This window comes from Poromitra crassiceps (genome assembly GCF_964638095.1).
Source record: "Poromitra crassiceps genome assembly, chromosome: 8".
In the NCBI taxonomy this organism is placed as follows: Eukaryota; Metazoa; Chordata; class Actinopteri; order Beryciformes; family Melamphaidae; genus Poromitra; species Poromitra crassiceps.
The window spans coordinates 33,997,486-34,059,025 of record NC_139629.1 but is presented as its reverse complement, the minus strand read 5'-3'; the positions used below and the strand labels follow the sequence as shown (position 1 = coordinate 34,059,025).

Here is a 61,540-nt window from a genome sequence, read left to right as displayed (position 1 = left end):
AATAATTCGTACAGGCTTAATTTATACTGTATATAATTGGGACATTTTATTTTGCGATTTTCAGAACTTGGAAAACAAAAACAGGCTCAGACAAAACAAAACAAAACAAAAATATACATATACATATATACATATACATATACATATACATATACATACATATACATATACATACATATACATATATCATCAACATTCCAATGTTACAGCGTTGTGTTACCAGCCACATCAAGTGTTTAATATGTGCTTGTAAGAGATGTGTGTGGGATCCCACGCGAGGGGTCCATGAAAAGTCAGCTGGGCAAGTTACTTGTCGCTTTCAACCTCGTAAGTAGGCCAGAAACAGGTCCCAAGAGATTTTCCCAAGTGAATTGGTCCTCAGGAACCGGAGTCTCTCCATGCGTATAACCGAGACCATGTCCATCAGCCACAGCTTAAAAGAAGGTGGAGAGGACTTCCACTCCTGCAGAATGAGTCTCTTGGCGACAGACAGTCGTCCCCTGCGTCAGAGACTGTTGCACAGCCGTAGGGAGGAGCGGAGAGGATTCTGAACAGCCGAAGATGGCCAGTTCCGCCTCCGGCTGAAGGGTTGTTTTATAGGCCTTAGAGTACCAATCAAATATTTTGGCCCAAAATCCAGACAGTGAAGGGCATAACCAAAAAGCATGGGATAGTGTACCCTCTGACACCTGACACCTCTCACATAGTGGTGAGACAGAAACGTAGATCTTGTGCAACCTGGACTTGAAGACGACGAGTGACCTTAAATTGGTTCAGCTGGTGTCTGCTGTTCATTGAGCAGAGTTGAACTACAGACAGACTCCTCCTGTCCCATAACCTCAGACAAGTCAACACCAAGTTCCTCCTGCCTAAGAACTTTATTTCTAATTCTTACGTCAAGCTTCTTTAGAGCCACAAGGCCCACAAACACGAACAAATACTTGACTGGAATGACTGCATTGATTTCCGAGGGCGAAACTATAACAAAGTTATGACGTTATGTAGAATCGGTGTCTGGTTTAAAGACATGAGTTGACATTAGGCACCAATATATTTGCAACACATGCAATAAGCTACACATCCTGATGTCTTTAAAGACCACATGAATAAACCAAAGCACTTCCTTGTAATGTGGAAGAAGACTAAAGCAGCAACAGAGCATCACTAATTGTTGTAGACAACCAAACTGTGGGTGCAACTGAGCAGCCACTGGAGGCGGAGAGTTCCATTTGTGATATTGCCGGTACAGTGGAATCCGCTTATAGTGATGATCATCACGGTTATTAGTGAACTTATAATGATCAAAAAGCTGTCTAATCATTTGCCCATATAATGATCAATACTCTGCTGACAACAATGGGATTTTTTTTTAACTACACTAATTACAGTACCTCCAGACAGGAGGTTATGTTTTTGGTGCAGTTTGTCTGTCTTTTTGTTTGTTTGTTTGTTTGTTTGTTAGCAGGTTAACGGAAAAACTATACTGGGTTTTCATGAAACTTACATTTTGGCGTGGTTCTGATCCGGGGCGGGGCAAGGAAGGGGGCAGGGCTAGGGAAAAGGGGCTGTAACAGATGCAGTAGATGTGTGTGGTGGCCTGCAAAAAATAAAATAAAAATGGAGGCGATCGGAGCAACTCCAACTCCAGCCGGACAAACAAACAGACAGACAGACAGACAGACAGGTAGGCAGGCAGGCAGGCAGGCAGGCAGGCAGGCAGGCAGGCAGGCAGGCAGGCAGGCAGGCAGACAGGCAGGCAGACAGACAGACAGACAGGCAGGCAGACAGACAGACAGACAGGCAGGCAGGCAGGCAGGCAGGCAGACAGACCGACAGACCGACAGGCAGGCAGACAGGCAGACAGACAGGCAGGTCAGACAGACAGGCAGGCAGGCAGGCAGGCAGGCAGGCAGGCAGGCAGGCAGGCAGGCAGGCAGGCAGGCAGGCAGACAGACACACACACACACAGACAGACAGACAGACAGACAGACAGACAGACAGACAGACAGACAGACAGACAGATGGACAGACAGCTCTCCAATTATATGAGATGCAATACATGCCGGGCTAAACATTTGTGTGGTGGCCTGAAAAAACCGTTCACATGGTGAAAATTTGACATTTTAATTTTTTTTAATTCTCTATAGCCTAATAAAGTTGAGTCTGTCTATGTGCCTGTGTGTGTGTGTGTGTGTGTGTGTGTGTGTGTGTGTGTGTGTGTGTGTGTGTGTGTGCGTGTGCGTGCGTGCGTGCGTGCGTGCGTGTGTGTGTGCACGCGTGTGCCTGCGTGCGTGTGTGCATGTGTGCTTTTATGCACGCTCACACACTGCAGGTCGGATTGGGCTGAAAATTTGCATGGAGGTGGGTTATGATCCGGGAAGGTCATGGGAAGGTCAGTTGCATTGCTTTGTGCCTATTTAACCGGGGCAATTAATGCCGGGTACATTTGCTAGCATTTCCATAAATTAGAAACCCTCCCTTATATAACTGTTTGAATGACTGAAATAGCTCTGTTGGATCAAAAGTTACAGTATGAGTTTCAAAGTCAAACTTGAGAAAAATGGCTTTAATGGTGACTTTATGTGACGCTGTCCCGGACGGAGCCACCGGCGTTGCGGACGAGGAACATATGGGGCGAGCTTTCGACCTACTTTGGCTCATTGCCAACAAATGTGTAGCAGCGACGTGTGAAGTGCCATATACAGAGTGATGGACAGGAGATCAATAAAACATAAAAGTGAGAAAAGTGAGGTCACTGCCTGCGAGTCCAGTGAATACAGTTACTTGGAGACCAACGGCTTCTGTTGGGAAAGGACAATGTTTCAATCAATGTACACATAGGAGGTATAGGTTTGAAGTATGTGCTGCTTCTTTTTGAAAAAAGTCTGCGAAAAAACGTGGTGGTCATGACGTTGAAGGACACCACAGATGGTGAATCTGGAAACCCTATAAGATCAATTCCGATTGTTAAATTCTGGGCCCAGTTGCACAAAGCACCTTAGGTTAAGATTTCCCTTAGAGTCAGAGTTAAAGGTGTCCATAAAATAGAATCGGCTGCACAAAACACCCTTAAATCTTGTGCTGATGTTTTCCTTAAAATGTTTAACCTTATGGAGAAGATTTAAGGGTGTTTTGTGCAGCCAACTGTATTTTATAGACACCTTAACTCTGTCAACTTGGTCTGTCACTTATTTTGTCACTTAGTTTGAACTAAACTGGAGATTCACCTCAGGTTCACCTTGCAATGCATAGCTTACCAGTGTTTGTGAATCTCTTCCATTTCTCAAAGACCTCATATTATGGCGTTTGTTTTGGGAGACCTTGAAATAAGCATTTCTAAACTACAAAAATAATCCTTCTATTGCCTCAAGCCTTGGGATTTTCGAAGCACATACAGTAGACTGTTAAACAAAGAAACACTGTATACCTCCTGAGAGCATCCAGTTTATATCCCTGAGTCTTTGTGTGAGAAAGCCTACATGTATAGTGTCCACACATGCATGACATTTTATTGACTCAAGCATATGGTTTATGTGTTTCTAAATAGCTCCGCCTCTCTTTAGGAAAAGAATGGCAACTTAATCACACACTAATAATAATCATAATAATAACATAATAGGGCTTAGAGAGGCAGCTGTCACAGTCGACAAACTCATACTGTCTGCGCGACGCGAGACTCGGGAGAGACTGTCCTTGAAACACAAAGAAACTGTAAGGACATTGATTCACTTCAGCTACTGTAGCACTCGTTCACCATAGTAATTGTCAGTGTGCTCCAAACTTTTTTTCCCCTGTGCAGTAAGGGGACACCAAAAAAGAAATGCCAGAGTCAGTGTTGGGGGTAACTCATTACAAAAGTAACATATTACATGTAATATATTACTTTTAGCAGTAACTCAGTAATATAACTTATTACTTATAGGATTTCAGTAATATTATACAAAGTAACTCAAGTTACAAATTGAGTTACATTTTTTTTTTAAATCAAAGCACATAATCATTTCCTAATCAAACTCTGTGTTTTTATGCAAATAACCACTATAGATATTAACAATAACAAAGGAAAAGAATAACATTTAGAATTTTGGATTGTTTACACTGCGGTTGAAATAATTTTGGGGGATGGTTCCGGGGCAGCGATGTCATTCTGCTGCTGCTGCTGTTTTTGTAAAGGTAATGCAAAATTAGTGTAATAAGTAGGCTAACGAGTTACTCTCAGTGTTGTTGGGCAAGTTACTTTCAAAATGTAATATACTACATATTACTAGTTACTCTCATTTGAAAGTAATAAGTGACTTTACAATATTACTGTCTGTGTAGAGTAACTCATTACTTACTACACTACTTTTGCATTACTTTCACCAAAATAACAGCAGTAGCAGAATGACATCGCTGCTCTGGAATCATCCCGGAAAATAATTTCAACTGTCTTGAAGTCAGTGTAAACAATCCAAAATTCTAAATGTTATTCTTTCCCTTTGTTATTGTCATCTGTAGTGGTTATTTGCATAAAAACAGACAATTTTATCAGGAAATGATTGTATCTTTATTTAAATATGTGCTTTGATTAAAAAAAAGTAACTCAATTTGTAACTTGTGTTACTTGACAAAGTAACTGGTATAATATTACTGAAATCCTATTGGTAATACATTATATTACTGAGTTACTGCTAAAAGTAATATATTACATGTAATATGTTACTTTTGTAATGAGTTACCCCCAACACTGGTTACTCTACACAGACAGTAATAAGTAACTTATTACTTTCAAATGAAAGTAACTAGTAATATGTAGTATATTACATTTTGAAAGTAACTTGCCCAACACTGGCCAGAGTGCACTTTGCTGTATCAAAAAATATGAATCAAATGTCTCCCACATTCCAAGTGATGGTACAACAGCTACACCATCATCATCACTGACAACCATTGTTGGAATTGCCTGTTCACCTGCCGCCACGTTGGCACTGGATAATGACACGATCAGATTTCTGTGTCCGAGCCAGAAACGTGCATTATGACACAATATGGCGCCGGTAATCCCAGTATTACATGGTTGCTGATTATGTCATTACACTAGGTGTTATGACTGAAACGGGGGCTATAAGGGGGGCTGGCAGTTGATTTGTGCCATCATGTTTCATCCTGCTTTTCATTTTGAGGCCGGGACAAGCCGACACGCCTCAGTGGCTCCTATAATTATTCCTGCTCTTCTCCTTCCTTCCTCCATGCCCAGTCTCTCTGTCATGCTTCAGCCGGGGCCTGGGTGTCGATCTCCCCGGGGACACACCGGCGCCGGGAATGGCTATCTCGGGCATCTGCAAATGGGGATGGGGAACTATCTTAGATTCAATACGCTTTTCCAAATTAAGACTGAGGAATTAAATGGAATCTTACAGTGTTATCTCTCTGGTCAAATTGGCCTCTCAATTGTGCTGCCCTGATAGATTGATAGCACAGCCCACTTACTTTTTTTTTTTTTTACCATCCCTTATGCCACAGCTCACATCTAGCGTTAGCTATCTGAGGGCATGGCTGCTATGTGTGCTATGCTATGTGCACATGCATGCTATATAATAGCACTTGTGAGTGGTTTTATTGTCATTCCAGCTCTTCAATCATGTGTTTTATATACAATATAATTGAGTGTAGTGTGCATAGGCTAGATTGTAATCCACGGGACAATCCATTGATTCCCCCCCCCTATAATATGCCCACAACAGCACCGCGCTATTCTCAGACACGGCGCGCTTTAGTGGTTGTCTGTGTTCACCAGATAAAGAGGAACAATGGTTCTAATAGGCTGCGGAGAGACGCCGCGACCAATGTTTCAGAGACGCGCATTTTGTTCCTCTCACAAAAGACTGAATGTATTTTGAGTGGCAGATTAAAGGATGCGGTCAGGGGGCTGCGCATTGTCAACGCTGGAGAGTGCGCCAAATGTGTGCGTGGTTGATAATTCACACATTCTTAGACTTAACGGCAGCACAAATAAAGCCAACACGGTCCTCGGTTCGGGGGGAAATGTGTTTCACTGTTTGTTAATTATGGGTAACGTAATCTCATTAAGTCCCTTTTGCTTTGCTTCTCCGTCTCTTTTACAAGTGTAATTGAGTAGTTTGGGGGGGGGGGGTTAAGTTCCGCTTTTGTCTGAGCTGTGCAAAGCCATGATGTCCTGGACTAGCAGCACAGTTGGCTTATAGCCCCTAGAGCCTCTAATATCAAACTGTCTCACTCTGGTAAGGACATTTATATTAAAAAACAAGGACTTCAATGGAAATCAGACTGTGTTGATGGAAATAGTCACCCAAAATTAAGGTAGTGGCAGCTGGAGGTTTATTCTTACAATATGATTTGTTTCTAGTCTTTGATAATAACTAGTTCATACACGTCGCTCATGCCTCTTGACATCTTGCCACTTGAAAATGAACACAGTATTGACAGTATTTTAACCAGCCATCTGTGTATTTTGTTGAACAGTTCTATTCCATCTGGATAATTGATGCAGTCTGCCCTCTAGGGATTGTGGAAGGTAAAGCAAAATCTACACATCCTCTGCTCTTCCTTCTAGACACACACACACACACACACACACACACACACACACGCACGCACGCACGCACGCACGCACACACACACACACACACGCACACACACACGCACACACACTACATTACAATATCCTCAGATGATTTACAGGGAAAATTCAAAGTTTGACCACTGGCGCTATAGTCAAAATCAAATGGTCAGAATTATATATGGGTTTATTGACTATCTCACTGCGTATAAATAACAGGGTGGCTGACCATGGGCCATGTTATATTCACTGTTTGCCTGGGTTTATTGATTCTGAGCGCCGAGTGGGCGAATGCTCCTGTGCTGTGTTTGCTTCTTCACCCAATGTGGTATTCACAGTAAATCTTGGCCTTTATCAGAGATGGCGATCAACCAAGACAACACATGGTGTCTCTAGTCTCTGGGAGGTGTGATTGAGTCCTTGAAAGCTCCTTGGATAGATTGACACAATTGTTCTTCTGTCTGCTGGTTACATCTCGAACATCCCCAATTCCGTGTCAGAGGCCCCCCGGCTATCCGTGTTTATCTCGAAACCGGCGACGTGTTAGAGTTAATAGCCCCCCATCCTACAGGGTTGTAGAATAAAGTCTTAACGTCTCCGCTCACATGACTGTGGCCCTCCCTCAGAGTGTACAATTCTGAAGACAGATTAGTTCTGCCGCCGTGGGTATAAAGAAGATTAGCGAAGATTATTAACAAACATGTTGTTGGATTAAACTGACACACTTACCACTTTTCAGACATGCCGACGACCATGGAGTAAAAACAGGAGTTGGGGTGCAATTGTTCAAATCGATAGCTATATTCATGTTTCTGGAGCTTTGAATTGATAGGACTAGAAAATCTCTGAAAATGATATACCCAATTAGTCTCCATGATACTCAGTCTCAAGACTCTCATTTGTATATTATGATGTGGCCCAATTTCTCTCGATGCAGTATAACGAGCATCCTTCGGAATATATGGCAAACATGTAAAACAAAATATGCTCACTCACATCTTGATGCATTTATTATCTTTAATTTCTGTAGCGTACTGCATGCTGTATGTAGCAGTTATCAGTTGGGATTGACTGCAAAAGCTGCCTGGATTCAATCTTCTGGGTCTCTCAATTAAAGTCAGATTTACTTCCATCAGTCACAGTTCATCACAGTGATTATGTTCAAGCTGTTCAGCGAGCGAGGAGATGATGATATACACAGAGCTTATGGGAACTGCCACTAATTGGAGGTCTTCGCTTTCTCGGCTTGTGTCCGCCCGTTGAACTTCCCTGTGTAAATGGCACCGAGTCAACCATTTCCCCATACATGCAAAATAATGACAGTGACACCTGCGTGACATTATGAGCGAGGACGGCCTTTAATAAATCGGCCAATCAGAACCTGCAAGAGAAGACCAGCCGCCCCTAGATTCTTTTTTGTCTTGCACTTACATAAAAGGTTGATCTGTTTCTCAGTTATCAAAGGTTAGAAATACACACATCGATTCCCTCAGATAAGAAATTTCCCGCCATCTTGAATAGGGGGTCAATATGTGCCTCGCGGCGACACGATGAGGATGGATCATGTGAGGATCTCTCTGTAATAATAGCATTGTTCTTCTCTCTAATGGCTGTCCCATGTGTCTTGCATCGGAGTTGCTCAAGGCTCGGCATCACCCGGGCCTGTAATAATCATACGATATTTTTTTAATACAAGTTCTGATCTGAGAGCAGTTTATGGTCACGTGACCTGGCATGTGATCGATGGTTCGTAGGCTACTCCTGTTGTGTTCTGTGTAATTATACCATCATAACAGTTGCCGTCAGATATTTTCTGCACCATGTGACTAAAGGGGAATCTTTGATCTCACTAAGCTAAAGTAAGCTGACCGTGGGATTATGTCGCTACTGGAAAACACTTGCTGTATGTGTCAGCTATACGATGCTGGCACAGAAAATGACTTGAGTCTGTGAAAAATAAACAAAAGATTGAATACTCCAAATATTTTTGGATTATAATAATGTGTAGGACTGGCCCGGAGGTATGGTAAATGTATTGGTACTCTAACTTTTTTTACATGAAGGACCCCTAAACTGACAAAAATTTGACCACGGACTCCCATTTGATAGGATTTTGTCCCACGGTCCCCCATATGATAATACGATTGATGCTTTAGATGTTTTATTACAGAAAGTGTATAAAACCCATGACAAAAATAGTCATTGTGTTTTCACTAATTATAGTGAAAATAAATTACCCCCATTTTGGCTGGTGTTAGGGAATGGAATTTTAACCACTCCTCATCCGCTATGTAATATACATAACAATATAAACCAAATTAACTTGAAGCCAGGAGTCCAGGAAGATGTCTTATGAAAGTATATATTTATTAACATAACATTCTCTGTCAATATGTATTGTCAGAGGGCTGAATCATCTCACACATATAGGACTGCTCCTTTTGCTGAGACCTTGGTCAGTGCATCGAGTTCCATAACAATTGATATTCAGATTGGAGCAGCGCACACACATTTATCCCCCCCTCCTCTCTCTGTTTTTCTCTGTCCTGCCTTACACTATAAAGCGTATGTCAAATTGTGACATCGCCGCTGAATATTTGACTCTGTATAACGTATCAGAATGTGTACATTGAGAGCCCTCTGACAGCTGGGGACCCCCTGGAACCCCCCCAAGGACCCCTGGGGGTCCCCGGGCCGGACCCCCATTTGAGAACCACTGCTCTAACTAAGCAAAACCGTTTTGGTGCTTTTTGTCAGTAAAGCAGTTTGGATTTGATGTGATAGCGCACCCTAAAGACCAAACTACAATGAATTTGCCCTTTGTTTTTATTGTAGGAGAGATGTGACACCTTGATGTCTCACATGATAGGGTTCAATGCCATCTAGTGGTAAAAAGACAATAATACCCTAATAACGAGTCAAGCATACACACATTTCCAACGTTGTGGATTTTGAACGAACCACATCAATTTATAGAACCATAACAATAATACTGTAGTACAGTACTAAATGGATCAGGGGCAGTTCAAGATGAACTAACACATAATGCAATAATAACTACATAGAAAATAGCCACTAAAAATACCAAATGTTGATCTACAGATATGTGCCAGAAAATATGACCCAACAGTTCAAGTTGTCCAACTGTCAAAGTCCAAAATAGAAAATAATTTGAATCAATCACAACCAGTATGCAGTATGTCCTGTAGTAACGCCCATGCAGCACCGTCTCCCATACACCCTTTAAAATACAATGATGGTCAGCAAGTCCAGCTGCTGTTTTATCATCCTGGTTCATTTTGAGCTGTTATTCCTCTCCCTCCTCCATTACAGACAGCTTTGCAGGCCTCGTCCCCAGAGCTAAACTCTGCCTCTCCCTCTCCTCCTCATCCACTATCTTGTAGTTGAAGAAATGCACGATGAAGAAAAACATGCCAGGCACCGTCATCATCACGCCACATGCATAATACATGTATTTATAGTCCCCGAAAACATCCACCAGCGCTCCTGAAAGAGAACATGACAAAGCACTCAGAATTTGACTGATTCCTCAATTTCCAGCTAATTTAAAGCTGAAATTAAAAATTTAAATTAAAATACAATCTTAATTTCCATGAAGCAGTATATAGGCTACTAACCTGAAATTGGAGGTCCAATAAGCACTGGGCCACACTCGATGATGGTGACAAGTCCAACTGGAGAAGCGTTTAGCTCCAACTAGATCCATCAGAACTTCAAAGAGCAGTGAAGAAACCATACATACCGAAAGCCAAACCAAAGAAGACGGCATAAGCAACCAGACCTGCATACCCAGGTATCACTGGGCATAAAAGGTGGCACAGGCCATTATATGTAACTGCAAAGGCGAACAGATATTGGATCCTAGGCCTAATCCATGGTGTTGCCTAGGAGACCAGTCACTGGTCTGATAAACATGTCCACCAAGGCAAAAAGAGAGAGCAAGAACGCAGCTGAATATTCATCGATCCCTTGATCCTTGGCATATGGGGCGAGGAAAACCACCGGTGCAAAAAAGCCAAAAAACAAGACCACATTACCGACGAGGTAGATCAAGAAGCCCCGGTGTCTGAAAAGAGACACGTCTATGAATCTACTGCTCTCACTTTGCTTTGGTTCGATTAGGTGGCCACCTGACTGTGCACCGGTGTCTTCAGCAGCAGCTTTCTCAGCGGCCGCTCCGTTGGGCTGATCGGGCGCTTCAGCGTCAGCTTTGGCTGCTTTGACCTTTTTGGTCGACGGGCCTCATCAGAGCGCCAGGCGGCCACACAGCAGTTCAACACGCAGCCTCCCAGGATGAGGAAGCTCCCTCTCCAGCCAAAACAATCAAACAGGAACTGATTGAGAGGAGCCAGAGTGGAGAGGATGACTGGACTGCCCCATCATAGCGAGCCCATTCGCCATCGGCCTTTGTGTAGGTGGTACTTGCAGCAAGTTCAGCAACCCATGTTAAGGGCTTGCCCAGGGGTGGATACGAACCGCCGACCTTCGGCTTGGGAGTCAAAGACACTAACCACTGCACCAAGAGAGCCAGCTCCTTTGGCGGAGCTGATTAACATGCCTTTATACTGGGGAGTGTTGAGTTGAGTTGAGAAAACTTTATTTATCCCCGGGGGGCAATTCAGTTTCTACAGTTCATCACCGTTGCAAGTAAACATATTGTATTTCATTTCGGTCACAAAATACACAAAATAGAGTGAGTTTAACCAATCCACTCGCTACCACACTGGACTCACGAGGAGTCCGCGCTGATTCACCTCGGTTACATAAGTACCTATGATGGTGAGGGCAGGCTGCAGGTTGAAGGCCAGGCCTAGACCTGTTGAAATAATATGCTTCTTTAACTCATGGATAATCTCCCTTGGATCACACAGTGAAAATTAAAAGAAAATGTGTCTTATAAGAATAGCCTACCTACATTTTTTATTTGATCAACATACAGTTTCTTTATAGAATAGATAAAGTAGACAATATCTAGAAGAATGAAAAGCGACATTTACTTTATCCACAAAGAAGAAGAAAACATTAGTATCCCTTGAGGAGAAAACAAGTGGACTCCTAGATCAGTAATAGATCAAAGTAGCAGATCAAAAACAGCTTATGTTTGTTGATCAGTCTCACACATTATTGTCTGGAAGGAATTCTGGATCAAAACACTGCATTGCAACTTTGGGTTTAATTCATCAAGTTTGCTGTTAATGAGTTTTCAGCAGAAGACCAGCTTTGCGTCACACTACTCTGGAGCGTGTGACACATAGATTGATCGATCGACTGACTTGTTGCTTAAACTGCACCATGAGCAAAAACCTGTAACTCTCATCCTACTGCAGGGGTGTCCACACTTTTTTGAATGGGGGCCAGATTAGATCATGTGAAAATGGGTTATAAAAAAAAATAATTAAAAAATCACATACAATTGTACTCTAAGTATTTTGTTTACCATCTGAAAACATTAGTTCTGCATGTGCTGTTCCTACTTGGTGCTTGTCTACAAACTGTATGATAGTGCTGTCATCGTTAGGTGAACGGAGAACATGCTAATTGAACTTGCTTGATTAACCAATACTGTGTGGAGGGCCACATATACAGTAGTATATTTTGAGAGACAGCCGAGGGCCACTTAAAATCGGTCCGCGGGCCGCAATTGGCCCCCGGGCCGGACTTTGGACATGCATGTCCTACTGCCTCTCAGTGAAAGACCCATGTCCACCATAAGGAGGCACTGGGAGGCTGACTTTTTTTTAGCTGTGTGGAGTACTTAAGACCTGGCCATTGGCTGAGCAACATTAAGCCGATTAAAAACTTATTTTTACCTATATTCTGGATTTACTCAGGAATTTTGCCAGACTTAGCCTACAGTTGCAAAATAGAGTTCTTCTGATATTAGATGTTTAGTTATTTAAATATTTAAACTTGTGTATTATTTTCTCATAATATGACATTATTATATGATTATCAAATAAAGACATGTTCAAATGATAAATCCCATTACTTCAATAGCACTGATATTTTATTATAACTTGACCATGACAAATAGTGACACACTGCACAAAATGACCCAAGATAACCCCGCACAGGGATGCAGAGAGACTCCTAGTGGGCTGGGCCTGAATGATCAAAACGCTGTCTTGTCTTGTCTCTGAGTGGGAGGATATAACCGTTACTCTACTATCAATTCATCCTCTTCTGTCCCCAGCCAGTCAAAACGATTAGACAGAACAGCAGCAACCTTACTGGAGAATGAATGCATCGAAGTCTGAATTAACTAAGGGAATTTAGGATTTACAATACAAATTTGTCATAAAAAGAAACCAAGAAAAAATATGATTTAGCTCCAATTACACCAATACACAAATGCAGGATACTAGTGCCGAAAGAAGCGGTCACCATGGCGATCGAACCATGAGCCCACCGACCATAACGACAGACCTGCTGCCATAGTGATTTACAAGCATGCTGCTCACAGGTCCTGCACAGAGGAGGGAAATACAGGGATGAGACATTTTAGATAACAGGAATTTCAGAGTCACTTCTAAAGTTTAAATAAGTTGTATGGGAATGCACCCCCCCCCCCCCCACACACACACACACACACACACACCCAAGATCAAATAATCCAAAAATATAGCCTACATAGGCTACTTACCTGCTGCATACATAGTAGCAAGCATAATTGAGGACACCCAGGCAAGCTCACCGTAGGAAACTGAAAAGTACTCCTGGATCTCCTTAATTTAGATGGTTAGGGACTTGGGAAAGGCATAGGAGAAACCTATGGAGATGAACGCACCAGAGACTACAACCCACCCCCAGCCTCCGTCTGGCGGGGTGTAGTCTAGGTTGGTGGCTGCCGCAGGGGGCATTTTTTGGTTCCTCCGGCTGGATAGGAGAAACAATGTCAAAAGAAGTGATCAGAAAGGCATCGTTTCTATAGCATATAGATAGTATACAGTATATATAGGCTTACAGCATAAGTATCTTAAGAGCTCACCTCTGCACAAACCTGGGAATGTGTTCCCCCGATGTGTCGGTGTGTCAGGCTGTGGCTATTGTATCTGTCTTGTTGCAGGGTCTTTGATCTGATCACGTGTGATTGGTTTGCTCCTCTGTTGATAACTACAAGTGACCACACACACAGAAAGAGCAGTAACCCCGGCTGGCCAATCGCAGGTCTGGCTATGAATCACAAAGTAAAAAGACAATACCACACAAGGTCAAGTAACAACACCTATCCGTCAAGTCAAAACATTACTTATTTTGTTCATCTTGTCCAAGGCTGGGGGATGTGCTCCTGGTAAGGCCCTTTGTACAGTGTGCGCGCATGAATGTGTGTGTGTGTGTGTGTGTGTGTGTGTGTGTGTGTGTGTGTTTGTTTGTGTGTGTGTGTGTGTGTGTGTGTGTGTGTGTGTGTGTGTGTATGGGAGAGAGAGAGGGAGGGGGAGAGGAGTCTTTGACTTTTTAAACATCTCATCTAAAACAAACACCAGCCACCATACGCTAAAAAGCCCATTCCCATAAAATACTCCAGAACATACACCAGTGGACCAAAACAATACTCACACCACAGCAACACACAATGCAAACCGGGACAGTCCCTGAAGAAACTGTAACAGTTCCATATAGACGCCCCTCCTCCCCCAATAGTACATACAGCCCCTCACACACGACACCACACTCTGAACTCCAGTCCCAATAACCAGAGTGTAATTGTGGCTGCCCTAAGGCACGCAGAGACCATCCCCCTGGATATATTATGTGGGCCCTCTCTCCCACCCTGTGTCTCCTGGTCAGCCAGGTGGCCTGACCAAACATGAAGCAACACACATTTAGTTTCCTTCCTAAACTTCTAATTCTTCCTAATAGACTGGTCCCACTCCCAAACTAAACAGCCCCAGAGGGGAAACTGCTAACCTCCTAAGTACATCAAACTAATCCAGAACAGGTGCCACATGCGTACATTGTGCGAATGTTGAACAGTCTCAGATGAACTTCAAAATGGACACTGGACAGCCCTTCTCCACACTTCAGTCCACCCTGGACGGGATCTTGTTTGTTGCGAGGGCCCCATTAGTGTCCTCTAGAGAGAGAGTGGCGTCAGCGGAGGACCATGCGAGACTCATTAGCCAATGAACAGCCAGGAATGGGTCTCGCGCTACTTTTGCATGCTAAAATAAAGCTGATAATGTACAATTTGATTCAAGGGGGGGAACCCTTTCAGAGTACAACACAAACTGTCTATTTTGCTGCAACTCGACAGTGCTGCTTTTTTTACTCAAGAGTTCCAGGACCTTACTTCCTGGAAAAAAAACTGGTCCATTGGAGTGAATGGAGATGTCGGAACTCTTCTATTATACGGCTCTGGGCCCCATGTCCCACTGGCAGTGGGAGTGGCAGTGGCAGTGGGCCACTGCAGGTCCCCTGACCTGACCTCTTAAGAAGGGGGAGCTTGGAAAGCACATTCCATCTAAAGCCTGGCATATTCTGTTGATCTACTCTAGAGTCTGCACCCTATAGACGGTTTTAACTTGACAACAAAAACATTCTAAATTGAACCCCCGCTCACTTCCTGTTGCAGTGTTTGCTATGGACATAAAAGAAAAAAAAACATTCAAGTGCAGGACTGACCATTCCGTGAAAACCGTCTATACAGCTGAGCGGCGAAAACAAAAGTAACGATGTCGAGTGAATATTTCCGCAGTTTGCCGAATGCTGAGAAAAAGGAAGTGCTGTGGGGTTGCGCTCTGGTGAAAACCGTGTGCGTAGTAGTATAAAATGGGTTAAAAAGACATAAAACAATTCATAGAGTATACTGTAAGTTAACAAGTTGATTATGTATTATTAGAATGTGAATTTAAAAAGATAAAAACACACACCCCTTCATTTTTTCTTGTTTTATAGGCAAAGGAAATGTCATTTCATTGTACATTCTGTAATCGACCTCAAGTGTAACTCATTGGGCCACTAGGGGGCGCATTTGTGTCTCTTGGAAAACGAGGGAAAACTCCGGGTTCGGAGATGGTTCGGAGTGTTTACAGTCAATGGTTTGAACAGAGTTCAAAAAACAAACAGAAAAACTCTAGGGAGCGGTTCCACTGCAGGAGACAGGCGGTGGTGATCCGTGGTGTTGACAGCAAGTAGCAGAAACAAGACTCAGCGCTGACAGTCGGTGGATCAACAACAGGTTCATGTGGGTCCAATGTGCTTGTTGGCAGAGGGGGTCCTGGGCATCTGGAGGCTCCAGGCCAAGCCACGAAGGAGGCCCCTACCGGTGGCGCCCCGGTAGGTACTTATTGACCTTTTTTGGACGTATTTTTGCCATATTTAGAGGCTGTTTGAAGTTACATCCCCCCTCAGATTCAATGGGCATAATCATGCTTCATAATGCATAATGATTATGCTTCATTGACCAGACTTGACCAGAATAGTCACCAGAATAACCAGTCAGTTAGAAGAAGACAATGTGGCAATAGTAATATAAGTATATAGCCTTTAATTAATAAAACATGCTCAGATCACACCAGTGACACCACACACTCAGATGATCACCACATCACAGCCACAGGCAGTCAGGTCATCATGTATGATGTTGGGATGTTGGAACAACCTGGAGAGAGACATTGGAAGAGAGAAGAAGAGAAGGGGACAAGTAAATAACTTAAGGAGGAGAGAGATGACTTCCACTGAAAAATATCTCATTGAATAACTAGAAACATTTGCAATGTAAACCCTTGTGTTGTCTATAAGATGAAAAGATTAGTGTACAACTGTATCCTTAACTTACTGTGTGTGTGTGTGTGTGTGTGCTGGAGTTTAGCTGTTAATCACAGCCAGGCAGCAGGTCAGTAGATCACAGGGAGAGCAGGTCACATCCTCACAGGCAGTAGGAGATCTGAGCAGGTTACAGCTTCACAGCCAGGCAGGAGGTCAGTAGATCACAGGGAGAGCAGGTCACAGCTTCACAGGCAGTAGGAGATCATAATGTGAGAGCAGGTCACAGCCAGGCAGCAGGTGAGTGAGCAGGGTCATGCACATGGTCATGGAGGTCTGGTCTGGATGCTGACATAATTCTATGTTGGAGAGAGATTGGAAGAGAGAGAAAAAAAGAGGCATGGGCAGGTTTAACATGTGAGTGAGAGATCACTTCCACTGAAAAATATCTCATTGAATAACTAGAAACATTTGAAATTCAAAACTATTACTTACTGTGCGTGTGCTGGTGTTTAGATGTTAAAGTTCACCTGCCGGGCTTTTGCATTTGCGAATGCCGATATCAGGTCCTCCATGTCCAGCGTTCTTCTCACTTTTTGCTCTATTGATATAATGGCAAGATCTGACAGCCTCTCCTGACACATTGTAGACCTGAGGTAAGTCTTGATGAGTTTTAGAGTTGAGAAACTCCTTTCCCCAGAGGCAACAGTAACAGGGAGGGTGAGAAGCAGACGTAGTGCGATACTCAGGTTGGAATATACATCAAGAAGGTTTTCCTTGTATATATAGTCCAGCATTTCCGTTGGGGTAGAGATACGGTCTGGGAAGGCTTTCACTGCAGCCCTTATCTCCATTTCCAAGTCCTTTCCATCAACATCTTCTGTTTTGATCTCCATTTCCCTGCAGCTACGGCCCAGTGTCGCATCCTGCACTGCTTTTTTCATGTTATTTAGTGAATACAAGAACCCATACAGAGCGAAGAAACTTTCTGTCTGTGTGAATCGATCATTGAGGCTCCTAAGTGCTGTATCAACAAGTGGTAAGAAGAACTCCCGGTTGAATCGTTGTTCTGGGGTGGACTGTGTTTCTTGTCTTCCTTCATAATCGAACTGGCGAGTTGTTTTCCGTTTTCTCTCTTCTGGCAGTTTCATCTCAACCTGCAGCTCCTCTGCGATCTCTCTTGCATCTGTGTGTGCTGCTTTGAGTCCTGTCTCCCTGTATTCTTGTAGAAAGTTTCTGACTCCATCAGTTTCACGTTTCAGTGCTTCTATTGAGACGGTGGGACTCTGGAGGAGTTTGCTGACACGGTTTACTTGATATAATATGTTATACCAAATAATAACAGACAATATGAACGCCCATGTGTTAATTTCTTTGAGAATGCCCTGAGATGTGGACACAGTCTCAGCATCCTTTTTCGCCAGGGCATGCGTGTTCAGTGCAGCCAAGGCTTCCACAAATTGAGGCATTTGGTAGCGGAGGGCCTTGACACTGTCTATTCTGCACTCCCATCTGGTTGTAGACAGATTCTTGGCGGTGAACTCTACATGCTCCTGCATAATCTCCCACCGTTGCACAGAGGAGCTGAACAAGGTGTATATTCTCTGGAGTAGTCCAAAGAAGCTCACTGACCGTACAGAGGACTTTGCTGCATCACCAATCACCAGGTTTAGGGTGTGGCTCCCACAGGGCACACACAGAGCCTTCTTGTTTGTGTCCAACATTCTCTTCTGTACACCCTGGTGTTTCCCCTGCATGTTGCTTCCATTATCATATGACTGGCCACGACAGTCAGAGATGTTTACTTTTAGTTTTTCTAGGTGTTTAATGAAAGTATCATACAGTCCCTTTCCAGTTGTGTCATGGACATCAACAAAACCCACAAAATGCTCCTCAATGGAAACGCCGGCATTTGTTTTACAGTTTACTATCCGCATGACAATGGACAACTGCTCAGTGTGGCTGTTGTCAGGTGTACAGTCCATGATGACAGCAAAGTACTTAGCTCTCTTGATGTGATCAGCAATAGCATCTGTTGTTTTCTGTGCAACCAGTGATATGAGTTCATTTTGGATTCTTTTGCTCAAATAATGCTTCTTGCACTCCTGGTTTTTAATCTTTCTCAAATGCTCGCTCATTACATGATCAAACTGGGCCATTAGTTCTACCTGACCCAGAAAGTTGCCATTTCTGGGCTCAAATAGGTTCTCTGAGTGACCTCGAAAGGCTAGGTTCCGTTCTGCCAAATGGCACACAATGGCTAACAGTCTCCTGAGGACCAATTTCCAGCGGTTGATCTCCTCATTTAATAACTCTTGGTTAATTGAGTCGATGGTGGTATTTGATTTTAATCTCTCTGTAAGCTGATGCCACTTCTCCATATTTTCTATGTGATCCTTGTTGTACTCGTGACTTTTCAGATTGGCAGTGATATTTTTCCAATCCTGAAAGCCCTTGCTGCCCAGCAGTATGTCTCTTTTTCCGAAGACACGACAGCTAAAACAAAATACAGCATCTGCACTGACTGAATACTGTAGCCACGTCCTTGTTATTTTCTCCCCGTTTTTCATTGTTATGTTGTAATTTTCTTCTGTAAACCGTCTTGGGTGTAGTTTGTCTGTATTTATGGGAAACTTAATATTTTTTATTTGAATGGGGCCTTTTTTTACTATTTCAACTCTCTCTTTATCTGTAAATTTAGCTGGCCATAATGCGGGGTCTTCACTAATAATCAACAACTCACTGTCACTTGAAGATGTACTGCTCTCACCGTGACCGTCACTCTGTGATGATGGTGCAATCAGTGCTGTTGCTGGATCAAGGCGAGCTAGATCGGGTGTCTGATTTGTGGTGGGCTCACTGGGTTGCTGCTGCTCTGTGTCACTGACACCACTGTCATCATCATCCGTGGCTGAGGCTCTGACACTTTCATCCTCCTCCTCGTCCAAGTCCGACACCGACTCCCACGTTAACGTAGTAACATGAGCCGCCTGCTGCGCGTCCTCTCTGCCTCTGTCATCATCATCATCATCATCGGTATTATCGGTGGTGGTCACCGTGGGTGACTCGGCTCTGTCACTGTCACTTTTATCCTCCGAGGCGTGGCAGGCGTTCTCCCCGCGCGTTGTGACATTAGCTGCCGCCACAGCACCAGCAGACGCAGGCAGAGGCAGCCTAGAGCTAGCATGGCTGCTAGTGCTAGCGTTGTTAGCTAACTCACGCTCACCTGGTGCTGCTTCAATTAACGTTGCAGCTGCTCGCTGCTCCTCGTCCTCCGTCAAGTCAGCGTTTTTTTTTAAGAATTTTGTCATCTTGGTCAAACTTTCATTAAACTTCCCCTGTTCCAACTTCCTCTTTTTCTTCTGTGCTCCACTCTGAAAACGCTTCATTGTGTTCTACAACTTCTACTGCGGCTAGCTAGATGCTGCTGATATAAAGCCTCTCTGCCTCTGATACTGACTGACAAGTAAACACACTGAACGTGATAATGCAAGTGGTGGTGTTACAGTGTCACAGTACCGACTGCTCATCACGCAAATGACAACGCTAACTCGATCGATCCCAAGTGGTGGAAATCAAATGAAATAGATCGTCCATATTACTTTGTGAGTGAGAGTGTGAAATGTGGGTGATACAACATGAATGATGATAGTCAGGTTTATTTTTTATATTCGTTTGGATTGACCAGTCCAGAAGAAACGGGGAAGTGTTTGTGGGGGCGGGGGAGGGAGGGGGAGGCCGGTGGTAGGGACGGACTCGGGAGATACTAAAAACGAAATGCTCTGGTCTGCGAGGCCCTCTAGTGGACGAGGCTCCAGGCGGCTGCCTGATCGGCCTGGTGGAAGGACCGCCTCTGCTTGTTGGGGTAAACAGGTGTATGAAATCACAGGTAATTTGCAGACGGGTGGCAAGTCATGCCTCTGCCACAAATCGCCGGAGGTGGACGGGGCAGGAAAGGAAAACACAATGACTGGTGAGAGAGAAAAATGCGTAAATGCTCAGTAGCCTACATTTTAATGTGTTGTTGACTTGAGGAGCCATCATTTGATGTAGGCTAGAAGTTCTTTGCCTATGACTAAAAGCAAAGAAGCAAAGTGACAAAAAAATATTAAAAGTCAAACGATGACAAATTAGCAGATTTGTGTCGGTGTCTGGTGAGACTGCAAAACAAAACAAAAAATGAATGAATCTTAAAACATTTCTAACAAAAGAAAACAAACTTTTGACGCATAATAAAATTCAACCCTAACAATGGTAAACATGAATACTGTATTCTGATTAGAAAAACCATCAGTTTCTCGTAGCTAGACATACATTGGACTGCAGATAAAAGTAGATCTCCAGAACTGTTGTTGTGAAGCTGCCACTAGATGTCATTGTAGTTCTAAAAGAAGAAATCTGCTGTGAGTTACTACTCAGGGATTGTCATGGAAATAATGATTGGTATATTCATTGAATGTTTCATTTTATTTTGAAGGCTAATAAATGTAACCTCAAATGACAATTGAATCTTATCTACAATACCAGGTATAATTTCTGTGTTAGTCGATCTTAGGATAAAAGCACCTGTAAACCAGAATTGAGCAAAGTGACAAAATATTCTCAGTTGGAATTAAATTATTCAATGATTTCTCACTCACTATCAGTGTTGGGACTAACGCGTTATTAAGTAACGCGTTACAGTAACTAAGTTACTTTTTGCGGTAACGAGTACTGTAACGAATTACTTCATCAGTAACTTAACGTACTTACAATTATTGCGGTTTAAACAGGCTCGTTACTCGTTACTTCACGATTCTGTGCGGGACCTACAGCAGCGAGGGTAGAGAGGAAAATGCGAGTCTGACGGCGGTCTGATGAGGAAGTAGGCTAATCGTGCGGCACTTCTATACTTTCTGTTACTGGACCAAATTCTGATAGTGAAACGGGTCATTTTGCGCGAGCTGTGATGTGTACGGTAGTGTTCACTTCACACCGCTCGGCGAGTCAACAGCATGGAGCCCTCTCCTCCTCGCTTCTCTCAGGCTGTCTGTCACCAGTGCCCTGCTGCACCAGGCAAGCACTCGTCTCTCACTCACAGATTCCCCTCGCGTTGGAGGGTGTTCACGGTGTGTTTCGCGTTGTCATGAAATGGGGAAAAAATGCCTGCAAGTCTGCTGCCTTTTGGAGATGAACTGCTATTAAAGGCAGCCGCGACGAGCGGCTGCTTTGAGGCTCTGCTCTGTCCCTATCTGCAGGCAGCGCTGGGCGCTGCTGAGTGTCACTCTGCTGTTACAAACGGTAACCACAGTGTTTATGTTGTTCAGCCAGGATATTATAGACTATTGATACAGTTGTTAATTATACACTGCCAAAAGTGTACTGGCTACTTTTTGAAGGCAATAATAAATATGCCTCAATGCCTAAATGTTGTGTTTTCTTGTTTCACTACTTTTCGTCGTAGTGATAATGGGTACAATGATCAAATTTGACAGTTGTCTTGTCCCACACTGTGCTACAGAAACCCCAAAATAATGTGTGTGCATTAATAAGAGAATTGAGTTAAAAAAGAAAAGTAACTCAAAAGTTACTTTCCTAGTAACTAGTTACCTGGAAAGTAACGAGTAACTTAAAGTAACTGAGTTACTTTTCAGAGCAGTAACTAGTAACTGTAACTAAGTTACTAATGTAAAGTAACTTGCCCAACACTGCTCACTATGCTCAACAGATGCATACAGACACTCAAGTCTGTCTAACCTCCCATGAGCCTCTCTTGTCTGGAACATGTTTCATCAACAATACAGCACAGAAAAGTAAATATGGGAACAGTATATGACAACAGTTGAGGAATGCATATGATTCAGAATGATGTTTACAAAACACAGCTCTGAAGGAATATGACGTCCCCATTTCAGTTTGTTTTACTTTTTGATAAACCATGCAAGACCAGTATACCCAGTGAACTGTGAACAGTTTTCTAAGAATGAAAGTTCTGGTTACCAGTTTCACACCCCTGTCTGTCCTACACGGGAGTGTGTGTGTGTGTGTGTGTGTGTGTGTGTGTGTGTGTGTGTGTGTGTGTGTGTGTGTGTGTGTGTGTGTGTGTGTGTGTGTGTGTGTGTGTGTGTGTGTGTGTGTGTGTGTGTGTGTGTGTGTGTGTGTGTGTGTGTGTGTGTGGATGTGCGTGTGCTGTGACACAAGTGCCAACTGTAACTCACTGACACCCTTGAGTTATTGCCTGGCCTAATTTTAGACCTCAGTGCTTCCAGTCCAGCAGTGACATCACATGACCTTAAGCCTGTGTGCTTTCACATTGGTCAGCCAGAGGGCAGGCAAGTCCACACCCCTCAGCTGAACTTAGCCAATAGGATTCGAGCCCATACACGGGACAAGAATGGAACGAAGTATCACAACATATGGTCCTTCTGACAGCATGTCTGGAGTGGTGTACTGGAGTGGACATCAAAGGACAGAACTGGTTAAAGAAGAATTGCAAAGATAGAAGAAAAACTAGGTCGTGTCTCAGGTAACTTTTCAGCCCGTGCCTTAAGAGATCTTCTTTCAAGGTTAGACATAAGCTCCTTTGGTACCTGACCTTCCCCCACTCAGGTGGAAAACAATGCTGGTAGATGTTGACTATTAAGTGCACCTGACGTTTGCCTTTATCTTTATGAGTACTCTGAAGAAAGCCGTCTTCATGTGTATATGATTATATATGCACTATTTATGTTTGTTTTTTAAGTTATAGTAAAAAAAAAACATACAGACATGTATGTGTTAAGATGTATAGCCAAACAAGAGCAACTAAGGACAGCGACCTGTCTTCTCACATTTCTGTGGCATTGCGGACAGATCTTGTGAATGTGGAGACTAGAGATTTATGTTTGCAGGCCATATTGATTGATGTATTGGTCAGAGGCTTCATGTTACATTTCTGAAGGGACATGGTACTAGGCAATAGTGGAAGAAGGGCATGGCTATTTTGGCACACGTGTTGTTTACTTTGTACACACTGATCAGCATGTGCAAGCATGCACACTCCTCTTGTTTACACCAGTGATAATGTGGCTCTGTTATGACCAGACATGCAGCAGAGATATTGATATAGCACACTGGTGGAGGGACATGTGTGCAGCATAGGTTGCATTTTGTCATCTTCTTCTTTGAGGGAAGGCAGGTTGTTTTCAAACTATTATGCTGCATAAACCAGTGGTTCTCACATTTTTTCACATGAAGGACCCCTAAACTGACTAAAATTAGACCACGGACCCCCATTTGATAGGATTTTGTCCCACGGTCCCCCATATGATAATAAGATTGATGCTTTTAGATGTTTTATTACAGAAAGTGTATAAAACCCATGATCGAAATAGTCATTGTGTTACTTATGAATGGAATTATAGTGAAAATAAATGACCCCCCTTTTGGCTGGGGACACCTGGGACCCCCTCAAGGACCCCTGGGCGTCCCCGGACCCCCATTTGAGAACCACTGGCATAAACCATTGACAGTATATATAAATATAATTTTGAACAAATTACATGTCGCTTTTTCCCCCAGAATTTGGTCACTGACATTGAAAGGAATATTAATACTGTGTATCTTCTTGTATTTCCTAGGTACCCGATGGTTATGCTACGAGAGCCTAAATCCTTATAGGCTCACAAGTATCAATCAGTCAAAGAACAGTCAAACATGGGTCGCTACCTTGGCATCAACCCACGTTCAAACTGCTTGGACGGTAAGACGTTACGATCGTACTGCAAAATCCAGTACCTCGTTAGCGTTCTCAGAAACTCCCCTCATCTGGCTAAGACGCGCCTCTCCCTGGACCTCCATAGATGTTCTCCGCTGTCCTCTCCTCATCCTCCGAGCTTAACGCGGAAAGCCGTCTTTAGAAATACAAAGTTAAAACACGGTAATAATGCACGCTCTACCTCTGGCCACTTCCTCAGAGAGTGTACCATACCAGTGAAACATCTCCAGGCCGTGCGTTTTTACTCCTCTGATAGGGAGGCGTTCAAACCCGGGGCACCCATTGGTGACTTCCAGGATGCGCAGAGCACGTTTCACGTGAGTTCACTGGGAGCACGACTTGGTCAATCATTCAATCAACTCTCCAGACACATAAATGTGTATTTCAAGAATTCCGGGAACGCCAGTCTCGTCACAACTCCAGAACATCTAGGCAGGTTACAGAGGCGCAGTCAGAGTCAGAGGGCGGCCAGAGAGAGAAGAGTATCCGAGCCAGGCAAAGATACAACACAGACCTTGAAACGCAAAGAGCAGCCAGAAACATCAAAACGAGCCCAGCCAGAAGAACCGAGTCCTCCGCTCCAGGCGAATCCTGGACTGCAACTATTTCACCCCAGCACCATAGCAACACGATTTGGAGAAAGCTACAATTATGTCGCTAATCACATCAACTCAGCTTTCTCCCGGAGTCCTGCAGAAGAAATGGATATGCAGGAGACTTCGGAAAAGCTGTCCCACACCAGAGGTTCCACCAGGAGGCAGAGGAGGATAAAAATGCAAACAAGTTACATTAAAAAACCCACAGAAGCTGAACAATCTGAAGTACAAATGGATTCTAACCGAGCAACAGTGAAAAGTAATGATGTCTCCAGTAACTGGGATGAGGTTTACCTTCACTTTACACGACACATCAATGGATACTTTGGTGCTAAAGTTACAGATGAACCTGATCGCCTTGCTGTGGAAAACAGTAGCGCTGCTCAAAAACACGTTTCAGCACAATCTGTCTCAAACACTCAAGATGCACCGTCACACCTGAAGCAGAATGCACCGTCACACCTGAAGCAGGAAGAACATTGGATCCCACAAACCGGAGGCCTTTTCCACCCCAGCAGCCATGCAACTCATTATGGGCAGAGCTACTTCCAAATGGCCAGTCACATCAATCACTATTTCACGGCCCGAGGTGCATCTTCGGAGGAAGACATGGATAGAGATCTCCTTGTCGGAGTCGAGCCTGGATCTGCCGGCACCCACAAACTACAGGCTGTATCGTTCATGGACTGCCTTCGGCACCCCACAAGTGCTATCCCTAACCTGCTGGGTGGCTATCTCAAACTGGGCCCCTGGGCACAGACCACTCAGTCCCAACCTGCCGCAGCTTCACTGAAGACCACATTCGATAGACGGGTGAGTTTAATAGAATTCTCTGGAGCGAGTAGAATTGGGTGAAATTGGCTTTCACCAAATTCAAGACAGTATTATTCGTTTTGTACACCTGAAAAAGTGGTTATATATTGTGGGTACTCTGTAATCCAGTGGTTCTCAAATGGGGTAACACAACGACTATTTTGGTCATGGGTTTTATACACTTTCTGTAATAAAACATCTAAAAGCATCAATCTTATTATCATATGGGGGACCGTGGGACAAAATCCTATCAAATGGGGGTCCGTGGACTAATCTTTGTCAGTTTATGTGAAACAATTTGAGAACCACTGCTGTAATCTACTAAGAAAAAGCACTGAGGAATTCAAAATGTTGCTTGTCCGATTGATTTTTTTTAAATAAAACACATAAAAGTAACCCTGTTGCTAATACCGGTTTTGTGTGTTCTCAGCTTGTCTTGAGTAAGAGGCAGTCAGAGGAAATGACACGTGGGCTGATTGGCTGTCTGCGACAGGCCTTATCTCCAGAAGCTCTGGTTGCCTGCATAGAGGCACTCAACGAACACCTTATCCACTACCCATCATGCAAAGCTTTAATGTGGCAGGTCTGTTATAAACGAAACAATCGGATGATCTAAGCATTAAGTGCAAACTGGTTTTAAAACGGTGAATCATTCAACGCTGTCTCTATTGCCAGGAGAAAGCTGCAGTGATACTGTTGAAACGACGGCGCCACTATAGAGACGACCAGGAACTTCAGAGCGCCATAAGAGAAACCTTGGCTCTGATTGGCTACGTGGATCCAGTCAAAGGCCGTGGAATAAGAGTGCTCTCGATTGACGGTGGCGGTACAAGGTATTTGCGAGAAACGTACTTCTCGCGGGCTTCATGTGGTAGGTTACATGCTGTGCTGTACGTAGAGCCCCATTTAAGATAATCTCAATGTTTTTTGTACATGCCTTTTCCAGAGGAGTGGTGCCTCTGCAGGTGTTGAAGCTGCTGGAAGCTGAGACAGGCAAGCAGATCCACCAGCTGTTTGACTACATCTGTGGAGTCAGCACAGGTGAGGAACACACCTGAGGACACATAGCTACCAGGAGTAACATAACCTATTAGCATATTGTCACAAACAGCTTCATGCTTCTCAACCTAAACCTTTCATGTCTGTTTGTCCTACTTCTCTCTCTCTCTCTCTCTCTCTCTCTGTCTCTCTCTCTCTCTCTCTCTGCTTTTTTACAAAAGGTGCAGTTCTAGCCTTCATGCTGGGTCTGGCCCGTTTCTCTCTAGAGGAGTGTGAGGACATGTACCGTCGATTCGGGTCCGACGTCTTCAGCCAGAACCCCCTGGTTGGCACCATGAATATGGGCTGGACACACTCCTACTATAGCACAGAGACCTGGGAGACACTGCTTCAGTATGCACATAATAGATTATAGGAACGCTTTGGTTATCATTATTTTCTCCAGATGTTAAAAGCACAGCATTCTGCTCTCAATGTACATTTCATTTTTGTCTTCATCTTATTCAGACAAAAGATGGGTAAACGAGTACTGATTCGAACTGCCAGAGATGAGTTAAGTCCTAAGGTAAGGATGCTGCCACCACCACCATGGCTGATTTTATGATATGATATTGTGATCAAAATCACAATGTGCTACACATTGTACATTGCACTAATGTCATGTTGATTTGATGAGGCTAGAATGGCTAAAGAGTGCCCCAGTGTGGTCAGACTATAGACAGCAGTTACAATTTATGCAAGCATAATAAAACCTGTAGTTATTGCAGTTGTAGTAGTTTTTTGTGAATGTTCCAAAGATAATAGAAGGTGTTGATCTCTGGTCAGGTGTCAGCAGTCAGCGCAGTGGTGAACTGGGGTAGTCGTCCAAAGGCCTTCGTCTTCCGTAACTACAACCACAAACCAGGCTCTCTGAGCCGCTACGCAGGAGACTCTGGCTACCAGATGTGGCAGGCCGTGCGGGCATCGTCAGCTGCCCCCGGCTACTTCCAGGAGTTCCCCCTACAAAGCGACATCCACCAGGTAGGAAAATAGTCCCTTCTGCCTTTAAAGTCGGACGGTGCAATTATGGTTGAGAATGCATGATTTGGTAAGACCCAGATGACCAGTCTGCTTGTTAGGTCAACAGAATCAAAATGAGGTTACTAAAGGATACATCTCTTTATCTTTTGGCTGAGAGTGAAATAGACAACTGACATCAAGATACGTCGTCATTACGTATTTTGATGCCAAAGTTAATGAAGCTGATCAGTTCTCGTCATGATCGATATCCAAGCGATCCTCAAAGTGCCTCATCACAACTGAAGGAGGAGGACGGAGGAAGAACAAATCAAATCAGAGTCTTCTCCACTCCAGCAGGCAAACACGTTTTGAAGACAGCGACTTCCAAATGATGGAGATGTTCACACACACACGGCTCAGACTGAGATCGAATTGAACAAAATGCTTCTGCTTGAGTTTACTGTATATATGTGTCTTCTTGTAGGATGGAGGTATTCTCCTCAACAACCCCTGTGCCTTGGCTGTCCACGAGAGCCGCCTGCTGTGGCCCGACCAGCCCTTCCAGTGCGTGCTGTCGCTCGGCACGGGTCGCTATGACAACGCCAAGAGGGGCCCCGCCACCTCCACCAGCCTGAGGGCCAAGATCAGCACCCTGATCTGCAGCGCCACCGACACCGAAGGGGTCCACACGCTGCTGGATGAGCTGCTCTCCCGCGACGTCTACTTCCGCTTCAACCCCATGCTGAGCGCCGAGGTGTCGCTGGACGAGAGCAGCCCAGGGGCCCGGGACCAGCTGCACAGAGACACCCGGATCTACCTGGAGAGGAACCGGCCCAAGCTGGCCAGGCTGTGTCTGACCTTGGGCGCGGAGCGCTCGCCGGTTAGCCTCACCAAGGACTGGATCAGCGAGAGGGCCTGGGAGATGAAGCAGAGATGGGTATGAAGGTATGAGCCGTGGATACATGAAGATGCATAGAACGCACGTTACATCCATATACATATGCACACATGTACGACGTCAGTGTTCTGTTCTGAACATGTCTCTTATTATATGGAGTTTGCTGACTGCTTGACACGCACACGCAGAGACAAATACGCACATGCAATGCACTTTAGCTTTATAGAGCGTGTTCATTGTGTAATCAGTACACGTAATCTTATCTATGTTACATTTCTCAGTGTTCACAGGTTATTGATGTATGGATACTGCTCACTGTATATTTCCATGAAGACATAGCAGCTGACGTAACATAAAATATTATTGTATTACTTTGACATTTCTGTGGGTATATGTTTTAAATAAATTGATATTATGTGAATTGTCTTTTATTATTTATTTATTATGCTTCAACTCGGACTTCACACTGAAGTAGACACTTTTCTTTGTCCCGGATGACCTCGGCTTTAATGATGTCAGAGCTTATCAATAGCGAAGAAGAAGTAATCTGTGCATCGCATTAACTAGGAATCACTTGAATGCGAGGGGTTAAATCACCCCCCCCCCCCCCCCCACCCTCTCCTCTCCTTCCCCTCGTGTCTGGAAGCTGTGCGCTCCCTGACCACAATAGACTGACTTTGTTTGAGACAGAAAGGCTTTGTGTGTGAGAGAGAGAGAGTGTGTTCGTGCCAGCCAGGGAGAAGATACAAGGTCAGTATCAAATCCCCCTCCTAACACTCCACTGAAAAACAATAGCGCCGATTAAAAACCATATGAAAAGTATTTGATCTCGTAAGATGTGTCGTTTGTTGCTCGATTAAGGTGCAGAGGGGCATGCAGGTTCAAATAATCAATTAATATATGATGTCAGTTCTGCTACTGTCCTAAGTACAATGGAGATGACGTGATATTTATGTGTGGATTTCACAAAGGATTTATTATAACAGGCCCCGTTTGGCCAGTCGCGTGACCAGCACCAGGCCGCGTGGGCCTCTGTTATGTCGTCTGTCATTCTTAACTCACCTGCTCAAACATGATGGAGTCAGAAATAACACTCTTAAAACAGATGCTGCTGTTACAGTGAAGACGCTCAGTGGAGATGCTGCCCTGAATCCACTGGGACAGAAAGGAGAGAGGAACATCTGCTTTGTAACAATGTAGCAGCCAGCTTTCGAGATCTGAGAGTGGGGAAAAAGTGACCAAGGAGCAAAGAAAATCCAGGCTCTTAACTCAAAAGGTAGGTAACCTTTAACATTCACTCCTGGTTTAAGCCTATATGGTTGTGATGCTTTGAAATATAATGTATATACAGCATTAGAGTACCAGATGGTGATGATGTGATCTTTGAATGTCGCAAGCTGTCATTCATTCAAGACGGGCATCAGTGGAACTCAAGCGTTATGATGTCATGCTTCAACCAGTGGAGCGCTGCGTCTGCAACTGACTCAGCACTTTTGTATGAGTGTGAATAGTATTATTGTTTGGTTCCCACGACTTCCATTGAGACAATTGATATGTATTTGCGTCACCCTTCCTTGTGGCGCTGGTCTTTTTCGATGCCTTTGACTTATTTAATTTCATATGATTGTTTATGATATTAGGATAGGAAATCAAGTAAAAGTCACCGGTTTAATAGTGCATGCTGGTTATTTGACCTAATTTTTTTTTACAGCATGCCTTTGAGAGGTTTGTTTGCCCGACCTATTGCATTACAAGTTGAGTCAACAAGTCAACAGTGTTGGGGGTAACTCATTACAAAACTAACATATTACATGTAATATATTACTTTTAGCAGTAACTCAGTAATATAACTAATTACCAATAGGATTTCAGTAATATTATACCGGTTACTTTGTCAAGTAACAAAAGTTACAAATTGCAAATTAAGTTACATTTTGTTTTTTATCAAAGCACATAAAGATACAATAATTTCCTAATCAAATTGTTTTTATGCAAATAACCACTATAGATGACAATAACAAAGGAAAATGAGAACATGTAGAATTTTGGATTGTTTACACTGACTTCAAGATGGTTGAAATAATTTTTCGGGATGGTTCCGGGGGCGGCGATGTCATTCTGCTACTGCTGTTATTTTGGTGAAAGTAATGCAAAAGTAGTGTAATAAGTAACAAGTTACTCTACACAGACGGTAATATCGTAAAGAAACATATTACTTTCAAATTAAAGTAACTAGTAATATGTAGTATATTACATTTTGAAAGTAACTTGCCCAATACTGCAAGTCAATCAGTCAAGTCTGAAAGATGTAGACGTTTTGATTCTACTGGTGATAACTCATAAATAGGTCTTTGTATGTAGTATAGGGTTCTGCTCAACAGGAATTTCTCCCTATAGCCCTCCTTCTACTCCCCCTGCTGCGGTGACGTCAAAGTTCTGAGTGATAGGTGCTCGGCTCGCTGGGTCTGAACAGGCAGCTTGTCTGGTTGAACACTCCCACATGCCATCTGCTCTTACCCAAGTCCTGGGCAAACGTGCCAGAGGAGACCCGTGAGCATAGAGACCTTCTTGTCTGCCTCTCTGCCTCTTCACTGTGCAGTCTGGTGCATGGCACTGATCACTGCTCACTGCCAGGCCTGCTTCAGCTCAATGTATGGGGGAGAAAAGCCCCATTCTGGGAGCCAAGTGTCCCTAACATACTCGTCTGCTTTTGTTTCCTGCATGAGGCAACTCAAGATGTGTTTCAGTCAGGGGGGGGAGGGGCACGGTGGCGCAGTGGCAGCGCTGTCGCCTCACAGCTGGAAGGTCCTGGGTTCGATTCCCGCCTGGGAAGCCGTGGGCACTGAGGGGTGTGTCCCCCATCCCCATGAGCATCAGCCACTCTGGCTGTGTCGTCACCTGCAGCGCCAACAGTCTTGGTTTATGTCACAAAAAGTGCTCTGATACCCTTTGCAAATGTGGATGAAAAGAAATCCTATCCATCCCTTATAATGAAGAATGCAAATAAGAACATTTAAGTACCTAGTAGTAGGCTATATCATCATCATAACTAAAAGGGAGCATGTGGGCTCTGTGATTTTTGTCCCTGTCCCGGAAGTGATGTCACTCAACTGGAAGTGATGTCATCAGTGGTGTCACTTGAGCGATTGTGCATTGTGACATCACTGATTATGTCATAGGCATTGTGACATCATCAGTGATGTCATGAGAGCAAGTGTGATGTTATCAGTGATGCGAAGTTGTGACATCATCAGTGATGTCATAAGCGCACGTGAGCCTCCACAGAGGTCGAGCTGCAGGGCGCGTGAGGGAGCAAGTGAGCCTGCACAGTGGTCGAGCTGCAGGGCGGGCGAGGCCGCGCAGCGTATGCGAGATGCAGGGCGGGCACAGCGAGCCCGCGCAACGGGGCGAGCCCATTATATAAATGCATGTAAAGGCAGGTTCAGGTTTGTTATCCCACCTTTTTTTATTTGATATTTTTTCCCCACAGCTATTGTTTAGCCCAGTCAATGCTGCTCTGTACAGGGACCTACAGTCTGTGGATGCCTGAGCGCCTACACAGGTCAGCACTCTGTGGACAAGCGGTCAGATGGCTTTTGTCTGGCACAAACACAGCTCCTCCTGGGTGCTCGGTGCTGGTTCCAGAAAAGAAAACTTTTTCTTCCCAGCAGTTTTTTTCCCTCTCTCTCTCTCTCCCAGCTGAATGGTAATGAGCGTTCTTCTCCCTCTTGAGGATATGCATCTGGGGGGCTGAGCTGAGTGTAATCTCTGTTCCACACAAAAGACGGGACAAATGCTAATTGGTATCTGCTTACAGAAAATTGAAGAAGTGGGAGGGGTGTGGAGGAAGTTTTACGATGCAGTTTTCACATCACAATAGGTTAACACGAAGAAATACTTTTTTTTTTTACAGTTGTAAATAGCTCCTTACTGAGAAATATGTGAATGTTCTTTGATACTTTCTCATGGCTGTTATTGCACTGAAGTCACGTGACAAGAGATTTGCCACATGTACAATACAAATGAGAGAAACAAATATTGCTTTCATAGTCTGTTCCCTACAGTAGTTCTCCCCAGTCAACAATAAAGCCCACATTTTTGGTGTCATGAAGAGCAACAAGAATGCAAATTTGCACAGAATATGGGGTTGTTCTGTGCGTTCATCAGGGCTAAAGTATGTCTGCGTACTACAGACACATCACATTTGAGTCACACTGTTAAAGCGAAGACGATTCAGCGTTGAAACAAACTCATTACTGACGCATTTCTATCTGGCTCATACTATAACCTCGAGAATAGGATGCCATCATGGCCTGCCTTCTTTCTCTGCCAGAAATACCACATTATTCCGTCTCCGATCGACATCAGCGATTCAAACGGTTATTGTCACATTTCTTAGAACGTTTTGTGTCTGTGATGTATTTACGTCTTTGTGCAGCAAGACAAACTTGGATGGAGATGAGTTGTTGCGAGTCATGAGAGGCGATGGCGAGAGCAGTGAAGTGGGTGAGGTGTAGGTGGTTGTATGGCGCTCATGCATTATTCATGAGATGGGTGGGCAGAGTGTAAGTGGCAGCAGTGGCAGGACAGAAACACTGTATTACCCGGAGCTTATCCACTCCTCTGGGGGGTTCCTGACCCTGCTATTTGAAGGACTGAGGACTTAATTGCTATACTGCACAAACAAGGATAATTTCCTGGAGAGAAGTTCATTGGAATTACTAATGCAGTGGGGAAGCCGCAGAGATGGGGAGAAATCCCTGATTTGACTTTTACATGAGAGAAAGGTAGGCTGATGCTGAAGCACAGAAGCAGGGAAAAGTTATGTTTTGTTATGGTTTATATACTCGGCAACATAAGTCATGGTTTTATTACATATTTCTAGTGATAACTTGAGCATTTGGAGAAGCCTCTAATGAAAAAAGCGTTATTATAGCCACACTGATTCAGGGTCTCTTGATGTGCTGTGCCTTTGTTTGTGATACTCTGTCTCATCACAAGTCCTCATTATCGTTCCAGAGACCGTTTAGTCTTGTTTTAATTTCAGTTGCGGTTCAAGGCAGACGCTGTACATCAGTACAAGCCAATGCTACAGTTTTACTCCTGTGATGCATTCAGGGGGGTTCCTTTTCATGTGGATGGGATCCAGGCGGGTTGAGATGCAGTTTGACCCCCCTGGTCTCGTGCTGCTGGATGGGATGTGTGAAAATAGAACAATGAACAATGTGATGGTGTGATCCAAGTGTGGGAGAGAGATGGTCCATTGCTTGCCTGCGAGGCGAATGAATCGTGGAGAGAACGTTTAAGATGCAAGGTTCCAACATCTTATACGTTTTTTTAGGGGTTTGTCGTTGCACGAAATGGATGTTTTGTAGATGTTGTCTTTCTTTGTCGTTTCTCATTCCATTTGGACAATAGGAGAATTAGCAGAGCGAGAGCATCGCTGGTGTCCATGCGCTGTGAAGATGGGGATGCTGGTGGAACCGACTGTACTGCTGCTTTTATGGCAGAGTGTATGGGCTCTGGACATCCCACTGGAAAGTGAGTCGATAACTTAGCGTCTCTGTCCATTTTTGCTGATTGTAGTTTGTGGTCTTGCTCGAGAAGTGCCTGAGGTCATTTGTTTCTCTGGCCCACAGTCAGACAGCCCCCCACCATCATCAGGCAGTCTGTGAAGGAGCATATCGTCGACCCCAAAGACACCATGGTGGTAGAATGTGAAGCCAAAGGGAACCCTGATCCAATGTAAGAGCTGACACGGCACCGTTCCAACACTTTTGTAAATATACAGTGGAATCCACTTATATAGTGATCAAACCGCTTATATTGATCAAAAAGCTTAGTCCAGAATCATTCCTATACACATGATATTTCAATAATTCGCTTATAGTGATCAATACTCCGCTTACAGTGATCATTTTGGGCCTTGTCCCACCTGAGAACAATCAGATTTTTTTTTAACTACTGCAATTTCATTATTTTTATTACTTAAATTGCCAAAAATGAGCCAACGAGATACAGCAGCAGCGATAGTCTGTGCATCTCTGTCTGATGGAGAGATCACGGCATCTCTGTCTGTGGAGAGATGGTGGCGTCTCTGTCTACGTGAGACCGCTGTGTTTGAAACAGCCGGAGGCCTACTGTATTGATTTTTAAAGTCAATAACATTCCTTTACTTTAGTGTATTCATGTAATACATATATACAAATGTCAATTAGATGGTCATCTGCATGAGAAATAAATACAAATTAAAATAAATCGATTATAATGATCATCCGCTTATCGTGATCAATTTGACCCGTCCCAAGGTGATTACTATAAGAGGAGTGCACTGCACCAACTTTATTCTCTGCAAACCAATTCATGTTTTTTTTTTCTGTCTTCCTTCACGCTTTGCTCCATCACCCAAGTTTCTCGTGGAGGCGCAACGGGAAGTATTTCAACGTGGCGCGTGACCCTCAGACGTCGATGCGCAGACGCTCGGGGACGCTGGACATCTACGCCTGGAACAACAAGCCAGAAGAATACGAGGCCGAGTACCAGTGCATCGCCTCCAACCAGTACGGCTCGGCATACTCCAACAAGATCAGACTGCGGATATCCAGTGAGTTAATTATGACTATTACAGAGTAAAACATACAGAATGTATTTATCCACTATACTGACGTACCACTGACAGGAGATGTAGTGACCTCAGTCAATATTTGGGCAGCAACATAATCCACATGATTAATACTTTATACTAAGTGAAATGACAGTAAATGTTTTCATTGGTATTTACCCAGATTAAGATGATATTCAATAAAGTAATCAGTTTCCAGTTCGCACATCAGATCTGTCAATGTTTCCTTTCAAGCCTATTTCCATTTCACTGTTTCCGTGAGGATTCAGCTTTCTTTAAGCTTGACTCACACAGGTGTTTGTATGTATATATATATATATATATATATATATATATATATATATATATATATATATATATATATATATATATATATATATATATATATAAAATGGGAGATACTGTATGAAAAGGGCTGTGCTTCTTCAATTGTTTGTTTATATAATTTAGTCGAAGATACCCTCAAATCTGATAGTCGCTGAGCCAATTCACAACCAAATTAAGTCAGTATGGAGTTCTGCATCAACCATTTGCTGCTGTCCACTGTACCGTATGAAGGCAATCAACATTGATCAATTAAATCAATTCCAATCGACTGAATATGTTTAACATTTCAAATCTCAGATTTCAAAATTGAACTTGAATCAACAAAGACAAATCTGCTGCTTAGTGAAGAAATGGACTGGTGTGTTTGTGCAGGAGCTCCCCTCTGGCCCAGGGAGATGGTGGAGCCCGTGGTGGTCAGTGTGGGCTTGCCTCTGGTTCTGTCCTGTGACCCGCCACCTGGCCCACCTACACCTGTCACCTACTGGATGTCCAGCTGTAAGTGCCCCTCTGGACTTAAACCTTAAGCTTTCTGATACACAGATGTGAACTGGTTATACTGTACCATACAAATGCGCTGCGTGGTCAAGCACTCATATTGTTTGGTCTGAATTCTATCTGTTGTCATACATCTCCTGTGATTTGACTTTCAGCACCATTTTTGCCATTTCAGGTTCCTTTGCGAGACCTTTTAACTATCCCATTCAGCCCGGTTTCCCCACCATGCAGCCGGTGCGGCAGGACCGCCGGGTCTCCATGGGAGTGAACGGAGATCTGTACTTCTCCAACGTCCTGATCAACGACTCGGCCACGGACTACTGCTGTAACGCCCGCTTCCCGCACAAGAGCAGCATCCAGCAGAAGATGCCCGTGGTCGTCAAGGTCCTCACAAGTGAGTTATGATTGTGCCCTGACCTTTGGATAATGTGAGACCACACGGGCTGGAGTATTACAACATGGACATGGAATAATAATCATACATTGTCAAATTATACTTTATGTGCTCCTAACAGATGAGCTTATTTTCTATTTCTCGGTACTAACCGGCCTTTTAGTAGGCCTATACTTTCTTAACAGTTTTGTCGATTCCCCATTACTTCTGGTATTATTATTTTGTAATCATTGACATACTTCCATACTTATGGAGCATTTTGTTTTATTGCAGACAATCCCTAACAGACAGTCATTGTTTCTCTCCAGCCTTACTTTAGTGTGGTGAGTGTGTGCTCTGCTTCAATTGCCCTTAACTTATTTTCCGAGTTTGCTTCTGCAAATCAATGACCTTTGCTTCTCAACCTACGCTGCTGCCCTTAAGTTCTCTTATGCTCAGTCCGGCTTGTTGAATGCTTGAGGCTGGTATAACTGCTGTGTTGTGTGGTGTGGTGTGTGGTGTTAACTCCTTCTGCAGCTCGTACAGTGGCCGAGGCTGCCCCCACCTGGCTGTCTCCCACCAGCTCATCCAGCTACATCCTGGTGCTGCAGGGCGAGGAGCTGCTCCTGGAGTGTATCGCCGCAGGAGTGTGAGTCGACTCGAAATCCCAAGAGTACCAGTTGTTGCTATATTCAATGCCAGTATTAACCAGATGTGACAGACTGAGGATACAGTATGATGGATTTTTGGGCATGTGTGTGATCTTCACTTTGTCGCAATTTCATACACATAATCCTTACTAAACGGCACGGCACAGTGGCTCAGTGGTTAGCACTGTTGCCTCACAGCAAGAGGGTCCCGGGTTCGAACCCCGGTCCGTCCCAGGTCCTTTCTGTGTGGAGTTTGCATGTTCTCCCCGTGCTCGTGTCAGTTTTCTCCAGGTGCTCTGTTTCCTCCCACGATCAAAGACATGTATGTTAGGGTTAATACTCCTGTCAGTGGCCCTGACCAAGGCACTGGCAAAAGAACTGGAGTTGGTCCCCCGGCGCTGCACTGCGGCTGCCCACTGCTCCTCCTAGTTCTAAGAAGGTTCCTAGTAGAGGATGGGTCAAATGCAGAGGATTCATTTCCCCACAGGGATAAATAAAGGATAACTTAACTTAACTTATATTCAATGCCAGTATTAAACAGATGTGACAGACATGATATGATGGATTTTTGGGCATGTGTGTGATCTTCACTCTGTCGCAGTTTCATACACGTAATCCTAACTTAACGCTTTGTTTCTCATTGTATTGAAGGCCAACTCCTCACATTACCTGGATCAAGGATGGTGAGGACTTGGTGGTGACATCACGCATGAAGTTAAAGAACTTCAACAAGATGATTCAAATCCCCAAGGCGTCTTTTGATGACGCGGGTGAATATGGCTGTACTGCTACCAATAAGATTGGATACATCGAGAACACCATAACTGTCCGGGTCAAAGGTGAGACACCTTTTTCAGAACACAATCGTTCCTTACCACAGAATAATGTTTTTCCCCACAACCAATATATAAAACTTGTGTTTGACAGCTGCGCCATTTTGGCTGGAGAAGCCCACTAATCTGGTCTTGGCCCCTGAGGAAAATGGTCGCTTGATATGTCGTTCTGACGGGATCCCTCGGCCCACAATCCGCTGGTTTATCAACGGGGAGCCAATTGAATGTAGGTGTCCACCCAAACAGCCAATCAGATCATAATGCTGTAACATTTCAGATACAATATTAGTAGATACAGATACACTATTGTTCGACTCTGTCTCTCATATCCAGCTGCCACACCGGACCCTAACAGGCAGGTGTCGGGCGACACGGTGAGCTTCCGCGGTGTGACGCTTGAAAACACTGCTGTCTACCAGTGCAACGCTTCCAATCAGTTTGGATACTTGATGGCCAATGCTTTTGTAAACGTACTACGTAAGTTACCACCACTCTGATGTCACATACAGTGTGTACAATATCTCTGTTATCCATGTCACATACATGGGGCGGCTTTAGCTCAGGAGGTAGAGCGGGTCGGCTAATGACGCAAGGGTTGGCGGTTCGATCCCCGCTCCCTCCCAGCTGCCGTCGTTGTGTCCTTGGGCAAGACACTTAACCCTCCTTGCCTCGTACGATTGGTATGAATGTAGACATGAATGATGGTGGTCGGATGGTGGTTGAGCGCCGATGTGTGGCTGCCACGCTTTCGAACCACCGGTACGAATGGTGTGAACGAATAATGATTCTGTGAAGCGCTTTGAGCACTGGAAAGGCGCTATATAAATCCAATCATTATTATTATTATTATACAATATCGAGTATCTTGTACCACCCTAAAACACTTTAACACTCACGCTAGATAGAAGCGGGAAAAGGGGTGATTAATGACGTGGTGGTATGAATGAGTGGGCGTGACAACTAGAGGGTTTCTCCTTGGAGAGTGAATACATGAAGGAGTGAATGAAGGACAACTGACAGGTCTCTTCATTAAGAATTGTCATTTAAACTACATCCCAAAACCTCATCGCAAAATAACTCCCGGAATGCTTTGAAGATCATAAATTAATGGTATATAACTGTGTTGCTTTCTATATTTATATTATATTTATATATATATTATTATATTATATTATTCTCTATTCGTAGATGCAACGCCACGTATCTTCGGGCCGCGGAACGAGCTCCTCAAAGTGGTCGAGGGCAGCCACACCTTCTTAGACTGCCGCTACTTTGGCTCTCCAGTGCCGGACCTGCGATGGTGAGGAGATCATGCTTTTTATCCAATACTCTTCTGTAAAGGCCATCTTCCCACATCAGCTTGAAGTGGTGCGTGTGTGCGTGTGTGCGTGTGTGTGTGTGTGTGTGTGTGTGTGTGTGTGTGTGCTCGTGCGTGCGCGTGTGTGTGTGTGTGTGTGTGTGTGTGTGTGTGTGTGTGTGTGTGTGCTCGTGCGTGTGTGTGTGTGTGTGTGTGTGTGTGTGTGTGTGTCTTTTCACACAGGTCTAAATATGGGCAGGGCAATCTGGAAGGAAATCGTTTTAAGGTCTACAGTAACGGGACCTTAGAGATTAAGCGCACACGAGTCGATGACCAGGGAACGTACGTGTGCATCGTCAGCAACATCGCCGGAAGAGAAGAGAGTCAAGTCCGAATAGAAGTTAAAGGTGACGTTTGCAGTGGTTCATAGCAAAAATCTTTTTCCGTTAGATTTTATATTATGATACGCAAACACTTTTTGCCCGTGTAATGCTGTAATTTACCGTCCACTCCTCTCAGAGCCTACTGTCCTTACGAAAAGACCGCAGAGTATGAAAGTTATCCGTGGCACCGATGTGCGCCTTGAGTGTGCCGTGAAATCCGACGTCAGCGCCTCCGTGGCGACCACCTGGATGAAAGAGAAAACGGAAGTCACCCTTGGCTGGAGGTGAGACACTTTTAATCCACGATATCTTCTTTTTGAAATTGTATCTCTCTATAAAGACTGTCAGTGCAAGATACTCCTTTTGTTTTATTATTTTTGTTTTGATTAAATACAAGACTGTTACTCAAACCAATGAGCTTCCTGGTGCCACTAGCACTTTGTTGTGATCTTCAGGATCTCTCTGGATGAATCAAATCTGGTCATCACGAGTGTGATCAGAGGCGATGAGGGCAATTACACCTGCATCGTCACGACTGATATGGACCAGAAGTCTGCCTCTGCACGCCTAATGGTGATGGGTATGGCACGTTTAAAATAGACGACATTTCATTGAACATAATGTTATACTTTGTAACTTTTCATCCTCTTTTGTGCAGACCGTCCCGACCCGCCCACTAACTTGCAGTTATCCGATCCATACGAGCGCAGTGTACGACTCAGTTGGGTTACTGGAGACAGCAACCACAGCCCCATCACAGGTAACAACCCCACGTTTCACAGGTAACTACACAGGTAATCACAAGTAACTAATCACAGGTAACTAAAACCCTACATTTACGGCGTGTTATTGTTTTATGTTCATTCTTCTTATTGACATTTTGGGCTGTTTTCTATCAGTAAAACACTATTTGGATAATCAAGGGCTCCCCCCTTGTGCAATCCTCCCAACAGAGTTCCTAATACAGTATGATGAAGATGACTGGTTGCCAGGCAAGTGGAGAAACCTGTCGACGTACCCAGGGACCTTCAACTCTGTCATTCTGCAACTTGCACCGTTCAGTTACTACGAGTTCCGGGTCATCGCCGTCAACGCCGTTGGACAAAGTCGTCCCAGTCCCAAGTCGTCCCGCTTCCAGACCAGCGGCGCACGTGGGTTTCATGCTCATGAACAACACACATGTATGCTTGCTGACACTCTGCTCGCTGATCAGATGCGTAATGATGACATCACGACTGGATTTGTTTTTTTCTGCACAGCCCCTGATGTCATCCCGAGGAACATAAGAGGAGTGGGTACATGGAGAAATAACATGGAGATCAGCTGGGAGGTAATACATAGTATCCTCCTAAAACTATTATGATTTCATATTTATCTTGATGATCTTGTCTTGAATATGATTCCTATCACAATAACATCAATTGACAATAGTCATTGTTAAATATGATTTCCCTTGAGAGAAGAAAAGGCTTCATGTCAAAACGTCATGCATACTGTATGCACACTTTATGCATATTATGCATAGGGTGTGGAAAGTTTGAACTTTCTTTCAGCGTTCCAAACATCCACATAATTATGATTTCCCTGTCTGATCTTGTCCTCAGCCTCTGACCTACAGAGAGTGGAACGGGCCCCACCTGAAATATCTGGTATGGTGGAGAAGGAGAGATTCCAGAGAGGAATGGAAGAATGCCACCACAAAGTGGCTGAGATATTACATCTATGATGCGGACACCTTCACGCCGTATGAGATCAAGGTCCAGGCTGTCAATGAGTTTGGGCTGGGCCCAGAGTCTCCTGTTATCATCGGTTACTCCGGGGAAGATCGTACGTATCAGCATGATCACCCATTATCAATCAATCACATTATGATCAATAAATAGATGGGATACATCTATTGATGTGTCAAGCTATGGATGTCGAGTGAAGAATAAATAGAGGAGTAATGCTAAAGATAGTTAGGCTACATGCTTCAACTGTCCAAACCGTCTTCAGGCACTCTCAGACAAGCACTAGCTGATTCGATTGTGATGTATCTATTGTATTATCATATTTACATTTGAACTTTGTGACTGTTTACTTCAATAGTGTTCTGTTTGCATTCGTTGGAAAGCAGAGAGGGAGATGGAGGAGTGGAGACACAGGGGTGATAGTTCTGACAAAATTTTACCCATTTGGCCAGTGGTGAAACACACACGGCTTCAGAGGCAGTGGACTACCACTCAACAATCTCTGGACACTTCTCCCCTTAGTAGTGTATCATCTGTGTGTTCCCCAGGTCCCTTAGTAGTGTATCATCTGTGTGTTCCCCAGGTCCCTTAGTAGTGTATCATCTGTGTGTTCCCCAGGTCACTTAGTAGTGTATCATCTGTGTGTTCCCCAGGTCACTTGGTAGTGTATCATCTGTGTGTTCCCCAGGTCACTTAGTAGTGTATCATCTGTGTGTTCCCCAGGTCCCTTAGCTGCACCCGTCAACCTGAGAGTGGACGACATCGAGAGCACCCAGGCGACCGTGCACTGGGACCCGGTGGCTCGCAACTCTATCATGGGAGAACTGAAAGAATACAAGGTGTGCCTAACTGTGAAATGTAATATTCTATTATAGATTCAAGCTATTATGAAATATTATCAAGCTATTGCGTAACGCCTGTTCATAAACGGAAAACAAAATAAATTCAGGGCACACTTAATTGAATGCTGGTACACAACTTACTATCAAGTGACTATACTGTGCCACTAAAAAGACTACAGAGTTTCAGGTGATACTTTGTGAAAAGTGGTCTAAATATTCAATGTCTGGGTTAGTTAGTGTTAGTCTAATTAGTGTTGAACTTATAGGGTCAGTACTTTGTATTGAAAGTACGGTTAGGTTTAGGCTAATAGGCCAATGACACTGTTGAGCATCTATTTTTTTTTGCCCCGATAGCAGAGTATTAACACTGGACCATCCAAATAAAGTGTTACCGATATTCACATTCCAATGCTGTAGGGGGCACTGCAGCAAAATCAAAATGCCGGTGTGGCGTCATCTCTCCGTCTCCCAGGTGTACTTCTGGAGGGACAGCAGCCAGCTGAGGTGGCTGAGTGTCAGCAGGGCTATGAAATCTAAAGTGTTCTCAGGCCATGACCCCGAGCTCTCCGGGGTCCTCGACGGGCTTCTATCCTACAGCAACTACAAGATGTACATGGTGGTGGCCAACAATCGATACGAGGGGCCGCAAAGCAATACTGTACAGTTCTCAACACCTGAAGGAGGTAAGCCTTGTCACATAACCAAAGTTCAGGGTTTTTCCCGGTAACACTTTACGATAGGGGTCACTAAATTAACAATTAGTTAATGCTTAATAAGCATTAGTTAATGCTTATTAATAAGCATTAACTAAGCCTTAGTTAATGTTTATTAACTTTAACCCGAACCTAACCCTAAACCTCACCGTAACCATTAACCAACCCTAAACTATTAAATAATGCATAAATGAATACTTAATTAACAAAAAATGCCATTATTAAATGCTTATTAGACACATTAGTTAACTGTTAATTAAGGGTTAGTTAATGCTCGTTAAGCATGAACTAACCCTTAATTTAATTACCCTCATTGTAAAGTGTTACCTGTTTGTCCTCTTCCCAGTACACCTATAGCACAAAATTATGTTGATTTCCAAACCTTATGCTTGTTGTGTCCTGCTGCCTGCAGTACCATCTGCTCCCAGATCCTTCAGGATCCAACAGCGACATCTGGACACTATTTATGTGGACTGGGACCGGCCGGCAGAACCCAATGGTATCATCATCGGGTACTCCCTCAAGTACCAGACAGGTAGGCTTATAGCTCATTATCGGAAACTCTTGAATAGACTTCATAGACCGTTCATTCAAAGTATACTGTACTATTTTTGCTTTCCTCCTTGGAGAAATGCTTCCATAACAGGTGGGGATATATTCCACTAAACACAACCCACAAGAGTTTTCACACATGCCACTTAAGTGCACATCCCCATAGCGCATAATAGCGCACTTAAATATGCACTCAAAGACCAGGACATCCGTCAAACCCGCTGAAGTGTGTTCTTAAAGAGGGCAATAAACACTTAGGTAGGTCACTCTAAATCCTACTTCACCGCTTGGTGGTGTGCAGTCTGGCAGCACAGAGAGGTTAGTTCACTGAGAGTTTCCCCTCTCTCGCCCCAGTGAACGCCACCAGGGGGGAGGAGCTGCACGTGGAGGAGTTCCCTGCAAACGTATCGAGTTTCTCTGTCCGGCGATACGACCGCTACACTCGGTACAGATTCTCCCTGGCGGCCCGAACTGAGGTCGGGGACGGGGAATGGTACACCGAGGAGTCACCGCACTACACCACTGAAGGTAATTGACTTACTACCATCTGTGCATCGAGACATTCAGTGTTGGTCTGTCGAATCAGGATCGATGTGTGTACAGCAGTGTTGGGGGTAACTCATTGCAAAAGTAACATTATTACATGTAATATATTACTTTTAGCAGTAACTCAGTAATATAACTTATTACTTATAGGATTTCAGTAATACCACTTACTTTGTCAAGTAACACAAGTTACACATTCTTTTTTTTGTCAAAGCACATTATTTAAATAAAGATACAATCATTTCCTAATCAAATTGTGTGTTTTTATGCAAATAACCACTATAGATGACAATAACAAGGGAAAAGGATAACATTTAGAATTTGGACAGTTTACACTGACTTCAGGATGGTTTAAATAATTTTTCGGGATGGTTCCGGGGCAGCGATGTCATTCTGCTACTGCTGTTATTTTAGTGAAAGTAATGTAAAAGTAGTGTCATAAGTAACGAGTTACTCTGCACAGACAGTAATATTTTAAAGTAACGTATTACTTTCCAATGAAAGTAACTAGTAATATGTAGTATTTATATTACATTTTGAAAGTAACTTGCCCAACACTGGTGTACAGTACGCAGGTGTGTTTTTTTTTCTTCTCCACGTGTGCTTTTTGTGCATGTGTTTGTGTGTCTGTGTGTATCTATCTCCAGCTTACGCTCGGGACCAGGTGGACATCACCACTCAAGGCTGGTTCATTGGCATCATGTGTGCTGTGGCTCTCATCGTGCTCATCCTTCTCATCGTCTGCTTCATCAAGAGAAGCCGAGGGGGTAAATACCCAGGTAACACTGCTGCCATTCATGGCACTTACTTCACGTAGAGATCCATATTTCTGAAGTGGCTGGAGAAGAATGTTCATGTAGCTAACGAGGGAATCCTGTTTCCATTTCAGTACGGGACAAAAAAGATATTTCATTGGAGCCGGTGGACGACAAAGATCAGGAGGGTACATTTGACTATCGGTAAGCTTTAAAACAGATTGATTGGACTGATTTGGAAATGAATACATGACTCAAGACATGTGTCACTGCTGCTACCGGGGGGGAAAAAGTTGACCAAACATTCAAGTACATCTTAAGTTATCAGTCATGTCTTATCAAACATTTATAGTGTTTTATAACATCTCATTTGAGGTTTCAAAGGTATCATAAAGCATGTAGCAGTGTTGATAGCATAGCATTGTAACACTCAATACCTCATTGCATTTCTAACCACACAGCACTATCACTGTTTATATAATGAAGGGGGCGTGTTTTTACATCAAGTTGCTCTGGAACTGTGCTTTAGAATTCTGTTTGGGGAGTTGATAGTTTTAGAAAAAAGTTAATTGTCGCACGTGTATCAGAAAAACTTAATGTAAAGTGCTGCCCCACAGTAATAATGTCTTTATTTTTGGTAACTCCTTGAGCATGCTACCAAAATCTTATGAATTCTTTGATTTATTCTACCCTTTCTATCTAAACCTATTTCCCCCCCCCAAACGTCCACCCCTATTCTTTTCGCCGCGGACCACTCAAGGTCTCTGGAAAGGTATGAAAAGACTAAACATTGACACGATTGACACTTCAAATGTATGATTCTGAATGGGTTCATACTCTATATTCATTCATATATGTAACAGACAACCATTTGGAAGAGAGTTGTAAACAACATATTCAACAGACTGCTGGTATTACTATAGGCATGTTTTGAGTGGGCAATACATGAAATATTATCAAATCATCTGTGAATATCAAATAAACCCTTTCAATAATAATAATCAATAATCTCATTCAAATTCTTTTAATATTTCAGGATAGCACGTGTCTCCACTCTTCCCTATCCAAGGCGGTATGTATTCTGTCAATATACTTCTGCCCAAGTAAAACTGAAACATAAGGAGAAATTATATTATCATACTTGTAGGCTAGTACATCTGCATCGTGTCCAACGCTGATCTTGGCTAACCATAGCAAATGATGCCTCTAATGTCATCTTGGGTTTTTTTGCAGGGAGGAGGAGAGAGGGCTCCAGAGAGGACAGGTGTCTGTGGAGTCAATGATGAAGCGAACAGACAGCGACGACAGTCTGGTGGACTATGGCGAAGGCGGCGAGATCCCCTTCAACGAGGACGGCTCGTTCATCGGCCAGTACACGGGGAGCAGGAGAGATGTCAGGGAGGAGTTAGACTTCGGTGGTAGTCTGGAGCTCCACTCTCCTATGAACGCCATCTACTCCCTGGCATAACCTCCAAGAAGCGACCAGCTTCCTCACTTCAACTCCACTCTGACAAGAACCTGGAGGAACCATGGTTCTTGTAGTCTTTGCAGTGCCTGCAAGAGGGAACAATTGGAGCCTCCATCTCCTCACACGTTTCTCTGCAGTGACAATGCAACACACAAGCAGGTGAACAAGGAGAATGGTGGAACATCTCAGCTGGGACAACGCTCTTACCCATCTGAGCAAATGGAAGCTTTTTACACGTTGTTACTTCTGTTGCACTTCCTGTAAATAACTACACTGTGTGTGTGTGTGTGTGTGTGTGTGTGTGTGTGTGTGTGTGTGTGTGTGTGTGTGTGTGTGTGTGTGTGTGTGTGTGTGAGACACACACACAGAGAGCTGAGTATCTACTAGTAATGGAGAGATACTGACTGCACATCAAAGGAGATAGAGGTTGTTGTCTTTATCATGTTGATAAAAGCAGTTGCAACTGATAAAGAAGACAGAGTTAACTACTTGCACTACTGTACATCACTTCTTTCTTTCTTTCTTTCTTTCTTTCTTTCTTTCTTTCTTTCCGCTAATTTAATTAATGAGAATCATGTTTTCTTTTTTTACGATGGTAGTTTTAATCGACCACATGCCAGACCTTTCAGGATCACATGACACATTACATAATCCCAAAACTGATATTTCTTCATTTTATACACCAGTACATTGTGGCACTATCAGATGTTCTGGGTGATAAGGTGAAGGATAACATATCTCCAGGGACTAATGATTCATCTGCACTGCCACTGTAACATTGTTGCTTCGCATTTTGATACTTCACTATTGATGGGGGACAAGAGGTCAAACCAGCAGGGGAATCAGCAAGCAGCAATTGGCCACAACCAGCTCTAAAATCAGACAGTCACTGATGTGTGTATAAAATCAGACAGTCACTGATGTGTGTCTGTAAAATCAGACAGTCACTGATGTGTGTCTGTAAAATCAGACGGTCACTGATGTGTGTCTGTAAAATCAGACGGTCACTGATGTGTGTCTGTAAAATCAGACGGTCACTGATGTGTGTCTGTAAAATCAGACGGTCACTGATGTGTGTCTGTAAAATCAGACGGTCACTGATGTGTGTCTGTAAAATCAGACGGTCACTGATGTGTGTCTGTCAAATCAGACGGTAACTGATGTGTGTCTGTAAAATCAGACAGTAACTGATGTGTGTCTGTAAAATCAGACAGTAACTGATGTGTGTCTGTAAAATCAGACAGTCACTGATGTGTGTCTGTAAAATCAGACAGTCACTGATGTGTGTCTGTAAAATCAGACAGTCACTGATGTGTGTCTGTAAAATCAGACAGTCACTGATGTGTGTCTGTAAAATCAGACAGTCACTGATGTGTGTCTGTTAAATCAGACGGTCACTGATGTGTGTCTGTAAAATCAGACAGTCACTGATGTGTGTCTGTAAAATCAGACAGTCACTGATGTGTGTCTGTAAAATCAGACAGTCACTGATATATGTCTATAAAATGGTCTTCTTTGACGTGGCTCTATTTCACTCAGATTGGCGATAAATGGATGTAATTAATTTAATGTAATGGCCTTAATGCTTTATTTATCCCCCCCCCCCCCTCTCTCTCATAACATTGTGTATTACCACAGTTGTGCTCTAAATTAAATAAAGATCATTGTTTTGTTTTGTTTTTGATGGACAGATTTGCAGCATTTTTTTTACATGTGAATATTGAATTGAGCAAGTCTGTTTCCCAAGAAGGAAGTCTTTTGAACAATGGTCTTCATCAGTTTGATTTGAGTTGAGATTTGAGTTATATGCCCATGTTTAAATAATTCATATGGTTAGTATTCAACTACTTACAGGACCACATGTGTGGGGTTTGTGGCACCTGGACAATTTAGAAAATGTATTGTAAGGTCAAGGTTGTGAACTTAAATTAACTCATAAATTCATAATTACGTCATCCAGGGATTATACAGTTTAATGGAAAACCATCTTATCTATTAACCTCTAGTTTCTGAAGGTTCTTATGTAATAGCCTTGAACTTGTATATATATATAGTTTATGAAGGTTCATGTAATAGCCTTGAACTTGCAATATCTAAAAGACGAGACAAATACATTTGTGGTTGAGAGTAAACGTAAATTAAGATTAGCTTTGATTTCATAGCACAACTCTGCCATTATGCACTAATCAGCAAATCACCAGAACTCTTTCTTCTCGGCCGCACCACAGACTGCTGTGGGGGGAAAGTGTGCCACTGGCAGGATGATCTAGTTTTGTAAACAGTTGCACATTGAGGGGAAAAGTCAGAAAGAAAAGAAAAAGTTGAGTCAACATCCAAAACTGGACTGAAGAACTACTGCTTACAACCTTAAACAAATGTTGCCTAGAGATAAGATAAGATAAAACTTGATTAATCCCACACATGGGAAATTCACTTGTTACCTCAGCTCAGAGTCAAAGTACAAGAAAGGAGTGGAGATATTATTAGATAATATGACAAACAAAATAAAGAATAATAAAAAAATAAACTACACACACAAAATACACATCTCGCCTACATAACATGTAGAGATGGCTATAATGGACAGCCACACAGGTCAACCACACACATACAGTACAGTAATTTACACACAGTTTGCATGATCATACTAAGAACATGTAGAAAAAAAAATATATATATATTGCACCTGTGACGACAAAGTTGCACAGAAGACTGGACTGCACAACATGCTACAGTGAATTGTGCTCACGACCTAATATAAGAAAGTATTGCACCATACTGTATAACTTCAAGAATTGTACAGAGACAGGACTACACAAGATACAGCAGGGAATTGCACAGAGCAGTTACAGTCTAAAGATTAATAAATCACAAATAAAAAAGAATATGGCGAAAACTACCATGTGTAGTATGTTCTCAAATCCTGTAACAATGCAGCTGCTCATGTTTTTCAAGGTCGTCTTCTTATCTGTATGGCTTGGCCACTTATGATCTGAGCCACTTTACAGAGACCAGGTTTACATAACCTTACCTACAATAAAGATAAATCTGGAACAGCTGACAGCTCATCGTAGGCTAACCGGACTAACTTAATGACATCCTGTCCTGGAGAATCCAGCACACCTTCCTATGCAGCCTTTGCCCCCATCTTATCACATCTACATATATACAGTATATAAATGACTGCCAGAGGCGCATATCTAGTACTTCTCTCACAGTGGAAACAGGTAAGTCATAACAACACACTGTCGCTTTTAGCATTACTTTTATCGAAAGTTATTGGAACTTGGGTGTTGAATGAGTTATAGCCCTTATGACTTATTGTGGTACAAGCAATAGGCTACATGCACAACTTTTTTACTTCCTGAAATTAGTACAGCTTCTTTATTTCCTGTCCTACACTATTGGATGAACTGATTAATCAGGTGTGCCTGATCATTGTTGTGATTGCAGCACACCTGACATTAATCAGTTCATCCAATAGTGATGACAGGAAATAAAGAAGCTGTACTAATTTCAGGAAGTAGTGGAGTTGTGCATGTAGCCCATAGCCTGTATAATTTCTCAACTTCCATCATTGCAGGAGAGCCCAGCTAAGACACCATGGGTCGCCTAACAATCTTGGCTGGTAAGTTAGATTCTTATATCACTAATTGCTGTAATTAATTTAAAGGCAGTGTTACTGTACTGTACAAGTATGGTACAGTTTCTCAAACAAAACATCTATATATTTTTTTTAGGGCTGTCGCTGTTAATGAGCCTTCAAATAGGTATGAATATTTTCTCTTCTGATTTAATATTTTATTTGTATTTGCAATATTATACTTTTCTTAAGAAGAGTTATTCTAATGATTTCTCCCTTATCCAAAAGTGTCGTCGACCAAACTGGTGTGCTACTTCACCAACTGGTCCCAGTATCGACCAGGCGTTGGCAGATATACGCCCGCCGATGTCGACCCCCAGCTTTGCACACACCTGATCTATGCCTTCTCAATCATCAACCATGCCAACGAGCTGACCACCTACGAGTGGAACGACGACGTTCTCTACAGGGCCTTCAATGGACTCAAGGATAGGTGAGTTGAACATGCTGTGCAAAAGGATTAAAGGATTCAACTCTACTGTTAGCCATAAGTCTCTAGTCATGTCAACTGTTATCTTACAATTAGCTAATGACACAAAAAAGTGTTACTGAAGTTGGAATGTTTTTCATATGATTCTATTCAGTGACACATTGATTGTCAATCAGAGAGTTTTCTATGCAACTCCTTTACAGAAACCCGGGGCTGAAGACTCTGCTGGCTGTTGGTGGGTGGAATTTCGGATCAGCACAGTGAGTTCAAAACACCTCAATAGCATAGAGAGTCTTGAAGCTGGTTTGATTACATTATTTATCTTGTTTATATCGAAAAACACTGTCAGCAGTAAAGCTGTTTGTTGTTTTTCATCTCGACAGATTTACCATCATGGTTTCATCCCCTGCTAACCGCCAGAGGTTCATCCAGTCTTCAATCCAGTTCTTGAGAATGTATGGCTTCGATGGGCTGGACTTGGACTGGGAGTATCCTGGAGCACGAGGAAGCCCTCCAGAGGACAAGAAGAGATTCACACTGCTTTGCCAGGTCAGTTTGGAAATTAAAACCTACCAACAGGATTCTACTGGTTGATTTTATTACATGTATCACAACAACACAGCATCGGGCATTTGAGCTAAACAAATTAAATGTTGATTCAAACATGAATCGTTCTCACATCAAACACATGATTCTCCTCACAAATGTCCCTCTTGGATTTAGGAGTTACAAGCTGCCTATGAAAAAGAAGCTATGGAGACCAGAAGACCAAGGCTGCTGCTCACAGCTGCTGTGGCTGCTGGGAAGGGAAACATCGACAACGGTTATGAGGTTGCTGAGGTGTCAAAGTGAGTTCATGTGACAAAAAGTCAGGTCATATTATTAAGTATATATTACAAATATATATATATAAATATAAATCAACTCGTGTCATTGTGTGTCTGTATATCAGGTACCTAGACTTTATAAATGTCATGACCTATGACTTCCACGGAGCATTTGACGCGTTCACTGGTCACAACAGCCCTCTGTACCGCGGTGCTTCAGATAAGGGAGAACACATCTATTTCAATGCGGTGAGTCAAAACCTCAACCGATTTGAGGAAAAGTCATCCCATCCCATGATCGCCTGTCAACTGCATTCCTAACAGGTTTTAAAATATTGGGCTAATAAAATGTTTCCCCCTGCACAGGACTTTGCTATGAAATACTGGAGAGACCTAGGGGCTCCTATTGAAAAGCTCAATCTTGGTTTTGCCACCTATGGGCGCACATTCAGCACATCTACAGCAGCCAACGGTGTTGGAGCACCAGTCAGTGGAGCAGCCTCTGCTGGGCCCTATACGCGTGAGGCTGGGTTTTGGTCCTCCTATGAGGTTAGTGAAACTACAGTACAGCAACATATTAGTCAATCTCGGACACCGTTTAATACAACACAATGGGAACACAATCATTTTAATATTTTAATCATTCTTTCATTTCTACAGATTTGTACTTTCATGCAAGGAGGAGGCCGTCTACAGTGGATTGATGACCAAATGGTGCCCTATGCCACCAAAGGCAATGAGTGGGTTGGGTTTGACAACAAGCAGAGCTTTGAAATCAAGGTAATATAACAAGCCTTACAATACATGCCTATAACGACAAACAAGTGAATACTAGTTACTTTACTTTACTTTATTTCATTTGGCAGACGCCTTTATCCAAAGCGACGTACAACAAGTTATTTACAATAAAAACAACAAGAATACAAGTCAGAGACTAGCAAAAATAGAACAATATAAACAGTAAAACAAGGCAGTGACAGGATCAGAAAAAGGTCCGTTCATGGAGGAATACCGAAAAGGTGAGTTTTTAGTCTTTTTCAAAAGATGGGAAGAGTTTGGGCCGTCCTGACCGAGGGAGGGAGTTCGTTCCACCATTTCGGTGCCAGGGATGAAAAAAGTCTCGAACGGGGACGAGCGATTATTGAGTACATGTAATGGTGGAGGGGCGAGGCGTCCAGCACTAGTAGAGGGGCGGAGGGAGCGGTGTGAGGGCTGGAATCTGACCATAGATTGTAAGTACGGAGGGGCTGTCTGGTGTACTGCTCTGTAGGCTAGTATAAGTGTTTTGAATTTGATACGTGAACAAATGGGAAGCCAATGTTACATGCTTGACCACTTTGGAGCAGTATAGATTACAACAAATCCAAGACAGCTAAGCTAACAACTGCAACCGGATAACTGCCAAAAAAGTTCCCATCTGTTCAAGGTTCGAAAAGCAACCAAAAATATAACAAGTGCGCTAGTACTTTATTGGTGCTCGGGGTGAAGGATGGGAGGGGGAGCATGAAGACGACTGTCACGAGTTGAAAACTTGAAACTATAGTTTTGAAAGCTGGAAACTAGTTTTGAAAGGGTTGAGATCGGTGGTTGTAAGAACAGTATTCACAATTGAAAATATTAAAATCTGTAAGCACTTCACATTACAGCTCGGTAACAACATGGTAATAGGCGGTAATAGTGTGATAATAAAGAAGTAATAATTAGGTAATACCATAATTTTAATAGTAATAGCTTGGTATTAACAATGGGTACATTTGGCTATGGTAATTTGACTGAAATTTATGTAACAGGGCCAGTGTAACAAATGGTGATCTATGTATACTATTACTAAATAGTTTTACTCATTGTCACCTTTAAATGTGTTTCCCAATTATTACCATTTGTTTCTGGCACTGTTACCCTGGCCCTGTTACCCTATTACATAAAATAGGTCTAATTACGTAGATATACCCATTGTTAATACCATGCTATTACCTGGTTATTACTTTGGTAATTACATGGTATAGGTATTACCTAATTATTATTCTGTTATTATCCCACTATTAACCCCTTATTACCATGTTGCTATAATGTAAAGTGCTACCAAAAAATATATCTCTGGAATTCCTGTTTCAATACTTGTGAAAAGGGTTGAATGCTTAAAAACAAAATGTAGTAGTCTGATTACTGGTTAGGGAGGCTACACGTAATGAAACCACCAACATTTTAAATGTAAAGCGAGGGCATATGCTAACTTTGCGAGGCAGGTTAAGGTCACCCTATTCCTCTTCTGTTAAATATAATGATAGCCTATATTTTGTGCAGTATTCTGCATGAAGTTGTTGTGAAACTTAATTGTTATTCCATAGGCACGGTATCTGAAAGATAACAAGTTTGGAGGCGCCTTCATCTGGGCACTGGACCTGGATGACTTTGCTGGACAGTTCTGTGGGCAGGGACGCTCCCCCCTCATCAACTACTTGCGCTCTCTGCTGGCTTCAGGTAAACTGAGAGTCAGACTAGATGTCAACACTGAGTTCAGCATATAAAACTTAATCATCACTGCTTCAAAATAATGACCCTGCTCTTTCTCCAATTTCCTTCACTTCAACACATTTTATCTTGCCAGATTTGCCACCTCCGCCTCCCATAACCACCCGTCCACCAGAGAACTCAACGACCGCCCCGAACCCATCCACCACCACCACCACTACTGCTGCTGCCGCTACTACCTCTAGTGCTGCTGCCACTACCACCACTACAACTACCAGCCCTGTTCCTGGCAGTGGTTTCTGTGGGGGGAGGGCTGACGGTCTTTACATTAACGACAGAGACGCCAACTCCTTTTATCAATGTTTCTCGGGACACACCTACCTCCAGAGATGCCCCGCCGTACTTGTGTTCAGTGAGAAATGCAACTGCTGTAACTGGCCTTAAAATAAATTATTTACCAAGGGGAAATAAATTATTTTATTTTCAAAGTACTTGAAAAAATGTAAATAATAATATAGTTTTGTCCATCTTAAAGGGATAGTCCACATTTTTTTAAAGTCTCGCCCTATTTGCTCGTTATCAATGATGATGTTGATTGGTAGAGTTCTTTCTCAGCACAGTCCACCCTGTTCCTCATAGCAGCTCTGGAAAGTCGGGCAAAAAAACGAATGCAAGGTCAATGGGGTCACGCTCCTGTATGGACAAGCTGACTGAGGCTCACTAAAGTTTCATCCACAGCGCACACAAAGTACATTTCAGTGAGCTTCAGTCAGCTTGTCCATACAGGAGTGTGACCTCATTGACCTTGTATTTGTTTCCCCCAAACTTTCCAGAGCTACTATGAGGAAGAGGAAGGAATGTGCTGAGAAAGAACTCTACCAATCAACATCATCATTGTTAAGTAGCAAATGGAGCCATACTTTAAAAAATGTGGACTATCCCTTTAAACTTGAGAAATTGAGATTCACAAATGATGTGGCACCTCTGCTAACTTTGTCTCTCAATGCTCTTATTGTTTTAAAGCACTTTGAATGTCCTTGTTGCTGTAATGTGCTATGCTATATTTCAATCAGGAGAGACTAGAGACCAAAGAATGAATAAAATGATATTTATTACAATAACGTGAATGATGCTTTACAGAAAGAATGATGAGAATAAGGTATTGTTATTAGTCTTTGGCGGTTAGACACCGCAGGGAGATCTTGAGAGAGCTGCATCAGCCCAGAGTAGCATCCAGATATATCCCCCCGTGGAGTCTAGATACTGGTGGTGCTGGTGATCTCCTTCTGAGACTCATCATGATGAGACTCTTCCGACTGAAGAATCGGATAGGTCTGCGATGACCGGGAGGAGAGGGGGAGGGGGAGGGTGCGAGACTGACAGCAGCGGTGTTGAGAGGCTGAATGAGACAGAAAAAAGCATTTTTAAGGAAACCGTCTCCAAGCGATTGGCTTACGACGGGGGTGAGAAGCAATTTGATAGGCTTACACTGGAGGTGTGTGGGGTGAGAGGTGATGAGAGCAGTGATGTGACACTATGCTATTGGTTAAAAGAGACTAGGCAGCAACCAGCTGATTATTCAATTGAAACCCGGAAATTGACAGCTTATTATGAGCTTGTGGGTAGATTGAAGAGTGGAGATATAAAAAGTGAATTAAGGAAGTGTAAAATGCATATTATAGTCTTCCTGGCTTGAACTTACGTTAGAACTACATATATATATAAATAAACTTGCCTTGCCTTCACTTCAGTATTATCATAGCCTGTAGCACTGGCGCCTACATTTTATTTATTTATTTATTTGCACACAGTAAAAATCAAGGACAGAAAGATAGAAGTGTATGAAAATATTGTGCAGGTAAGAGAGAAACCCTATTGGGCTTATGCGAGGTCTGTTACCTCAGAAAATAAACAAACAACAATTACAGCAAAAACATATAATATGAACAAGAACAAGAGAGAAGAACAAACAAAAAAGAAATAAATACATGCGTATACCCTAGAGGCCCCCAAAAATGGTGCATACAATCTCACCTGGCACACCTGTGGTGAATCCATATAATTACCCTGTTTGTTTCATTTTATCATTACACCCTGAAGAAGGCAGAAGCCGATACGCGTTGGTGTATTTTAATTGTTAGCCCATCCAAATAAAGGCTTTTTATATTCAAAACCTCCTTGAGCGCCTGGACCTGGATCATTTATTCTATAAGTTTTCCTCTTCTTTTGGAAGTTTTTCCCTTCCAAGAGCACCGGAGGTTTGAGGGACTCCAGCAGCGCGCTCCTGCCACTCCTCTCTCACATGCGTATACCATTTGGAAGTTTGACAGATGCCCTATCACTTTTCACCAAGTCCAAATTGAAAATATATTGAATCTAATATTTAAATAAAAGCTAAAAATTTAAATACCTGTTCTAGATAGGATAGTTGCATTTAGATTGCTACACGGGGGGGTGGCTCACCTGGTACAGCGTGTACCACTAAGGCTTATTCCTTAGCGTGGGACCCGGGTTCGAATCCTATCCCCTCTCTCTCCCCACCTTTCCTGTCTATCTACTGTCCTATCCAAGCCAATAAAGGCAAAAATTGCCAAAACATAATCTTTAAAAAAAATTAACTATTTACACCACATGATGGGATGTTGCTATCATGAAGGGAGTGACAGCAGCATCATTGAAACACAGACTGTAAAACATGTAATTTAATGTAAAAACAACTGGACATCAGAACACATGATACATCTCATGATGCATTCAATCTCATGATGAGATTGACTGAACTGTGACTGAACTTCTGTTATTTGACTAAGTCGGTGTAGCAACAGGTTCATTACGCAAGCTCGGAGTCGATCTGTGGTTAATGTTTGTCATAGTTTGTGTTTTTTCTCTTCTTGTTCATGCGTCTCTATTCTTGTGCCATTTGAAGAGCTCACTGACACGGTAACGCCATGAACAAGCTAACTCTAATTGCAGGTAACAGGCACATTGCAAATTGATGAAATAAATGTTTTCTTTTACATTTTAACCTTGTACTTACAACTAAATCTGCAATTTTGAAGGTCTCTGTTGCACCCTCGGCAGCTTGGGTGAGTTGACAAATTGCATCAACGGTTCATAATACACAGTCTCAACTTATCAGCAACTGAACAGTAACAGAAATGTCACACACTGTTAAAATGAACAGGATCATGAATTTAATTATACATTATTTACATGAATTGTAAATGATTATTCTTCAAAGATTAATGAAAAAATATAAGTTTAATACATGCCTCTTCCATTTCAGCCTCTTCTTACAGACTTGGATGTTACTTCACTAACTGGGCCCAATACAGACCTGGAGATGGGAAGTTTATGCCTTCAAATATTGATCCAAACCTGTGTACCCACCTGATCTATGCCTTTGCTTCAATTAATGATGTCAATGAGCTGGTCACCTACGAATGGAATGATGAGACACTCTACAAATCCTTTAATGGACTCAAAGACAGGTCAGTTCTTCACACCAAGATTCAGTGTGAAATGTGATGAAGTTATCATTGTTGAAAACTAACTTTGAATGTTTCCATAGGAATCCTAATCTCAAAACACTGTTGGCAGTTGGTGGCTGGAACTTTGGCACAGAAAAGTGAGATGTTTTAACATTACACACAATATATCAGAACATTTCAAGAATAAAGCTGGTGGTGTTTTTTTATGTGTTTCTTACCTTCAAAACAAACATCCTGTGAAAATTTGTTTTGGAGCCAAATGATTTCTGGTATGAAGGCTAAAAAGGGAATGTGGGCAGTCAGAAAGCAATGGGAGTAGAGCAACCGCAGTTTATGTTATTACAGTATCATAGAATTTGTTGATGATAAGAAATGTACTTAAAAACACCAGCCGTATATCCTTTAATTAAAATCAATATTGTGCATATGTCTTTTGAGAACACTTGTCTCTGTTCAAATGCTCTCCAGATTCACTAAGATGGTGTCAACACCAATCACCAGAAGCAAGTTCATCCAGTCCTCTATCTCTCTGCTGAGAAAACATGGTTTTGATGGGCTCGACCTGGACTGGGAATACCCTGGAGCACGAGGAAGCCCTGTAGTGGACAAACAGAGATTCACACTATTATGCAAGGTTAGATCCAGAATTCTTCTTGTTGGATAGTCACCATCAGAGATACATATTTATGCCATATTTATATGATGTTGAACACATGAGACCATGTTTCTACATTATATAGGAACTCCTAGAGGCCTATGAGGCTGAGGGAAGAGCGACTGGCCGTCCAAGGTTAATGGTCACTGCTGCTGTGGCTGCTGGGAAAGGAACCATTGATACTGGTTATGAAATAGCAGAGCTTGCAAAGTAGGCTACACCAAAGTTTCATTGTCCACATGATTTCCATAAGTAACCGGTGTGAGACCCGGTGTCAAGTGTTGCTGAACATTTCCATTTTCTCAGGTACTTGGATTTCATTAACGTGATGACGTATGACTTTCATGGCACCTGGGAGAAGGTCACAGGACATAACAGCCCCTTATACAAGGCAGCCCATGAAACTGGAGACCAAGTTTACTTAAATACTGTAAGAGATTCATATTTTAGCTACAGGAATGTATTTCCGTCAATTTAGAGATGTGTTTTGCTCTCTCTTCCCCATCCAACTCAATTTTTCCCTCTGATTTCAGGACTTTGCCATGAAGTATTGGCGGGACCAGGGAACACCTGTAGAAAAGCTGAATATGGGCGTTGGAACATATGGACGAACATTTCGCCTGTCCTCTGGATCCAGTCAGCTTGGAGCACCAGCCAGTGGTCCTGCAGCTGCAGGCCGTTTCACCAGGGAGGCTGGTTTCTGGTCCTATTATGAGGTGAAATTGGCAGTTAATTATGCATCCAATCAATGTAGCTCTACAGTCTGCCTAATCATTTTCAGAAAAGCTAAAGTTTTGTACAATTATTATTATTTTTACCATGTGGGGTTTGACAAGTTTCTGTTGATTTTAACGCATTACATCAAAATGTCATATCTGACCCCTCTTCAGATCTGCACTTTCCTTCAAGGGGCCAGTGTCCAGTGGATTGAGGATCAGAAAGTTCCATACGCCACCAAAGGAAATGAATGGGTTGGATTTGACAACAAGGACAGTATTGCGACTAAGGTAGTCATCTATTCCTACAAAACTATGACTTGGTAATTCCTCCGTTTATTAGTTCATAGACATAACTTTAGTGGTTGAAGTGTTTTCTCTCGTATTCACGCAGGTCCGTTACCTAAAAGACAACAGGTTTGGAGGAGCCTTCATCTGGGCTCTGGACCTGGATGACTTTGCCGGACAGTTCTGTGGACAGGGCAACTTCACCCTCATCAGCCACCTGCGCTCTCTTCTGGGTTCAGGTAAAACAAATTGGTTCTGAAAGTGTCCAATCCTGTCCATCCTATCTTCAAGTTGGTGACATTTTTTCAATGGAAAGATATTGCTAGAAATTACATTCTTTAATTTAGTGTGTTTAATCTTATCCTTAATTCTTCACCTTGAGTCACCTTTAATTACAATTGACAGAATACTTAAAACTGGCTCTCACTCCTCCAGATCTTCCTCCCCTTCCACCTACAACCACCCCAAATCCAATGACTCCATCTACAACCAAAAACCAACCTACAACCACTCCAAATCCAAATCCAGTGATTCCATCTACAACCAAAAAGCAACCTGACACCTCTACCAGGCCCACCGGGGGACCTGATAACTTCTGTGCTGGGAAGGCAGGTGGGGTGTATGCCAAGCCTGATGCTCCAGGATCTTTCTACAATTGTGCCCATGGCATAACCTGGATCCAAAACTGCGCAGCTGGCTTAGTCTTTAGAGACAGCTGCAAATGCTGTGACTGGCCGAGACAGCTGCAAATACTGTGACTGGCCTTAAAGAGACACACATCATTATACATTCCATAATGCTTTATAACATGTGCATTACCAAAGAAAAATTATAAGTTGGGGTATTTCTTCTGATTCAATACTGTCAATATATGTCCGTTATGCTTACAATTCAGACAACAGAACAGAGATCACAACAAATTTATTTTATTGTCAAGCTCTCTTCCTCTGAATTCATTTTAATCAAATACTCAAGTATCTGTCGCACTCAAGATAGAATTTTCAGAGGGAAAAGTTCAATCTTCAAGTTTCGTTTAACTTTTTGCAATGAAATATATTCTAATTGAGGAATTCCAATTCCATTATTGTACTGTGTTATGTTCAGAATTAAAGAATGTGAAATATACCACATGAAAATAAACTCCTAAAAATAAAATAATAATTTGTGCCATTTTCCAGCAATGCGTCTGACCCTCTGTTCTGTGCAAATTCATATCTTCAAGACCATAGTGGTTGTCAGTGAAAGAGCATTTAATTACTTATTGTAGCCAGGCATGCAAGCTAGGCAACAATGCAAATGAGGTAGCCTGGTAAACCGGCCGGTCACGTGAACTCATTTCAATCATGAGAGACCAGTGGGTAAATTTTAACGAGCAAGCTTTATTGACGAATGGCATGGCAACTAATTCTATGGCATGGCAGCATGGCAACTGATTCTTTGGCATAATGACTCCATGGTAAGATGCCTCTCTTCTTGTGGTGAGAGAGGAGGGCATCTGCTCAGACTAGGATAGAGAATCCCCCGCCGTAGGGAATTCTTCAGGAGTCAAGACGTTGGTGGTGGACTGGGGAGGTGGGTTGGGTGAAACGCAGCTTCAGAGGATGAGATACGATCAGCCCAGGTACAGCGACCATGAGGTGAAGGATCAGGGAAAGAGGATGATGACACGCTGAGCATGGCTATATGTACTCCCACGTCATAGCCTCGGCAGTGACGTCATTACCAACATCATATTGACATATTGACAGGGGCTGATTGGCTATTGAGGATGGGGTAATGAGTCAGGAGACACACGACATAACGGACGTCACACTTGGATTACACTTGACTTATGTTGAGCGCTGATGCCTATTGTGATATGAGGTAACATGACTGGTTCTCATCTTGAAACTAGGTCGAGACCAACATTTCATTCTGTTCTTCATCTCAAAATGAAAGTTGAGTTCACGTGACCGGCTGGTTTCATGTTCAAGTTCAAGTTCAAGTTCAAGTTCAAGTTTATTCGTATGTCCCAGAAGGGCACTTTGGGTTGCAGCAAGACATAAAAACAATGAAAACAGGCATAACATCAACAACATCCTGGATAAAAACATAAAAGGATAGAAACATAAACATAAAGTGCAGACAAAGTTAAACACAATATAAGTACAAAGTAGCAGTTTAAAGTGCCAGTGATCAAGTGCAAAGTGCAAGGCTATAGGCCAAGTGCCAAAGTGGTCATTTTGTCACTCGTTATGTGACTCAGCAATACACAATTACAAGAAAGAAATAAAAAGCTACAACAGGACATATTGTATAAAAGAACGCAGCAGACCAAAGCCCAAAGTGGTACTCTTTACAGCGCTGTTCATTACAAGAAATAAAAAATGCTACAATACATCATATTGTATAAAGGAAAGCAGAAGACCAAGGAACATTCACAGTTTGCTACTTACATGCTAGTATAAGATGAGTTCAGCCAAGCTGAACATCATCATCATAAAGGCCTTACCTTCTAGTCTCACTAGCATTTAGTGCTTTAATGGAAACAGGCACAAATTAATTTTTGTACCTGTTTTTCCGAGCTAGGGGAGCACGGAGCCGGAGGCCGGATGGGAGTGGCTCATACTCTGAGCTCAGTGGATGGACATCGTCTGAACGGATGGCCCTAGCTTTTTTCAGCACCTGCTTGTTAAACATGGTCTAGGCTCCTAAAATGGACTCCGGCTATTTTTGAAGCCGTCTTCACTATCGTCCCAAGGGAGTTCTTGTCTTTGGTGCAGAGGTTACCGTACCAACAGACAATAGAGAAGGAGATGACAGACTCAATAAAGGCGCTATAGAACAGCTTCATTAGGGTCCTATCGACCTGGAACTTTGCAAGTTTCCTGAGACAGAAAAGGCGCTGTTGACCTTTTTTGCACAGCATATCAGTGTTTAGATCGAATTTCAACTTGCTGTCAATTAGTGTGCCTATAGATATTTATATTCAGTGACCAGGTCAACTGTCTGACCGTCTACAATACTTCCCTGGGGAACAGGGGGAGATCGTCTAAAATCAATACACATCTCTTTCGTTTTGGAAACGTTTACCAGGTTTACCAGGGTAC

General features: G+C 43.0%; 4 protein-coding genes and 1 pseudogene across 5 annotated transcripts; 4 read left to right on the top strand and 1 right to left on the bottom strand.

Moving 5' to 3' along the window:
• Window positions 1-9,884: 9,884 nt before the first annotated feature.
• Window positions 9,885-13,458, bottom strand: LOC310780666 (monocarboxylate transporter 2-like; annotated as a pseudogene). Its single transcript has 5 exons — window positions 13,242-13,458; window positions 12,938-13,064; window positions 11,362-11,424; window positions 10,216-11,019; window positions 9,885-10,084 (listed from the first exon to the last, which is right to left on the bottom strand). The product of its transcript is annotated as a monocarboxylate transporter 2-like (transcript).
• A 10,519-nt stretch (window positions 13,459-23,977) lies between these two features.
• Window positions 23,978-28,701, top strand: LOC310780665 (calcium-independent phospholipase A2-gamma-like; the record flags this gene model as incomplete). Its single annotated transcript, XM_083641182.1, has 8 exons — window positions 23,978-25,447; window positions 25,878-26,030; window positions 26,123-26,280; window positions 26,394-26,488; window positions 26,668-26,839; window positions 26,954-27,011; window positions 27,272-27,466; window positions 27,930-28,701. The coding sequence occupies 8 exons, from the start codon at window positions 23,978-23,980 to the stop codon at window positions 28,386-28,388; spliced, it is 2,760 nt and encodes a 919-aa protein (XP_083497308.1). The 3' UTR covers window positions 28,389-28,701.
• A 5,107-nt stretch (window positions 28,702-33,808) lies between these two features.
• Window positions 33,809-45,929, top strand: nfascb (neurofascin homolog (chicken) b; the record flags this gene model as incomplete). The annotated part of the gene is made up of 25 exons (XM_083642091.1): window positions 33,809-33,884; window positions 33,983-34,088; window positions 34,754-34,947; window positions 35,665-35,787; window positions 35,963-36,181; window positions 36,698-36,809; window positions 37,462-37,649; window positions 37,738-37,869; window positions 37,977-38,120; window positions 38,832-38,943; window positions 39,184-39,347; window positions 39,460-39,607; window positions 39,779-39,903; window positions 39,982-40,083; window positions 40,277-40,474; window positions 40,583-40,653; window positions 40,928-41,150; window positions 41,777-41,892; window positions 42,368-42,578; window positions 43,021-43,143; window positions 43,515-43,688; window positions 44,354-44,485; window positions 44,596-44,665; window positions 45,498-45,533; window positions 45,695-45,929. 25 exons carry the CDS (start codon window positions 33,809-33,811, stop codon window positions 45,927-45,929), a joined length of 3,534 nt encoding a protein of 1,177 aa, XP_083498217.1.
• A 3,603-nt stretch (window positions 45,930-49,532) lies between these two features.
• LOC310780664 (acidic mammalian chitinase-like) lies at window positions 49,533-53,745 on the top strand (the record flags this gene model as incomplete). The annotated part of the gene is made up of 11 exons (XM_083641181.1): window positions 49,533-49,557; window positions 49,670-49,699; window positions 49,801-50,005; window positions 50,206-50,262; window positions 50,386-50,551; window positions 50,726-50,850; window positions 50,955-51,078; window positions 51,196-51,378; window positions 51,490-51,609; window positions 53,178-53,310; window positions 53,438-53,745. The coding sequence occupies 11 exons, from the start codon at window positions 49,533-49,535 to the stop codon at window positions 53,743-53,745; spliced, it is 1,476 nt and encodes a 491-aa protein (XP_083497307.1).
• Window positions 53,746-56,640: 2,895 nt separating this feature from the next.
• LOC310780663 (acidic mammalian chitinase-like) lies at window positions 56,641-59,209 on the top strand (the record flags this gene model as incomplete). The annotated part of the gene is made up of 9 exons (XM_083641180.1): window positions 56,641-56,792; window positions 56,873-56,929; window positions 57,261-57,426; window positions 57,533-57,657; window positions 57,754-57,877; window positions 57,981-58,163; window positions 58,338-58,454; window positions 58,558-58,690; window positions 58,887-59,209. Exons 1-9 carry the CDS (start codon window positions 56,656-56,658, stop codon window positions 59,207-59,209), a joined length of 1,365 nt encoding a protein of 454 aa, XP_083497306.1. The 5' UTR covers window positions 56,641-56,655.
• Window positions 59,210-61,540: the final 2,331 nt, after the last annotated feature.